This window comes from Salvelinus sp. IW2-2015, linkage group LG27, assembly GCF_002910315.2.
Source record: "Salvelinus sp. IW2-2015 linkage group LG27, ASM291031v2, whole genome shotgun sequence".
Lineage (NCBI taxonomy): Eukaryota > Metazoa > Chordata > Actinopteri > Salmoniformes > Salmonidae > Salvelinus > Salvelinus sp. IW2-2015.
Genome location: NC_036867.1, coordinates 32937166 through 33009002, shown reverse-complemented (window position 1 = coordinate 33009002; position 71837 = coordinate 32937166). Strand labels below are relative to the sequence as shown.

General features: G+C 42.7%; 4 protein-coding genes across 12 annotated transcripts; 1 reads left to right on the top strand and 3 right to left on the bottom strand.

Moving 5' to 3' along the window:
- Window positions 1-16049: 16049 nt before the first annotated feature.
- LOC111953155 (ankyrin repeat domain-containing protein SOWAHC-like) lies at window positions 16050-19788 on the bottom strand. The gene has a single exon (XM_023972237.2). It carries the CDS (start codon window positions 19380-19382, stop codon window positions 17667-17669), a length of 1716 nt encoding a protein of 571 aa, XP_023828005.1. The 5' UTR covers window positions 19383-19788; the 3' UTR covers window positions 16050-17666.
- A 1552-nt stretch (window positions 19789-21340) lies between these two features.
- Window positions 21341-27997, top strand: LOC111953335 (septin-10). 2 transcript variants are annotated; one of them, XM_070435485.1, is made up of 11 exons: window positions 21341-21493; window positions 21989-22039; window positions 22245-22359; window positions 22613-22808; window positions 23097-23283; window positions 23997-24158; window positions 25176-25272; window positions 25390-25558; window positions 25713-25845; window positions 26109-26293; window positions 26929-27997. In XM_070435485.1, exons 1-11 carry the CDS (start codon window positions 21467-21469, stop codon window positions 26942-26944), a joined length of 1338 nt encoding a protein of 445 aa, XP_070291586.1. In that variant the 5' UTR covers window positions 21341-21466; the 3' UTR covers window positions 26945-27997. The 2 variants fall into 2 exon arrangements, with proteins under 2 accessions (XP_070291586.1, XP_023828330.1); XM_023972562.2 differs by lacking the exon at window positions 21989-22039 and having other exon boundaries at window positions 21343-21493.
- A 44-nt stretch (window positions 27998-28041) lies between these two features.
- LOC111953334 (centrosomal protein of 70 kDa) lies at window positions 28042-34593 on the bottom strand. Of its 7 annotated transcripts, none has more exons than XM_023972560.2 (16): window positions 34349-34592; window positions 34111-34130; window positions 33568-33670; window positions 32951-33074; window positions 31560-31740; window positions 31115-31290; window positions 30919-30978; window positions 30690-30792; window positions 30378-30544; window positions 30149-30239; window positions 29870-30040; window positions 29475-29624; window positions 29097-29265; window positions 28479-28593; window positions 28304-28383; window positions 28042-28208 (listed from the first exon to the last, which is right to left on the bottom strand). In XM_023972560.2, the coding sequence occupies exons 2-16, from the start codon at window positions 34117-34119 to the stop codon at window positions 28147-28149; spliced, it is 1761 nt and encodes a 586-aa protein (XP_023828328.1). In that variant the 5' UTR covers window positions 34120-34130; window positions 34349-34592; the 3' UTR covers window positions 28042-28146. The 7 variants fall into 7 exon arrangements, with proteins under 7 accessions (XP_023828328.1, XP_023828329.1, XP_023828322.1 ...); XM_023972561.2 differs by having other exon boundaries at window positions 33568-33667; XM_023972554.2 differs by lacking the exon at window positions 34111-34130 and having other exon boundaries at window positions 33568-33667; window positions 34349-34593.
- A 4880-nt stretch (window positions 34594-39473) lies between these two features.
- On the bottom strand, window positions 39474-69571 carry LOC111953306 (double-stranded RNA-specific editase 1). Of its 2 annotated transcripts, XM_023972500.2 has the most exons (11): window positions 69220-69571; window positions 62151-62177; window positions 52257-52331; window positions 49268-50241; window positions 47489-47603; window positions 47030-47198; window positions 46713-46867; window positions 46466-46634; window positions 45383-45564; window positions 43856-44034; window positions 39474-43662 (listed from the first exon to the last, which is right to left on the bottom strand). In XM_023972500.2, the coding sequence occupies exons 1-11, from the start codon at window positions 69326-69328 to the stop codon at window positions 43486-43488; spliced, it is 2331 nt and encodes a 776-aa protein (XP_023828268.1). In that variant the 5' UTR covers window positions 69329-69571; the 3' UTR covers window positions 39474-43485. The 2 variants fall into 2 exon arrangements, with proteins under 2 accessions (XP_023828268.1, XP_070291583.1); XM_070435482.1 differs by lacking the exon at window positions 62151-62177 and having other exon boundaries at window positions 69220-69512.
- Between the last annotated feature and the right edge of the window lie 2266 nt (window positions 69572-71837).

Below are 71837 nucleotides of genomic sequence, written 5' to 3'. Positions count from 1 at the left end.
GGCCAAACAGTTCTATTTTTGTTTCATCAGACAGAGGACATTTCTCCAAAAAGTGCGATCTTTGTCCCCATGTGCAGTTGCAAACCGTAGTCTAGCTTTTTTATATTTATGGCGGTTTTGGAGCAGTGGCTTCTTCCTTGCTGAGCGACCTTTCAGGTTATGTCGATATAGGACTCGTTTTACTGTGGATATAGATACTTTTGTACCTGTTTCCTCCAGCATCTTCACAAGGTCCTTTGCTATTGTTCTGGGATTGATTTGCACTTTTCGCAGCAAAGTACGTTCATCTCTAGGAGACAGAACGCGTCTCCTTCCTGAGTGGTATGATGGCTGCATGGTCCCATGGTGTTTATACTTGTGTACTATTGTTTGTACAGATGAACGTGGTACCTTCAGGCGTTTGGAAATTGCTCCCAATGATGAACCAGACTTGTGGAGGTTTACAATTTGTTTTCTGAGGTCTTGGCTGATTTCTTTTGATTTTCCGATGATGTCAAGCGAAGAGGCACTGAGTTTGAAGGTAGGCCTTGAAATACATGCACAGGTACACCTCCAATTGACTCAAATGATGTCAATTAGCCTATCAGAAGCTTCTAAAGCCATMACATAATTTTCTGGAATTTTCCAAGCTGTTTAAAGGCACAGTCAACTTAGTGTATGTAAACTTCTGACTCACTGGAATTGTGATGCAGTGAATTATAAGTGAAATAATCTGTCTGTAAACAGTTGTTTAGAGAAAAATTACTTGTGTCATGCACAAAGTAGATGTCCTAACCGACTTTCCAAAACTATAGTTTGTTAACAAGAAATGTGTGGTGGTTGAAAAACGAGTTTTAATGACTCCAACCTAAGTATATGTAAACTTCCGACTTCAACTGTGTGTATATATATATGTGTGTTTATGTTCAAACAGAAAAATCTGTCATATTTGTACAAGCACACAAACAGCATTCTTGTCTCACTAATTACATCAACAATGCATTGTTTCCTATTGCAACTACTTACACTTATTACTACCTTAATTGAAACAATCCAGACACAGCCATTCACATGCTTCCTTTCCCATTTATGCAATGTTCTCTTGAACCACTGGAGAGTTACTTAACTATGTCAGCTCATGATTCAATTTAGCATACTTAGTCTGTGTAATATATAAATCTAAGATGATCCATTCTCCATCTGAGTAGAGGGCCTATTTAAACTTAATTAGATGTGTAATGCAACAAGGAATTAATCTGCTCATGTAAATAAATGGGTCTAGTCTATTCTGTGGCTGAAAGATTGTTCTTGGAAATCCCCTCCGCCACACACACCACTCTCCCCTGTGATGCCTTTCAGAGGAAATGGATTGTGTCTCGGCAGATATTTCAATACGGCATGGCCAGACGGCAAAATAGGATTTCTCGTTATCCAGGGAATAGATGTACACGTCATCTGTGACAGCCACAGCACTGTCTCTTAGTGAACATGCATTACAGGCACATTGTGGGCTTTCCGTGGTAAGTCAGCCTCAGAACCTTCTCAAGCCTAGAGGAAAGAAGCATCAGTCCTTCTCATAGCTCTGGTTTCTGCCAAAATCAGTGTAAGAGAACATTTCACAGATAATCCAATATGTTCGTTATGTTCACGACTAAGGTTAAGGGAAGGTCATAGTAGATGTACAGAAGTCTGTGCCAACGAATGATGCCTCTGATGATACAGAATAATTAATGAACATGGGCAGGCCTGAACACAGAATTGGTCTCATTGTGGTTTGAGCAGAATGGACATACACAGAGCCTAGGTTAGACATTTATGGCCCCCACTGATACTAAACTCAGCAAACAAAGAAACGTCCTCTCACTGTCAACTGCGTTTATTTTCAGCAAACTTAACATGTGTAAATATTTGTATGAACATAACAAGATTCAACAACTGAGACATAAACTGAACAAGTTCCACAGACATGTGACTAACAGATATTGAATAATGTGTCCCTGAACAAAGGGGGGGTCAAAATCAAAAGTAACAGTCAGTATCTGGTGTGGCCACCAGCTGCATTAAGTACTGCAGTGCATCTCCTCATGGACTGCACCAGATTTGCAAGTTCTTGCTGTGAGATGTTACCCCACTCTTCCACCAAAGCACCTGCAAGTTCCCGGACATTTCTGGGGGGAATGGCCCTAGCCCTCACCCTCCGATCCAACAGGTCCCAGACGTGCTCAATGTGATTGAGACACATAAAAGTTTGGACACATCAACTCATTCAAGGGTTTTCCTTTATTTGTACTATTTTCTACATTGTATAATAATAGTGAAGACATCAAAACTATGCAATAACACATATGGAATCATGTAGTAACCCAAAAACTATTTTTCATATTTTCCAAATATTTTTCATATTTTATATTCTTCAAAGTAGCCACCCTTTGCCTTGATGACAGCTTTGCACAATCTTGGCATTCTCTCAACCAGCTTCACCTGGAATGTTTTTCCAACAGTTGACGGAGTTCCAATATATGCTGAGCACTTGTTGGCTGCTTTTCCTTCACTCTGTGGTCCAACTCATCCCAAACCATCTTAATTGGGTTGAGGTCGGGGGATTGTGGAGGCCAGGTCATCTGATGCAGCACTTCATCACTCATCTTCTTGGTCAAATAGCCATTACACAGCCTGGAGGTGTGTTGGGTCATTGTCCTGTTGAAAAACAAATGATATTCCCACTAAGCGCAAACCAGATGGGATGGCGTGTCGCTGCAGAATGCTGTGGTAGCCATGCTGGTTAAGTGTGCCTTGAATTCTAAATAAATCACTGACAGTGTCACCAACAAAGCACCCCCACACCATCACACCTCCTCCTCCATGCTTCATGGTGGGAGCCACACATGCAGAGATCATCCGTTCACCTACTCTGCGTCTCACAAAGACACGGCGTTTGGAACCAAAAATCGCAAATTTGGACTCATCAGACCAAAGGACAGATTTCCACCTGTCTAATATCCATTGCTCATGTTTTTTGGCCCAAGCAAGTCTCTTCTTCTTATTGGTGTCCTTTAGGAGTGGTTTCTTTACAGCAATTCGACCAAGAAGGCCTGATTCACGCAGTCTTCTCTGAACAGTTGATGTTGAGATGTGTCAGTTACTTGAACTCTGAAGCAATTATTTGGGCTGCAATTTCTGAAGCTGGTAACTCTAATGAACTTATCCTCTGCAGCAGATGTGACTGTGGGTCTTCCTTTCCTGTAGCGGTCCTCATGAGAGCCAGTTTCATCATAGCGCTTGATGGTTTTTACGAATGCACTTGAAGAAACTTTCAAAGTTCTTGAAATTGTCTTGATTGACTGACCTTCATGTCTTAAAGTAATGATGGACTGTCGTTTCTCTTTGCTTATTTCAGGTGTTCTTGCCATACTATGGACTTGGTCTTTTACCAAATAGGGCTATCTTCTGTATACCACCCCTACCTTGTCACAACACAACTGATTGGCTCAAACGCATTAAGAAGAAAATAAATTCCACAAATGAACTTTTAACAAGGTACACCTGTTAATTGAAATGCATTCCAGGTGACTACCTCATGAAGCTGGTTGAGAGAATGCCAAGAATGTGCAAAACTGTCATCAAGGCGAAGGGTGGCTACTTTGAAGAATCTCAAATTTAAAATATATTTTGATTTGTTTAACACTTTTGGTTACTGTGTTATTTCATAGTTTTGATGTCTTCACTACTTTTCTACAATGTAGAAAATAGTAAAAATAAAGAAAAACCCTTGAATGAGTAGGTGTGTCCAAATGTTTGACTGGTATTCAGACCCCACATTTTGGTATGTTACAGCCTTATTCTAAAATGGATTAAATTGTTTTTTCCCTCAACAATCTACACACAATAACCCATAATGACAAAGCAAAAACAGGTAATTAGAAATGTTTGCAAATAAAAATCTGAAATATCACATTTACATAAGTATTCAGACCCTTTACTCAATACTTTGTTGAAGCACCTTTGGCAGCGATTACAGCCTCAAGTCTTCTCGGGTATGACGCTACAAGCTTGGCACACCTGTATTTGCAGAGTTTCTCCCATTCTTCTCTGCAGATCCTCTTAAGCTCTGTCAGGTTGGATGGGAGCGCCACTGCACAGCTATTTTCAGGTCTCTCTGTAACACTCTGATCGGTTTCACCTGTCTTTGTGCTTGTCTCCACCCACTCCAGGTGTCGCCCATTTTCCCCATTATTACAAACCTCTGCCTGCCCTGACTCCGAGCCTGCCTGCCGTCCTGTACCTGCCTGACTCTGACCTGATCGTGAACCTCTGCCTGTCCTCAACCTTCCCTTTGCCCCGTGCTATAATAAATGATTGAGAACTGTACTATCCGCCTCCTGTGTCTGCATCTGGGTCACATCCTGCGTCGGGATAGTACGAACTGGCCATGATTGACCCAGCAGACTCAGACCAGCTCCACAATGCTGTCTCCCAGCATGGAGCCACCATTGGAAGGCATMAGGAGTTACTGCCAATGCCTTATGGAGGGACTCCATACCCTGGCAGAACGCCATGACCATGCATTCGATACATTGCTGGAGCAATTCCGTGGATTCCATACAAGGCAGCAAGCCACACCAGTAATTTCCCAGACTCTCAGCAACTCCGCCACTAGCGACATTTATTCCCAGTCTACCCGTGTCCTGAGAACCCCGCTTACCTCCTCCGGAGCGCTACGCTGGAGATTTTGGATCCTGCCGGGCCTTTCTCTCCCAGTGCTCCCTCATCTTCGAGCTGCAGCCTTCATCGTTCCCCTTGGACCACTCGAGGATAGCGTACCTCATAACGCTGATGTCTGGGAGGGCACTCGCCTGGGCTACGGCGGTATGGGAGCAACAGTCCGCCGTCTGCCTCAGTCTGAAGGAGTTTGTGGCGGAAGTACGGACGGTGTTCGATTCTCCGTTGTCCGGGAGAGAGGCTGCTCGTAAACTGCTCCAGCTACGCCAAAACTCCCGTAGCGTGGCAGACTACGTGGTGGATTTTTGCATGTTGGTGGCTGAGAGTGCCTGGAACCCAGAAGCATTGTTCGACATATACCTTCACGGATTATCGGAGGTGACCAAAGATGAGCTCGCAGCCCGGGAGCTGRCCATGGACCTCAACTCCCTCATAGCCTTGACCATCCAGATCGATGGGCGGCTACGAGAACATAGGAGGGAGAGGGAAGCTGTTCACTGTCAGCCTCACTCGCCCTCGATTCCCAACTCGCCTCAGAGGAATCCCGAAAACCCCCAAAGTACTTTCAGAGAGAATCCAATGTCACCCGAGTGCTCACGGGTACCACCGAGGGCGGTCGACTCGCCTCCTCTAGAGCCCAAGCTACTGGAAAAGGCTTTATTGTCTCCGGATGAATGTTTACACAGACTGAACACCAGGAGCTGTCTGTATTGCAGGACTGCATGACATTGTATTTCCACTTGTCCATTAAAAAGACCAGGCTCATTAGTACGTATGACTACTCTGGTCAGCCGTACAGTGATTTTCCAATCTCCCATTACTCGCACCCCTCTTCATGCCACCCTGTTGTGGGGTGACCAGGCCAAATCACTCCGGGTGCTCATTGACTCTGGGGCCGATGAGAACTTTATCAATACTACCATGGTTTCAAAACAATTAACCAAAGCATCACCAAATTTATATGGGGCAATAAAAAACCTAGGATCAAGCTCTCCACTCTATCGAAACCTGAATCTAAGGGCGGTCTTGCCCTTCCCTCCCTTCAATTGTACTACTGGTCTGCCCAAATCCGCAACATGCTAACATGGATCACAAACAGACAAGAGTCAACYTGGATCCAGATAGAAGCCCAATCCTGTGGTTCATTGCCACTAAGCTCAACTATATTCATTAATAACTTTAGTGAAGTGGGCAACATAGCCAAAACATTTGTGATTTACAGCACCCTACTAGCATGGAGGGACTGTAAGAAATACCTGGGCATCTCCTCCCAAATATGCTCTCACTCGCCTATAGTAGGCAACCCAGACTTGCCAAAAGCCCTGAGGGATGCCAACTTTAATCTTTGGCATACTCTAGGAATCAGGACCTTTTCAGACCTATTTCATCAGAAGACCACTACACTGAAATCCTTTCAAGAGCTCTGCAGTGAATTCAATGTGCCAAGATCCCATTTTTTTTTAAATATCTTCAAATTAGACATGTCATCTCCTCATTTACTTCCAAGAGGAGGTTTAGAACTCAGTTGAACGAAGTTGAAACCCTTCTTGTCACAGCACAATCCATTAAAGGCAAAATATCCTATATCTATAGACTCCTTTCTGAGAAAGGAGGCTCCTCCTTTACTCCTTTGAAATAATCTGGGAAAAGGACCTTGGTCTGACTATCAGTGATGAGTTATGGGCGGAGGTTTGCGACAGGGTATACTGCTCCTCTATAATGTAAAAATGAAAGAATCGAATTACAAATTTTTGTACAAATTTTATTACACTCCCTTGAGACTCCATAAAATGAAAACAGACATTTCTCCTAACTGTAAAAGATGTACCTCTGAAAGTGGAACCTATATGCATGTATTTTGGAGCTGTAGAGAGATTGCCAGATTTTGGCAATCTATACATACTGCTGCACAGAAAATACTAGATGTACAGTTTGATATGACCCCGTGTCTCTATCTTCTTAATGCCCAGCAGGACTTTGTTCTTGATCCTGACAGAGAAAATTTGCTCATGACCATTACATACTTTGCTAAGAAATGTATCCTTCTATTGTGGGCCTCTAGTACCTCTCCTACATTTAAAATGTGGATTGACCAGATTGTTGACTTTCTCCCTCTTGAAAAGCTCACTTATGACCTCCACAAGAGACAGCCCAAGTTTGATAGACTCTGGGCTCCACTACTCCACTATATCTCAAATTGGACAGAGTGAATGGGGGGATCGGGGAGGTGAGCAGATGCGTGTTGMGTAAGGTGCTGTAAAATCTAAAAACTAATCATTGGCTCGTCATCTCAGCTAAGGCTGGAAATAGCAAATAAGAACCTTGATAGTGCTGCTGCAAGTTCTACATTTTAAATGTTGTTATAATTATTATTTGTGTGTATGTGTGTATGTATGTATATGTAGGTATGTATATAGGTATATATATATATATAAAAAAAAAAATATTATTATTATTATTATTATTTTTTTTTTTAAGTCTGTCACATCTGTGAATGTGGAATGTGTTTGGTTGGTTGTTTGAAAACTTAATAAAACTTTAAATTGAAAAAAAATACTACCATGGTGTTGGAGCTGGGCAACTCCTCTCAACCCCTCTCCATTCCTATGGACGTCAGAGCGCTGGATGGGCGCTCTATCGGCAGAGTCACCTGCACTAGGATTCCAATCGACCTACGAGTATCAGGAAATCACAGTGTGTGTATGCAGTTCCTGCTCATAGAATCTCCCCATGTCCCCGTGGTTTTGGGGAAATTCATGGCTACAGAAGCACAATCCCCTGATCAACTGGGCTACTGGTTCTTCTATCATGGATTGGAGCCCATTCTGCCCTGCCTGCCCCGGGACGTCTTCCTGCAGGCTTGAGAAAAGCCACGGATCTCTCCTCCATTCACGCAAAATACCTGGACCTCCGGGAAGTCTTCAACAAGGCCCGCGCTACATCTCTCCCTCCGCATCGACCCTACGACTGCGCCATTGACCTTCTCCCGGGCACCACACCCTTTCGGGGGCGGCTTTCCTCCCTGTCGGTTCCGGGTGACCAAGGCTATGGAGGAGTACATTGAGATCTCTCTCACTGCAGGGAGTATTCGTCCATCGGCCTTTCCTGCCGGTGCAGGGTTCTTCTTTGTGGAGAAGAAGAACAAAACTCTGCGCCCGTGTATCGACTACAAGGGCCTTAATGACATCACGGTTAAAAACAGTTTCCCACTACCACTCATCTCCTCGGCTTTCGAACCTCTTCTGGGAGCGACCATCTTCTCTAAATTGTACCTTTGGAACGCCAACCATCTGGCTCAGATACGTGAGGAAGTTGAGTGGAAAACAGACTTTAACACGGCTAGCGGGCACTATGAGTACTTAGATATGTAATTCGGACTGACCAATACTCCGGCGGTGTTCCAACCAGTTRGTGTTTGTCTACCTCTACGTCATCCTTGTCTTTTCTCTTTCAGCTCAAGAACACGTCCTTCAGCGTCTCCTGAAGAAACAGCTTTTCATTAAAGCGGAGAAGTGTAAATTCCATCGCTCCACCATCTCCTTCCTATGATACGTCATCGCTGCAGGACATATACAGATGGATCCAGACAAGGTGGGAACGGTGGTGGATTGGACTCAACCCTCATCCAGAGTGCAGCTGCAATGTTTCCTGGGGTTTGCTCATTTCTACCGCCGCATCATCCGGGGTTACAGCATCCTGGCTTCCTCCCTCTCAGCACTCATCTCTCCCAAGGTTCCCTTCACGTGATTTCCAGCAGCTGACCAGGCGTTCTCGGACCCCAAATGTCGATTTACTACAGCCCCAATCTTAATCCAGCCCAGGACCAAAAGCTCCTCACCGCCCCTGGTCCCATATATCCCTGGACTTTGTTACAGGGCTTCCCCCGTCAGACGGCAACACTACTATCCTGACGGTGGTGGATAGGTTTTCTAAAGCCACCCATTTTATGCCCCTTCCCATGTCTTCCGGATCCATGGACTTCCGGTCGACAAGGTCTCCAATCATGGTCCCAAGTTCTCGTCCCGGTTCTGGAAGGCGTTCTGCACCCTCATTGGGACGTCAGCCAGCCTGTCCTCTGGTTTCCACCCCCAATCTAACGGCCAGGTGGAGGAAGCCAACCAGGACCTGGAGACGGCGCTTCGTTGCCTCGTCTCTACCACCCCACCAACTGGAGCCYTTAACTTGTGTCGGTGGAATACGCCTGTAACACCCTTCCCTGCTTGGCCACTGGTCTCTCGCCCTTCGAGTGTTCCTTGTGATATCAGCCCCCGCTCTTCCCTGAGCAAAAGAAGTCAGCATACCCTCTGCCTCTGTTCATCCACCGCTGTCCCCATACCTGGAAGAGAGCCCAGGACACTCTTTTGAAGACCATATCCAGGTATCGGCGACAAGCGGATCGCCACCAGACCCCTGCTCCCCGCTATCGGCTCGGGCAGAGGGTATGGCTGTCCTCTCGGGACCAACCCCTCCGGGTGGAGTCCCATAAACTGACTAGTCTCCCAGTCCCTGCTGCTGAAAAATATCCCTACAGCATGATGCTGCTGCCACCATGCTTCACCGTAGGAATGGTATTGGCCAGGTGATGAACGGTGCCTGGTTTCCTCCAGATGTGAAGCTTGGCATTCAGGCCAGAGTTCAATGTTGGTTTCATCTGACCAGAGAATCTTGTTTCTCATGGTCTGAGAGTCCTTTAGGTGCCTTTTGGCAAACTCTGTGCCTCGACAGAATCCTGTCTCGGAGCTCTACGGACAATTCCTTCGAACTCATGGCTTGGTTTTTGCTCTGACATGCACTGTCAACTGTGGGACCTTAGACAGGTGTGTGCCTTTCCAAATCATGTCCTATCAATTGAATTTACCACAGGTAAATTTACCACAATCATGTTGTAGAAACATCCCAAGGATGATCAATGGAAACAGGATGGACCTGAGGTCAATTTCGAGTCTCATAGCAGGGTCTGAATACTTTNGGTCAATTTCGAGTCTCATAGCAGGGTCTGAATACTTTATTTCTTCTGTTTTCACTTTGGAGTTATGGGGTATTGTGTGTAGATTGATGAGGGGAACAAATAATTTAATCAATTTTAGAATAAGGCTGTAACATAACAAAATGTGGAAAAAGTCAAGAGTCCTGAATACTTTCGAAATGCACTGTGTAAATAAATATATATTTTAAATTATTTATTTATTTTTGTTCAGAAGACGTGTGTGGGGGGGGGGAAATAAAATCTAAAATAAAATTTGGTAGTTTGGGAACCCTGCCGTAAAGTCCAAGGGCCCTGAGGCTGGGTTTCAACTAAGCTAGCCTTTGAGTACCAGGCTTCCCTAATATGGGTAAGCCTGGGAAAATTCATGGCAGAAAAATAACTAAATAGGGGTGTAGACCCGGTGTAAATCAGTGACGCCTCGCAACATGTTAAACCAATCAAATTCCTTGCTTGTCCGGCGCTCTAATAGTGCTCACTAGATTAGTATCGTAGGGGCAACAGTGCGTGACGATTCATTTTACAGTCCATTTTTTTCCTTCACCTTTATTTAACCAGGTAGGCCAGATGAGAAAAAGTTGTCATTTACAACTGCAACCTGGCCAAGATAAATCAAAGCAGTGCGGCAAAAACAACACAGATTTACACATGGGATAAACAAACGTACAGTCAATAACACATAATAACACCATAAAAAAAACACTATAGAAAAATCTATAAACAGTGTGGAAATGTAGTAAGATTAGGGAGGTAAGGCAATAAATAGGCCATAGTGGCGAAATAATCACAATTTAGCATTAACACTGGAGTGATAGATGTGCAGATGATGATGTGCAAGTAGAGATACTGGGGTGCAAAAGAGCAAAAATAAATAACAATTTGGGGAATGAGGTAGTTGGGTGGGCTATTTACAGATGGGCTATGTACAGGTGCAGTGATCGGTAGACTGCTCTGACAGCTGGTGCTTAAAGTTAGTGAGCGAGATATAAGTCTCCAGCTTCAGTGATTTTTGCAATTCGTTCCAGTCATTAGCAGCAGAGAACTGGAAGGAAAGGCAGCCAAAGGAGGAGTTGGCTTTGGGGGTGACCAGTGAAATATACCTGCTGGAGCGCGTGCTACGGGTGGGTGTTGCTATGGTGACCAGTGAGCTGAGATAAGGCGGGGCTTTACCTAGCAAAGACTTATAGATGACCTGGAGCCAGTGGGTTTGTCGACGAATATGAAGCGAGGGCCAGCCAACGAGAGCATACAGGTCGCAGTGGTGGGTAGTATATGGGGCTTTGGTGACAAAACGGATGGCACTGTGATAGACTACATCTAATTTGCTGAGTAGAGTGTTGGAGGCTATTTTGTAAATGACATCGCCGAAGTCAAGGATCGGTAGAATAGTCCGTTTTACGAGAGTATGTTTAGCAGCATGGGTGAAGGAGGCTTTGTTGCGAAATAGGAAACCGATTCTAGATTTAATTTTGGATTGGAGATGCCTAATGTGAGTCTGGAAGGAGAGTTTACAGTCTAACCAGACACCTAGGTATATGTAGTTGTCCACATATTCTATGTCAGAACCGTCCAGAGTAGTGGTGCTAGTCAGGCGGGCGGGTGCGGGCAGCGATCGGTTGAAAAGCATGCATTTAGTTTTACTAGCATTTAAGAGCAGTTGGAGGCCACGGAAGGAGTGTTGTATGGCATTGAAGCTCGTCTGGAGGTTTGTTAACTCTATACACAGTGTCCAAAGAAGGACCAGAAGTATACAGAATGGAGTTGTCTGCGTAGAGGTGGATCAGAGAATCACCAGCAGCAAGAGCAACACATACAGTATGTGGAATGTGTGTATAGAGCACACGTCTGTCGAAACACAATTACGTTTTTCCTTCAGGTTTTCTTCAATTTTCTGCAATGTTGCAAACTAGCATATGGACCAACTCTCTGCAAACTGTGTCCTTCCCAGTCTGACAACAATGACGAACATATCGTAGCACCAACAGGCGTGTGTGGGGGAGGGTTCTTTAAATGTAACATCCAATCATAATCTTGCTGCTGGGAGCCTGTGTCCCATTCAAAGGCGTGAGAGCGACATGATTTTGGAGGTATGGCAACGTGAGACTACTAATAAGCTAACATATGGAATTGTTTTAAGATGGTCATACCAAGGATCATTTTGCTATTTGATTTAGAATTGTAGGACCCCTGTAGATATAAAAAATAAAAAAAATAAAAAAGTATTGGACGAAACATTGAATTTGGCCTTACTGCTATTAGCCCATAGAAATACACTTAATAWCAGATTCACACATGGAAAAACATATAATCAAACATATAATCAAAAGGAAGAATGTTTTGAAGTGTCTTTCCTATATTTAAGAAAGATAAGAACGCTCAGGAAAAAAAAGTACAATAATTTTTATCCTGGAATTATCTGTATACCTAAATGCCCTTTCACATCCATTCATTTTTCGGCCCAGGATTTTTTTTATTATTTGTTTATTATGCCTCGAATGGACCATGGGGGAGCCTCATGCGGAGAAATTATTTTATTTTATGCCCAGCTCAAGAGGCCCCTTGATGATGTGAAGCCTGAGGCAATTGCCTCGTCTGCCAAATGGTAAGTCTGCCAGTGTGGATGGGACACATTGGTAGAAGGCAACAAATTAAATTGCATTTTTACTTTAGATCAGAGAGACTTGAATCAGATTAAATCGAATAAGGGCATATGGTATAGCTCAGTTAGTCTCCATTGTCTAGTCAGGGTCATAGTGAACATCGCAGATGGCACACTATTCCCTATAGTGCACTACTTTTGACCAGAGCCCTCAAAAGTAGTGCAGTATATAGGGGATAGGGTGCCATTTGGGATGGCAGAGTCATCTAGTCAGAGCGGTTGATTCATGTACCCCACATCCCATTTCAATCCCCAGCAGTGTCAGATTAAGTGTCCTCATTAACACAGCTAGCGACTGTACGTGACAATGTGAAGGCTAAGCCACATAGGATTTATTACACCTCCCGCTGAATTTATGATACACTCTCATCTATGATATTAACCCGCGAGAAAGAGGGGAGAGAGACAGACAGAGGGAGAGAGAGCGAGAGAGGGGGGAGAGAGAGAGAGAGAGGAAAGAGGGGGTGGGGAGAAAGAGACAGAGGGGATAGAGAGAGCAAGAGATGCAGAGAGAGCGAGAGAGAGAATGGCTTAGCCATTCAGTGCCATCTAGTGGACTTGCTAGGGCAGTTCAGTGTCCTACTCGGAAAGCACCAACTCAAGGTCGGATTTATATCTCACTGTAAATGTCAACTATAACAGTTTCATTTGTAAAATAGGTAATAAACACCTCTGAGCATAGTAACCTTGGACTGTGCAAAATGAAGGCTATGAGGTCTTATGAACCACTTTATATGGTAAAGAGTGTTTCAGGGGTATAGAAAACTAGATGGAAGTCTGTATTTGGAGGTAACCAAAACACATGGTATGAGTCATGTAGGTGGAGTAGACTATTAAGGTAACACCCAAACATCGTATTGGACTGGTAATTCAAATGAGATGTGCAGGCTGAGGCTTGAACAGAGATCAAGCGTAAAATGACGTTCAACATATCAAGGACCTTCCACTGGATCCTGGCAGACCTTATCAGTCTGACAGGATCCAGTGGAAAATGTTAGACATGGCTTAAAACCTGAATCATAAACAGATATGTGGAGAGAGACTGTTGGTTGGCCTGTGAGATAAATCAGCCTTGAGCTAGGTAAACATACTTTGACAGACAGACATAGATAGTGAGAGAAAAAGACAGAAAGAGAGGAATACAGAGATAGCAAGAGAGTAGCAAGGGCGCAGTGCCTCTGGTGACTCATTCTGATCCACATTCCACACCAGCCGTTTCAACTTCAAACTCCCACTGTGTGCAAATCCACAAAGCCCTGTGTTCTCTGAAGACCTCCAACTCTCTCTCTCTCTACTGTCTGGGCTCTATCGCCTGGGATACGTCCCAAATGGAACCTTACTCCCTCCCACTCCTCTTTCTATTCTGGTTAGAGACAGTTTGCGCTGTTCTGTGAAGGGAGTAGTATACAGCGTTGTACGAGATCTTCTGTTTCTTGGAAATTTCTCGCATGAAATAGCCTTCATTCTCAGAACAAGAATCGACTGACGAGTTTGAGAAGAGTCTTTGTTTCTGGCCCTTTTGAGCCTGTAATCAAACCCGCAAATGCTGATGCTCCAGATACTCAACTAGTCTAAAGGCCAGTTTTATTGCTTCTTTAATCAGCACAACAGTTTCCAGCTGTGCTAACATCATTGAAAAAAGGGTTTTCGAATGATCAATTAGCCTTTTAAAAATGATCAACTTGGATTAGCTAACACAATGTGCCATTGAAACACAGGAGTGATGGTTGCTGATAATGGGCTTCTATACGCCTATGTAGATGTTCCATTTTWAAAAATCTGCCGTTTCCAGCTACAATAGCCGTTCACAACATTAACAATGTCTACACAGTATTTCTGATCAACAATGTTATTTTAATGGACAAAAAAATAAATAATTTTCTTTCAAAAACATGGACATTTCTAAGTAACCCCAAACTTTAGAACGGTAGTATATATATATATATATATATATATATATATATATATATATATATTTATATATATATTTATATATAAATAAATAAGTGCATTCAGACACCTTGACTTTTTCCAGATTTTGTTCATTATAGACTTATTCTAAAATGGATTAAATCGTTTTCCCTTCATCAATCTACACACAATTCCCCATAATGACAAAGCAAAAACAGGTTTTTAGAAATGTTTGCAAAAGTATTACAAATAAAAAACTGAAATAGCACATTTATAGAGGTATTCAGAGCCTTTACTCAGTATTTTGTTGAATCACCTTTGGCAGCAATTACAGCCTCGAGTCTTCTTGTGTATGACGCTACAAGCTTGCCACACCTGTATTTGGGGAGTTTCTCCCATTCTTCTCTGCAAATCCTCTCAAGCCCTGTCAGGTTGGATGTGGAGTGTTGCTACACAGCTATTTTCAGGTTTCCAAATGATAAAAATGCAAACCACACAATCTTTAGCTTTGCATACATTATTGAAGACAGAGTATTGAACATAGACCTAAAACGATTGTGAGGTGTCAGATTTTGTATGTTAACATTCTTTTGTTTGATAATCGAAACGAGGGCTATAAAATAATATAATGTACAGACAGACAAGAGAAATACGGTTCCAGCCCTTTGAATATCATAATTAGCAGCAGGTGGTTGATTTAAAAATATAAAGAAATTGCAGAATAAAAAAGGTAAGAGCTAATTTTGCAAGACTACAAAACTGTACAATAAAATCAAGTAGCAAAATCAGATGTAAACTATGTAGCATTACTGTAGGCTATTCAGTGATAAAAACCATTGACTGAGAAAACATTAAATTCCCCAAAAACAGTTCATGCCATAAGTACTATGCCTTAAATCTAATCTAGACAAACAATTAGACTAGTACATGTGAGACAATGATTTGCTAAATATGTAAAAATATACACTCCAGTTATATTAGCAAAAAACAAAAGTGCAGGGTAAAAAAAAGTGTTAGAATTCAGTGCAACATTGCATAAAAACAAATATTTTTGCCTGCACTGGCACTGCAGAAGGCTATATCAGTCTGCTAATATAGGTCAAGTGCACTTCTGTGAAGAATACATTTTTCTTCAAAAAATTATATTTTAAAATGATTATTTAAAATTTTTATTCCGATTTTTTCAGGGGGTGCTGCAGCACCTATACTTCCCACGGCTATGAGGGAACCTATTGGTAGATGCGTAAAAATAAAACAGCAGACATTGAATATCCCTTTGAGCATGGTAGAGTTATTAATTACACTTTGGATGGCGTATCAAGACACCCAGTCGCTACAAAGATACAGGCGTCCTTCCTAACTCAGTTGCCGGAGAGGAAGGAAACTCAGGGATTACGCCATGAGGCCYATGGTGAATTTAAAATGGTTAAAGAGTTGGTAGGAGAAAACTGAGCATGGATCAAAAACATTGTAGTTACTCCACAATACTAACCTAATTGACAGTCTAAAAKGGAAGCCTGTACAGAATAAAAATTATTCCAAAACATGCATCCTGTTTATAAACAAGGTACTAAAGTAATACTGCAAATAAAATGGCTAAGCAATTAACATTTTGTCCTGAATACAAAGTGTTATTGGATTTGCCTGAAACATAACACATTACTAAGTACCACTCACCATATTTTCAAGCATAGTTGTGGCTGCACCATGTTCGTCGTCCGGGTTAGGGTTTGGCCTTCATTGTAAATAAGAATTTGTTCTTAACCGACTTACCTAGTTAAATAAAGGTTTAAAAAAAAACTTGAACACAAGGCCAAATCTACACTGGAGTTTCTTACCAAGATGACAGTGAATGTTCCAGAGTGGCCGAGTTAGTTTTTCAAGTAGATTTAAGTCAAAACTATGGCAAGACCTTAAAATGGTTGTCTAGCAATGATCAACAACCAATTTGAACAGAGCTTGAATCATTTAGATAAGAATAAATGGGCAAATGTTGCACAATCCAGGTGTGGAAAGCTCTTTAGAGATTTATCCAGAAAGACTCAGAGCTGTAATCGCAGCCAAAGGTGCTTCTACAAAGTATTGACTCAGGGGTGTGAATACTTTTGTCAATGAGATATTTATGCATTTAATTTAATATATTTGCAAACATTTCTAAAAACAAGTTTTCACATTCTCATTATGGGGTATTGTGTGTAGAGGCTCTCCTGGGTCAGCAAGCTGGAGCTTGTTGATATAAAACCACTGGTGCGTAACAGATCAGAGGGTAGCCTACAACTTCATACCAGACAACTGCAACCTTAGACAACTCAAAATAAGGAGCTATGATCAGAAGGTCATAAAGTGAGTATAACTGCATAGCATAATTCAAGGTGGACTGTGAATAGTTATGAGACCTGATCTTTCATCATAGCACTACACACAGCAGGCCTACCATACACTCAACAACAGCGTACCTTGTGACACATAAAGCTCCCCTACTGATCCCGATTACAGACTTAAAGGACCAGAGGCCTTTTCATTGGCCTCCAATCCTCCACTTGAACACAAAGAGGAAGTAAATTCCCATCTCAAGTCTTTCAGGTGGACTGAATGGCATCCACCGCAGGAAAGCTGGATCAATAACGGTTTAAAATCAAAGTGCTTAAAGCAAATTAAATATAAAGGGAGAATAAATTCATAGCATCACTAACAGTCTGACCGTAATAAGATAGAATTGCTCCCAAGCATTGTGAAATCAATTACATTGTTTCTACCATGTGGTCAAATAACTTGAAGTTTAAACACTTCCCACTTGGCAAAAACAGGTTGAGTCAACCTTGTTTCCATGCCATTTCAACCCCCAAAAATGTAATATGAAGACGTCAAATCAACGTGGAAAACTGATTGGATATGAAAAAAAAGTAATCAATGGAAGATCATTTCATATTTTTAAAATCACCCAAATTTGAACCCAAATCCAATGACATGGTGTCATTTTTTGTGGATTTCACATTGAATTCAGATTAGTTAAAAACTCAACGAAATGTAAATCAAAACTAGACGTTGAACTGACATCTTTGCCCAGTGGGTTGCAGGCAGCTTTACATGCACGTTAAGGGTTAAAGCAGACAAACTGTAAAACCTCCTTGGCTACTTCGGCATGATAAGAGGATTAAGACAGAAATATTTAGCCTAACCAGGGGTAGCAATCTGGCCAGTTACTCAATAGATCATGTAATACCGTATTCTGTTAGTTCAGCATATTCATATAATGCCTGGGGTAAAAACCCTTAAGTATGTGTAACACCAGACTTGGCCTATGCCACAAAAAAACAAAACACTTGTAACATCAGACTATACCGCATTGTGTCAGTCATCCTGCACTGTAGTAGTTTATTTGCTCTTTGTCGAGTGTACTTAAGAGAACATTCTTCAGCCAAACAGATTTGACATGGGTCTGGATTTAAATGAGCTTTTCCTGGACCCGTTAAGCTCCTCTGTCTCACAGTGTGCTGGGAACGACGTGCTGTGAACTATCTGCGAAGATCTGAAGCGGATCTTCTGAAGTTTGGGCCTCATCTTGCTAAGGGATGATTTCCTTCGCAAGGGTTGCTGTCTGGCCTGCCCTGCTCCATCACCTGTGTCCTCCTCACTGTGATTGTGCAGTTTGAGGGGCATCAGATTAGACTGGAGAACTTTAGACAACCTCKAGTGCCCCCCAGAGTCTGTGTTCTCTGAGTCCGAGTCGGCGACACCACCCGCCCCGATGATGTCACGGATATCGACGGCCGCGCTGCTCGTAAGATACTGACACGCCCTTTTCCCATTGTAATCTCTGGCCTCGACGTCTGCGTCGTAGGCTCCTACCAGTAACTTCACCACTTCAACATGGTTGTGCATTGCTGCTAGGTGTAGTGGTGTGTAGCCGGCACTTGACCGGGCGTTGATGTTGATGGGCACCGTGTGTTGTTTGGCAAAGTTCACGATAAGTGCCAGCAGTTCTTGTTTGCCTTGCTTGGCAGCCCAGTGCAGGCAGGTGAACCCAGTCACAAAATCCTTCTTCATGGCAAGGTTCGGTTCACAGGAAAGGAGGCGGTGGAGACTCTCCCATTGGCCGTCGGATGCACACATCATCCATTCGTGTTCCAACGGGTCCAGAGTGACTGAAACCACAGAGGCAGAGTCACTGTCGCTCCGGGCACAGTCCCTGTACTTTGCAGACAGGTAGACGGAGTTCCTCAACACCATGCTGCGTCGCACCTGGGGGGAGCTGTTCATCATGAGCTCAATAACGTTATTATGGCTACCTTTAGGTGTGTTGCTGTCACTCCCTGATTTGCTCAGTAGCGAATCATAATTATGGCCTTCATCTGCCCCGTGCTCTGATGAAGGGTGACTGGACAGCAGGCTGTCCTGTGCATTAGTTGGGAATGGACGTCCGGGTAAGTGGAACATAGAGCCATCCGCGGCTGTAGGTAAAGGTGACGTCTCAATCACTYKAATTTGCGGTATGTCGTGCGGTTGCAATGTCTGAATGTCCTCCTTGGTCAATTTCTGCTCTCCATTGCGACCAAGGCCTAACGCATTTCCCATAATGTCTGATAAACTATTATTCTGAACTACAAACCTTGTTGACGCAGCTCTTTCTAAAATGTTACCTTCCAATATAATTCCTGAAATGTCAGGCGGTCTCACTCCTGCGGCATTGTCAGTTCCGTAACCTGAGCCAGGTAACATTTCTTGTTGTGCGTTGTTTGCTGTGGTTTCCCAAGAGCGCACACCCCCAGCAGAAGATGCTGACAGATGCAGTTGTGGTACACAATCTTCTATCAAGTTCTTATTTGATTTGGATAGGACAGGGGTGCTGCTATCTTGTTCCAAAAAGGTGCCTGTCCCGTTGCCATTGCACGCGCTGTCTTTCTCCACTCGATACTTATTTTTTAAACATACACATTTAACTCCATTCTCCAATTTTACAAATGCGACGTTGTCCACGTATCCCTTGAATTTCTCCCGAACAATTGCTTTCTGGTCAGGGTCTTCCGGGAAAACAGCTTTGAAATAGTCAATGAATTCCTGTTTTTTCACTCTCCCTCCTCGATCGGTCAGAAATTGTACGACCACTTCTTGGGTACARTCGGTCGCCATTACATTAGATTAGCTGATTAAAAAAAATACATACAAGTAGCCTTCGGTAAACCACTAATATACCAAAAAAATGATCTTCCTTTTATGTTGATAAATTAGCTAGAGTTAAATCAGCCCGTACAATTACGATTTTCACCTGCCCTGGTTGGTGTTGTCCCATCACATCATCCTCACAAACCTTGTTGTGCTTCTTTGATACAGAATATAAATTAATAGAACCGTCACCCCACCCAGAGTTGAGTCGGGAAGGACCCTCTTTTGCAAGCAGACCTGTCTATCCGTTTTATTTATATGGTCACAGCGATCCACCCCAGAGATATTAGAGAAAGGATGAGATAGGAATCATGTTGGACAATGAATGGAGGAACGTATAACTAACCCAAGAGCCTGTCGTTTCCAATGGGAGCAAATMAATCATGGTGGGCAGAACAAGCAAGGAGGTGGGCAGAGGCAATCKCGAGCTAGTGAGGTCCTATTGGCGCGTTCTAGCATATATTTGCATATTTTCGTTAGAAAACGCATACTTTGAAGTGCGCGTGTGCAATAACTCCTTCTAAACAACGCTTTTTTTTTTAAACTTTGACAAAGGGTAAAGTCTGCAAAACGCAGTCCACTCTGTTTGTTACAGATTATAGTTTGAGAAACATAAAACTGTATGGAGATCAAAAGTTTAATCAATTAGAAAACTTGCAGAATGTTGGCCAAAATCCATCTTCTCACACTGCCGGCCACTGGGCTTCCTCGCATCACCATATTTGGTAGTYCGTGGAAACACCAACCGGATGCTTCACATTTATACATCCGGTTTAATATCTGTCTCATTGTTCTGTGGTATAATGCAGCGTTCAAAACACCTGGGAACTCGGAAAAATACGCGGTCAAATTGTTTTTACATTTTTTATTTAACTAGGCAAGTCAGTTAAGAACAAATTCTTATTTACAATGACGGCATAGGAACAGTGGGTTAACTGCCTTGTTCAGGGGCAGAATGACAGATGTTTACATTGTCAGCTCGGGGATTCGATCTAGCAACATTTCGGTTACTGGCCCAAAGGCTCTAACCACAAGGCTACCTGCCACCTCAAATCATGAAGTCAGTGATTTTAAGTTCGGAAAGTCAAAGCTCTAGACAGAGTTGGAATTCCGAGTTGAATGGCTGTTCAAATAAATTTTCCCAGTCTGAGCTCATTTTTTCCCGAGTTCCCAGTTATCTTGAACGCGGCATAACGCCCCAACAGCAGACTGTCAAACGATCGCATTCACTTGTAATGCCGCATATCGTGCTTGCAAACTAATCTTCTCAAAATCAGGGTATGAGTCGAGATACCTGCCTATTTTCCTTGAAAGTACGTAATGTCACGATTCCAAAGCTGTACGATATTTCAGAGAACAAGTTAATTATCTCACATATCGGAAAATACTTATGTTGTACTTATTGTTCACTAAATTCATGCTAATGTTGTGTTTTTGAGCTAGCYCCCAGTCGACTCCCATTCACTGTTTGTCCCAGAATCCCAGGAATGTACCGCGCGGCCCATAGACGATACATGGGCAACGTACGTTATACGATTCCAATGGCGTTTTCCATCTCCTCAAAAGTATCTCTGTCCACGCCTCTTAGCAACCACTACATTGGGAAACTGTGACCCTTGAAACGCCATTTTGGAATCTAAATTAGCGGCCCTTCAGTCAAAGTCGCCCAAAGAACCAAAATGTCTATTTAGTTTCACACTATGTATGTCCAACGAATTTCCGGAAAATTGGTTTATACCATTCATTCTATGGGGGTCGCTATATGGTAGCAAACAATCTTGCAGTTCAAAATAACTACTATGTACTCAGAATTTGATAAATACATATCACAAAATCAGAACATGTAGTACCTCATATGTTTGTAAGATATGTCGTTTCTATTGTTAAACACAAACAAAGCTGTCACTCGTCTATCCCCAGCCATGGAAAAAGTTTGCAAGCCTACATTCCTTTCATGGCTACGTAGGGAGTCGATTTTTCAAAGTTTTTAGTTGAGGCTATTTTATTTACAACCTGCTAGTATTTGTAGCTATTAGCTCCTGTATTCCGAGATGACTACGTCGGATATTGCTCAGGGGGTAATTGTTGTGTTTGATTTAATCGCTAAATAATGTATGTTTACAGTTGTAAAACTTACGGCACGTTTAGCTTGCTAGTTAGCATGGTTATGTTCCAGGTCGTCTTTATTGCTGTTGCGCTGCGTGATTCTGAAAGGTAAACACGTATCTGGGCGTTGTGAGATCTGACCGCCTGCACAGCAGGATTGCAATAAGACGACCTGGAACTGATTCAGTAACTTTTTTACTATCCAGCTAGCTATGTGGCTAACAGCGTAACTCCAACCAGAGTTTCTAAAAAGCAGGATTTTACTGCCGGAGATGGTTTACGCCCTATGAGCAAGAATGAATATATGAAATACATATAGAACACAATTAGCTATGATCTGTCTAGCTAGTTTGCCAACGCATGGGTTAGTTTGCCGATGTGGCAGCCAGTGAAAGTTAACTTTGTGTGCTAGCTACAAAATCTAGCCAAATGTATGCTGCTTAAACTGATCTGCCATATATCTCCAGCCTTTCCAGGTCTATCCACAATCAGTATCAGTAAAGAAAGGGACAGGTCAGGTAGGGTGTCATTCATAGAAATAGGTAAATGTGTGTGTGTACTGTAGACAAATTTACATTTAGCCTTGTGTGGGTAAGTAGTGTACAGACAATGAAAACAGGAATATAAGATTATCTACCTAGGTTAACCAGTCCAAGCTGTAGGCAGTCAGATATAATCATATACTGAGTTGGCCTAATGTTAGGCTATGTCTCCCTATAACAGGACAAAAATGCCCGGCCCCTGTCCTTGTCTGGCCATGTTGGCTTTGACAGCCTACCTCACCAGCTGGTCAACAAATCAACATGTCAAGGTTTCTGCTTCAATATCCTCTGTATTGGTGAGTAACGTTGTGATGTTACATTAAAAGTTCAGCCAGCAGACCAGTATCCCTTTTTTAGATGGGAAAAAAATGTTGGCCCATTTCCTCTAAATTCATTTCTAAAATTTATTCTGGACCTCTGCCCAGATTCCTCAATGTCGTTCTTTGGAACTCTCTAAAATGTTTTTTTCATTTTCCTCAAGTTTGACCCTAATTTTACAAAGCAATGTTATCACTAAGATTAGCAAACAATATTTCCCTCACTATCCAGGCGAAACTGGTATTGGCAAATCCACCCTAATGGACACACTGTTCAACACTAACTTTGAGAACTTTGAGTCGTCTCACTTCGAGCCCAAGGTGAAGCTGCGAGCGCAGACCTATGACCTGCAGGAGAGCAACGTGCGACTCAAGCTGACCATCGTCAACACAGTGGGCTTTGGGGACCAGATGAACAAGCAGGAGAGGTGAGAGAAGTGCAGTCATGATATACCTGGGTCGTATTCATTAGGCACCAAACCTAACAGCCTACCTGAACTTGTCCAATAACTTAATTAAGAAACCCTTGTTTTAGTGTTCCGTTTCAAAACGTTTTGCTACGGTAGCCTATGCCCTAATGAATATGACYCTGATGCTGAATGACAAAACAAAGCACATTATTATGTCTTTCTATCCAACACAAATCACTTGTTTTACRGCATATGCTACACAACTTCTGATGGAATTATGTCCTCTCTGAATGTTTCCTTTGGCAGCTACCAGCATGTTGTGGACTACATTGACACCCAGTTCGAGTCGTATCTACAGGAGGAGTTGAAGATCAAGCGGTCCCTTCACAACTACCACGACTCCCGTATCCATGCCTGTCTCTACTTCATCGCCCCTTCAGGACACTCTCTCAAGTCCCTAGACCTGGTCACCATGAAGAAACTGGACAGCAAGGTGAGGGCCTAAAACTAAAACTGTCACTATTGCATTTTGTTCTCTGTTTTGATTTTGTTTCTAGCACAGTTATACAACATTAGTCTATAAATATAAACTTTCATAATTGTTGTTTAAATGTAGAATTAAGGGGGTGTTTTAAATTTTATTTWGTGTTATGGAGTATTTGGGCAGTTTAGGAAGTGTCATGGCGGTTGGTTAAAAACTGGGAGTTGCATGATGAGTAATTACTACTGTGTTACTGTGACAGGACTGAACAAGGCTGACAAAGCATAATGTTGACATTGGGCAATCACAGAAGTCTGTCCTGACTGTGCTTTAGTTGTATGTATTTTGTTATTTTTTTTTTACCTTTGTTTAACTAGGCAAGTCCAGTTAAGAACAAATTCTTATTTACAATGACAGCCTACCCCGGGCAAACCCTAACGACGCTGGGCCAATTGTGCGCCGCCCTATGGGACTCCCAATCACGMCCGGTTTGTGATACAGCCGAACCAGGGTCTGTAGGGATGCCTCTAGCACTGAGATGCAGTGCCTTAGACCGCTGCGCCACTCGGGAGCCCCAAAGTTGTGTTTTACAGTACTGTTCTTTCACAAAAGGTTTCRGTTTCTTCTTGAAAAATGAATTTCATGTCCTGTTTGATTCTTGAGGGAATAATGTCAATTTAGAAAGAAAATGTATTATTTATAAGACAAACTGTATTTTTTTGTAGGTCAACATCATTCCTGTCATCGCCAAAGCAGACACCATCTCCAAGAGCGAGCTCCACAAGTTTAAGATCAAGATCATGAGTGAGTTGGTCAGTAACGGTGTCCAGATCTACCAGTTCCCCACCGACGACGAGACCGTCTCCAAGATCAACACGGCCATGAATGTGAGTTGTAGAACACTCCCTTGGTATCTTTCAGGATCTCTGCCCAATTCCATTCCTCACAGTGGTGAATTTGACTGTGCTAGACAGTGCACCTCAGTAACACGATTATTGTGGGTAGTTTGATGAAAACATTTACATGCTTTGCAGGAAGAACGATTTCCCTAATTATCTTGTTCACATGGGACTACCTGATAGGACTTTGATCAATACAGAAAATATGCAATAAAAATAATGTTCTACGACAGCGACATGTTTTATTTTTATTTTTAGAAAGAGTTTGGACTTCTAAAGTTTGTATGAGAACTACTTCAAATATTCCTACTTTCCTTTTTTCCCCGAACTCACTTCACTCACGCTAAAGAGGGAGGCTCGCTCGGCTGGTGCTAGCACATGCGCAGATAACTTATTCATACCTCGCCTATTCCTCTCTGATTTAGAAGATACTGTTGCACAAACCACATGCTGATTTAGGCCTACCACAGCCCTGGTATCAGGGTGTATTAGCTAGCTATGTTTGCTCTGACTCAGTACATTTATTAGCTAGCCAGCGGCTAACAATAAAAACATTTGCTAAGTAAAGGCAAACTATGTTTGCAGACAGTAATATACACAAACTAATAGTGTCATTTATAGAATGCTTGTGGATGTGACAAATACAATTGTGTTTTATTTTGATTTATATTAAGAAGCAAAGCAGCATCGTTATCATCAACATATTGATGAGAGAGAGAGATGAGTCGCATATCACATTTAACAAACCAAACATTGAAATAACACTATAGAAGAAAAAACAGTCCATGCATCAATACCYGTATATAGTAAATAAGAATATACCGCACAACCCTAGAGTATGCTTTCTTCAATTTTGACCGTACTCCGATTAAGATATGCCGAGTAAGGTGTTTACATGACTAATGCCATACTTATCCTACTGCCAAAATCTGTTTAATATTATCTTAGTGTGCATGTAAATGTACTCAGTGTCTTCTATGCCTATGATCTATTTGCTAATGTCAGGGTATCCTGCCTTTTGCTGTTGTGGGGAGCTCAGAGGAGGTGAAGATTGGAAATAAGATGGTCAAAGCTCGGCAGTATCCCTGGGGTGTGGTGCAAGGTTGGTAAACCTGTTTTACCGTGTAGGCTTCAGGCTTGCTTTCTTTGAAGTGAAGTGTCTATGGCTCTGCAGTACAAATGCCAGGAGGTAAAGGTATGTCTGCCTGTCTTGTTTCAGTGGAGAATGAGAACCACTGTGACTTTGTGAAGCTGAGGGAGATGCTGATTTGTGTGAACATGGAGGACCTGAGGGAGCAGACRCACACGCGCCACTACGAGCTCTACCGCCGCTGCAAACTGGAGGAGATGGGATTCACAGACACGAACCCAGAGAGCAAGCCAGTCAGGTACGGAGAGAGCAGTGTGTGCGCGCACAGTTATCATCATTTGGGGCCTGTGATAACTAMATAAGCTGCATAGATTAAAAGGTCTGTGAAAAAACATTTAACGTTATACAGCGAGAGGAGGCTGTATATTTGTATTAAACTGTTGTGTCTGCAGCCTGCAGGAGACCTATGAAGCRAAGCGTCACGAGTTCCTGGGAGATTTGCAGCGGAGAGAGGAGGAGATGAGGCAGATGTTTGTCCAGAGAGTCAAGGAAAAGGAGACTGAGCTGAAGGAAGCCGAGAGAGAGGTACTGAACACACACACACAGGGTGACCTACTGTGACAGCATGCTATACAGGTCAGCAAGAGACATATAGGCCTAGACGTGGCTTTCAGACTCATGATTTGTAACAAAAAAATTGTAGGGGAAATCATCACAGAAAACCCATCTTCAATGATCTTTCATATTAAATMAATGTATTTTTGGTTGAAGAGAAGCYTCTTTGGGTTTTAGAAAAGCACTKYAAATTCGAGGTATTAAAAACACTGACGTTTGATGTTTTCCCTCAGTTGCAAGGGAAGTTTGAGCAGCTGAAGAGACTGCACTCTGAGGAGAAGAGCAAGCTGGATGAGAAGAGACGGTCTCTGGAGGACGAGATCAARACCTTCAGCAAGAAGAAAGCAGCTGCCGAGCTGCTCCAAGGCCAGTCCTTCAACACTAACGCCAACCTCAAGAAGGACAAAGACCGTAAAAAGTAAGATAAAAGTTTTTGATACTTAATCACAGGCCTAAAGGGTTGCAAACAGGACAAAGACCGCATGATGCATGTTCTTGTAAAATACCTTTCAGGACGGCTATTTAATTCCCTTCAAGATGTTTATTGCTGAAATGTTTTGGGACAGCMCAAAGCTCTATTACACATTGTTAATCACATTCAATCTATCCTAATTCAATCATAACTTATTTCCCCTATTCAAACTTTATTTCCCCTCTCAATTTCATGATGCATATGTGCAGAGACTAACAAAAATGTATGTACACCAGAATGATATATTTTGTGTGTGGACTGCAGGCGTTATACAGCCATTTTAGTTAATCAGTGTGATTGCATTTCTGATTGACAGGAGTCCAGAAATGGAAGCTAAGAATGTTAACTTGACTTGTGACGAGGCTACTAACCAAAACCACAACTGTTGCTTCAGAAACCTGTGAAGTCAGTGAGATGATAGGGAGGGAAGTAGGGTATAAAGAAAACGTCAGTTTGTGTTTTTAGATGAGGAAACTATTGATTTGACAGTTGATAGGAAAGCTTAGTTAAGGAGTGTAGKTGTGTTGACACATTTTGCAAATGAGTGATTTTATATTTTCTTTTTTTCGTTGGTTCTTTAGCTCTGGGTTCATGTGAAGAAATAAATGGACAAAGACCCCCTCCCACCATCAGTCAGAAGACATAAATACAAAATGGAATACATTCACCGATWGTCGTCATTGTTTGCCTTAGTCAAAGCACAAATGTTAGTCAAATACCAGCCAGAGTATTGATAAGGCTCTAAGACTGGTAACCCTTTGTATTACTTTTCACTTCTACAGCTAGAGGGCACCAAATGATCAAGGTCTGGTTAGGGTTATCCTTTGAAAATACTGTACTTTACACTAAACAGAAATACAATTTGTTTGACATTCAAGATGTATTTAATTGTCCAATCTCGGAATTCGTTTTCTTACCGGGTTGTCTTGAGTATTCATTTTAAATGGGATATCAGATGTTTGTAAACCTTCACTTAATTCTGCAGATAGCAGAATATATATTTGCATGTCTTTTAAATATGCTATTCACCAGTAGTGTGTATTATATATATATATATATATATATATATATATAGCTTGATATTTATTCCATGCATTATTATTGTAGACTCGTGGGTTTCTGGATGGATTCCATGTTTAGAAATACCTAGCTCTGATCCAGGACATTAGTGCACGTTCCTCATGTTACATTAGTGGAGGAACYTGGACCAGAGCTAAGTTCTACCCACCGCATGTTACATTCCAATCACAGGTATTATTGATATTACTTTTTAAAAACACTTATTTTATGTGCCTTACTGCCACATATGCCTTCCTGGTATTTGATTCAAATGCTAAAGAATGAAGCAGCTGCTGACATGGGAATTCATTTTTGAAGAGTGAAACCATGTTTTTTTTGTTGCTCAATGATCTTTCTAAATAGAGGTCTAGGTCAAGTGGTTTTGACGTTGTAAAGAGCCGTCATGCATCTAACGTCGTGTGTGGAATGATACTTGCCAAACTTCCCCCCTCTCAGAAGGGATAGCTTTGAAAATAACTTACCTGCAATATTTTTGTACACAGCATTTRTCTCAACTCATATGAACTYAGGTTTGTTCTTAGGTGTGGAGAAAGGGTTTATATCACAAAATAAAACATGTTTCTCATGTCATGTTATTTCACTGTACTAATGAATTGAGATCTTGTTGGAAGAGGTATTAATTCATGTTTATTTACATATCAAAAGTAGAACGCCATAAAATCACTCCAGCAAATACACAAAACATAAAGGCATTGTTACATAATTACAAAGCACCGGTGTTACTCTGCTCTTGACTTTAGTGACCTCAGAACGGGCATGATGTCATCCAGACAGTCAACATCTGTAAGATCAACCAAAATAGACGTACTAATAACCACATGATCAGTAAACCATTTCAAACAAATGCATTATTGGATGGTAATAACATTTCCCTACCTAGAGTCTGGAGTAGCTCCTGAACCAAAAAGTAGAACACAGGGAAGAAAACCTCATGTTCCTTTACCTTCAAAATAATACTGACAAGCACACATTTAACCCCAGGCAATAGGCACATTTTATGACATTAACAACATTACTCTGAATAAAACAAAATATATTCTGCTGCTTGTACCTGTCAATATCACTGGTTCCCAGGAGGACGTGGAGCTCGTGGCCAACCGTGGCCTCTGAGGAGTCGACCAGACTGGCTACCTGGTTTACCACCTCACTAAGGGGTGCTCTGTCATCTGAAATTAAATTGTTTAGAAGTGGGAAAGGAATTACATCCCTCAACCAGGTATACTGAACAAAAATATAAACAACATGTCAAGGGTTGGTTTCATGAGCTGAAATAAAATATCCCAGAAATGTTCCATACACACAATTCTTATTTCTCTKAAATGTTGTGCACAAATTTGTTTACATCCCTGTTAGTGAGCATTTCTCCTTTGCCAAGATAATCCATCCACCTGACAGGTGTGACATATCAAGAAGCTGATTAAACAGCATGATCATTACACAGGTGCACCTTAAAATGTGCACCTAAGGTATCTGTGACCACCAGATGCATATCTATATTCCCCGTCATGTGAAATCCAGAGATTAAGGCCTAATTCATTTATTTCAATTGAATGATTTCCTTAAATTGTTGCATTTTTATTTTTGTTCTGGAGAACATGAATTGACCAGTACAGTATGTGCTAATGGTGCTGTAGAATAGCTCAAATGAGTTGTAGACAGACAGTCCTACCCAGGGCCAGGATGTCCCTGAGGTTCCTCATAGCGTTGGTCATCTCCCCAAGCCTGGTGTAGACCTCGTTCATACGTGGATACACCCCGCTGAGGGAGGTTATATCAAACAGCTTCTGGAAGTGGGACACCATGGACTGGAGAGTGTTCCTAGTGGGGCTCCTCAGCACCTGGTTAGAGTTGGTTTCACAAAGAGTTCGGCTTTCACCTATACGCAACTTTTCATAAAACATTTTTTTGAAAGAAAAATAATTGGAGAATATCGCTGTATCACAAACATTGTACATGAGAAATGATCTGCGGTATAATGTTTTGCCTCATCTAAAAGTCTAAATTTCCATGGTTACTCCATCCACTGCTGTAAGCCAGGACTACCAACCTTATCCTCCCCAGAGTTGGTCTCCTCTAGCAGAGTGTCCACCAGTAGCATAAGGTCCTCCACTCGAACACTTTCCATAAGACTAGTAGTGCCTGCTGGCTGCCATGGTAACAGTCTCAGCATCAACTTACTCAGGGCACAGTGCAGGTCCTAAGCACACAGAGAGAGAGAGAGACAGACAAGTAAAGACTTGGGTCTCTAGACAAGAGACAATGATAAACAGACGTGGTTAAAGAAGCCTATTCTAGCCATACATATCACAGACAACTGAGATGTTGTAGATATGAAGAGTTCTTAAACTCTGGCTTTCAGTGACAGGGCAAGTTGACACTGGACTGTTGGACCTGGCTGCATACATGTTAGATGCGCTTTATAGACAGTCAGTCAGCTCTCACCTTCAGTGAAGCCAGTTGGTCAGCCCACATCTCCAGAGTGGAGAGGAGTTTGTCAAACTCGACCATCTCTGAGGCCCTGTTGGACAGCGGATGGCTGGTTGATGGCCTCGCTCTATGGAGCCTCAGTGGAGCCCCGGAAGTAGTCAAAACCGCTCTGATGTCATTCAGAACCTGAAGGTCAGGTAAGGCAAATAGTCCAGCAAAGTCTGAATCAAAAACATAAAGTAAAGTGAGTTGATACTCGCTCCCGCTTTAGACAAGGGGAGATAAACGGAGTACCTTCTCGTGTCTGGCAGCCAAGGCCCTTGCCTTCGCCACCTCCTGGTTACTCAGAGCAGCCCTCCCCTCTTCTTTAAACTCCTGAGCAGACCTGGGGTGGAGGTAAATGAGATATGACTACCAATAGGACAGGCAGCATTCTAGGTTAAGGTAAGGAAGGGGTTAACTATGGGGTTAAGCTGTGGTGCTCGTCATATCCAAGAATGACAGTTGCATAATCTTTTCCCACCTCATGTTACTCTGGTGAATAAGTCTGTCCATGCGTCTCAGTTGTTCTTTGTAGGACTTCAGCTCTTTCACTGTGGGTCTAGATTCCAAGTCTTGCTTCAACTGCTGAATTTCATTCCTAAGCTCCCCCCTCTGAGCTTTGGTGTCCTTTAACTGTTCCTGATAGGACTATTGGGGAGAAGTAAGATTCAGAACTAAGATCATGATCATGGAATGTGGGGAAGAGGAACAGCCGTTACACTGTTCAAGACAAGTCATCCAGAACCATGAAGAGTTCTGGTGTTCATCATGTTACAAAAGTACATGAAGTCACCTTCAGGAGAGCTTTGTGATTGGGGGAGACCCCGGTGGTGATTCTCATGCTGCTCTGCGATTGGTCAGATGTTTTTGATCCCCCAGAATCTGCTTTGAGGGACCTTAGGGAAGAAGTGAATGTTGGTTAGTGACATCCGTCTACGTTTCTTTAGTCTTACAGTGAGAAAGGGTGTTGTCATAAAAATGATGCAAAACATTGAAAATAAGATTGTCTATATAATATTTACTTGATATCATCGCGGAGCTGTTCCATTTGGGCCTCATAGATGTCAATTACATCCAACACCCTGATAGAAAATAAAAGGTATTTGAAATCCTATAACCTCCTAGCCATAAATCTGTAATAATTTAGTCAAGCAAGGGTAAAATGTTGTATTATGGATCCTAATCTATGGTCTTAACGACAGCAGCGGTTTATCTTACTGCTGGTCCACTGGCGAGTTGGGCCGAGCTGATCTCTTGTGGATCTGCTGAAACACCTGGTTCTGCCTAGCAACCCGCCTCTCTTCCTCTGTCACAGTGAAGTAGAGCTTCCTCTGCAGCTGGGAAACCACATCTTTCTCCTCAGACAGCTTCTGCTCCAGGCCCTGGCACCATTTCTACCAAGCGGCAGAGCAGACAAACAAAACAACAAGAAAAGACAAACAAGAAAGTTACAGTATAATCAGGGGATATCATGTGCTGTCGGAAAAAAAATATTAGTGCCCAACTCTTGTCGCCAGTTCCACAGACACAGATTAAGCCTCGACCTGGACTAAAAAGCATGGTGAATAGAGAATCTCAATTGAAAGTGCTTTTTAGTCCAGGACTAGACTTAATCTGTGTCTGCCGGTAAACCAGCCCTGGCTATTTCCAGGGCACCACCTACCTGTGCATCTCTCTTGTCCTGCTGAAGTTGGTGCACTTTGCTGTGCTGCTGCGCGGCCTTGCCAATGTAACTGTCTTCCAGGTCCTGCAGCTTGCTCTTCACCCCGTCCAGAACTCCCTCCAACTCGGTCACCCTCTGGGACTGACGGGCAGCGTGGCTAATGTGCTGCTGAGCCTCCTCTCTAGAACAAACACCGGTAACACTTTACTTAAAGCTGACAGGTATAATGGATTATGATACAATACAGATAATTGTAAAGCAACACAAAGACAGAAATGTCACACTTCGAAGAATTGCTACTACTCCTTTAGGACACACAATTAACCTACTCCTTTGGGACACACAATTAACCCTTACTAAATGCTAGATAGGATTTAATAATCCTATGTGATACTACATTTACATTTGAACATTTAGCAGACGCTCTTATCCAGAGCGACTTATAGGACCAATTAGGGTTGAGTGCCTTGCACAAGGGCACAGACAGATTCTTCACCTAGTCAGCTCCGGATTCGAACCAGTGACTTTTCTTACTGGCCCAACGCTCTTAACCGCTAAGCTACCTGCCGCCTTTCTATTTTATTGGATAATAAAAATTGAGGATGGGGCATATTGAACTAATTGGGATAAGTACATATCAAACAGAAGATCTTTCGCAGGAAATAATGGTTAAGAGAATATACATAATTATTCAAGTGATCAACTGGGCAATATGAAATATAAAATCCAACTTTCAATCATATATTGATTCGTCAGATACATCAATAACCTATCCTAGAAAAACAGTCAAAAACCATCAATTATCTTTCCAGGAGAGAAGCTAAAGTGAGGTAGCCTGGAATCCAAACTGATGTTTTGGMAAAAAATACCATATCAGATTGAATTCCAGGCTAAAGAGAGGGTCTCTGACAAACAGGCTTAACATGGTGATAGATTGATGTTCAGGCCAGGTGATCTCCCTCTGTCACGCCCCAATGGTTAACACTTGCTGGCTGAGCAGCTGGTGTAAGCCGGCCCCATGTCTACCTCTTACCCCTCTCTGCCTCACTATATTAGGCTTACTACTCATGTCCACTAAGACTATTGTGTGACAACAGCTGGCAGGTACATGATCATGGATCTATATTATTAGGTAGATGGATGAACAACAGACCTGCCAAAAACATATTTCTTTCTGACATGGAGATTATTCTAATAAATCATATAAGGTGATGGGTGTGATGGAGGAATGTTTTGAGAGGTTAGAAACAGGATCAAGTAACTGGGGGTTCAAAAATATTAGGCTTCAAGAAGTGAGGTTTCCTACATACTGGAAAAGCAATGTTCTGCATGTCCGTGAGTGTCTAAAATGATAAATATAACGATTTAATATGAATTTTATAACTACTTACTTAAGTTGGTTGTTGGACTGGATGAGCTCCTGAATCAAGGTCTGTCTCCTCTCCGAGTCTGTAAGCATCGTCCGCAGCATAGTCCTGATGTCACAGGCCGACTTCTTCTCCAGAAGAACCAAGTCTATGAGCAAGATGACAGACATTAAAAGTTGAATATCTTATTGTCCATTTTCCATCCAGTTCTTTTTACCTATAGGCCTATATTGTTTGGGTACCATGACCACTGCCTCACTAAATAACATTGAGAAAACTAGCCAGAAACATTGAGACCCTGGCTGGCAGCCTACCGGAAATAGAAGAGCCAGTAAGTAGAATAGGAGCAATGCATGCGCCGAATGGTTTCCCTTTGGGAAAAGGCTCTTCACACAGAGGGGCGAGTTTGAGTGCTAACTTAGAGGAGACAATGCACACCTAGAGCCAATAATTATTCCTTATTTGCACACATAGAAACACAAGACAGACAGTAGAATGTTCAGCGGTCTAAAGCATTTAACACTCCTCCTTATAGACTTGTTCAACATGATCCAAGAAGTGAGTTAAGACATTTAGCTAAGATATGACAGTTCAGAATGTTACAGCAAGAAGATAATACAAAAACCATACTAAACCGTTACCTGCAAGGTTCTTATTCGCGACGGGATCAGCAAAGTGAACCGGCTTGAACCCATGGTGCTGGAGGAGTCTGTTTACAGCAACCCACTCTGTCTGCTCCTGCTGCTAGGTCCAAACACACAGCAAAACCACCACATCACACAGTCCATTACAATACAACACACAAAGGATGTAGTATGATGCAGATTGTAGTATGATACAATGCTTAATATGAGCTCTGCTCTACCTGAAACTGGCTGTAGGTCCACAGAAACACGTATGTCTTGTCTCTTGAATGAAACACAGCGTTTGTGTTCTCCCTATCCATTTCCTCAGTATGTTATACACTTTAGGCTATACACACCACCATGTCTGTTCCTGACGAGATAAATAAATTCTAAGCGTTCCTCTTGCTCCATCTTCTATTTGACAGGAGGCTGTCGGTGTGTCAGCCTCCTACTGTACCCTCCCCCCAGTCAACGCCTAACGTTATATGGGGTTATCGAATTACTTGGTCCCCCTTTGAGACCACCATGACAACACACAAACACATATAGTTGTAATACCTGTTCCATCTCTTCTCCACCTGCAGGAGTGAAAATAGGTTAGTTTACTAGCTAGCTGAGATAGCAGTGATGTTGAACACATAGGCTACCTAGATAGCTATGTACTGTTAGCTAGCTAGCAGTCTACGTTGCTAACTAGTTAGCCAAGTATTGCATGTTTCACAAAACAAAAGATAGAATTCCTAAAACATTCTGAATACTAATTTCCTACAATAAAGTTTGGCCATAACATATTCACCATGTGTGTGCTTGTTGTGATGATTGGCTTCTCCCAAAATGTCAGTTCCCAAATTTCAAACCAAAAGCGCGGAAGTAAAGTAGAATTTATTGTGGACCGTTTCAACCAATAAAATAAAGCAAAATGTAGGGAATAGTTCATGTACGATTTTGATTGGTGAAGCCAGATTTTTCTCAGACATGGGCGAGTTTGGTTTCTGGGTATAAAAATACGTTCCATATKATTTTATTGCAGTCACGCTGCGCAGGTAATTCGACCGATGTCGAATATGACGAAGACTAGTTTGTGAATTTAACTATTATGATTACTGACCTTTTTACTATTGAAAGCAAGATGCAATGAGCATCTTGACCCACGATATGTCAAACTTGCTTCAGGAGAATAAAGCCATCTGCTATAAATCTCAAAATAACCTTATCTCAAAATGATAAACGTCTGTTCAGGAAGTTAGTGGCACCTTAATTGGGCAGGACAGGTTTGTGGTAATGACTGGAGCGGTATTATTGGAATGGTATCAACAATATAAATGCAACATGCAACAATTTAAAAGATTTTACTGAGTTACAGTTCATATAAGAAAACCAGTCAGTATCTGGTGTGACCACTGTTTTCCTCATGCAGAACGACACATTTCCTTCACATAGAGTTGATCAGGCTGTTGATTGTGGCCTGTGGAATGTTGTCCCACTCCTCTTCAATGGCTGTGCGAATTGGTGGAGATTGGCGGGAACTGGACAACCATGGGGCACTCTGTTCACAACGTTGACATCAGCAAACCACTCACTCACACAACGCCGTACACATGGTCTGCGGTTGTGAGGTAGGTTGGACGTACTGCCAAATTCTCAAAAATTACATTGGAGGAGGCTTATAGTAGAGAAATTAACATTCAATTACAGTGCATTAGGAAAGTATTCAGACCCCTTCCCTTTATCCACATTTTGTTACGTTACAGCCTTATTCTAAAATTTATTAAATACATTTCTTCCTCATCAAACTACACACAATACCCCATAAGGACAAAGCTAAAACAGGTTTTTAGAAATGTTAGCAAATTTACAAAAAATGTAAAACTGAAATAGCTTATTTACATAAGTATTCAGACCCTTTGCTATGAGACCCGAAATTGAGCTCAGGTGCATCCTGTTTCCATTGTCCACCTGTGGTAAATTCAATTGATTGGACATGATTTGGAAAGGCACACAACTGCCTATATGTAGTCCCACAGTTGACAGTGCATATCAGAGTAAAAACCAAACAATGAGGTCAAAAGAATTGTCCGTAGAGCTCCGAGGTAGGATTGTGTCAAGGCACAGATCTGGGGAAGGGTACCAAAAAATGTCTGCAGCATTGAAGGTCACCAAGAACACAGTGGCCTCCATCATTCTTAAATGGAAGAAGTTTGGAACCACCAAGACTCTTCCTTAGAAGCTGGCCGCCCGGCCAACTGATCAAAGAGGGAGAAGGGCCTTGGTCAGGGAGGTGACAAGAACCCAATGGTCACTCTGACAGAGCTCCAGAGTTCCTCTGTGGAGATGGGGGAACCTCCAGCAGGACAACCATCTCTGCAGCACTCCACCAATCAAGCCTTTATGGTAGCGTGGCCAGACGGAAGCCACTCCTCAGTAAAAGGCACATGACAGCCACTTGGAGGTTTGCCAAAAGGCACCTAAAGGACTCTCAGACCATGAGAAAGAAGATTCTCTGGTCTGATGAAACAGAGATCATTGATGAAAACCTGCTCCCAAGTGCTCAGGACCTCAGACTGGAGCGAAGTTTCACCTTCCAACAGGACAACGACCCTTAGCACACAGCCAAGACAATGCAGGAGTGGCTTCGCGGACAAGTCTCTGAATGTCCTTGAGTGGCCAGCTAGAGTCCGTACTGAACCCGATCTAACATCTCTGGAGAGACCTGAAATAGCTGTTCACCGACACTCCCCATCCAACCTGACAGTGTTTGAGAGGATCTTCAGAGAAGAATGGGAGAAACTCCCAAATACAGGTGTGCCAAGCTTGTAGCGCTCATACCCAAGAAGACTTGAGGCTGTAATCGCGCGCAAAGGCGCTCCAACAAAGTACTGAGTAAAGGTCAGAATACTTTGCTGAATTTGCTAAAGTTTTCTAAAAACCTGTTTTACATTTTGTCATATGTGCGTTACTGTGCTGTAGATTTTGATGAGGGGGGGGGGGACTATTTAATCCATTTTAGAATAAGGCTGTAACCTAACAAAATGTGGAAAAGGTAAAATACTTTGCAAATGTACTATATCTGGCAACAGCTCTGGTGGACATTCCTGCAATCAGCATGCCAATTGCACATTTCCTCAACACTTGAGACATTTGTGGCATGGTGTTGTGTGACAAAACTGCACATTTTAAAGTGGCATTTTATTGTCCCCAGCACAAGGTGCACCTGTGTATTGGTAATGCTGTTTAATCAGCTTCTTGATATGCCACACCTGTCAGTTGAATGGATTATCTTGGCAAATGAGAAGTGCTCACTTACAGGGATGCAAACAAAATTTGTGCACACAATTTGAGAGAAATAAGCTTTTTGTGTGTATGGAACATTTCTGGGATATTTTATTTCAGCTCATAAAACATGGGATCAACACCTTACATGTTGCATTTATATTTTTGTTCAAACACATGGTTTGATTCCATTCCATTTGCTCCTTTCCAGCCATTATTATGAGCCGTCCTCCCCTCAGCAGCCTCCACTGACTTCTAGGTATGAATTTGACCCATCATTTCATAGACTAAAACACAGTATGGACATTTGAAAATCACTCTGTCCTAGAAAGAGACTAAAAGGATATCTGTCAACCTCTTACACACGAGCTGGTGCAAGCTGGTGGCATTTGATGTCTTTCTCCCGTCACTGGACAGCCACACTGGAGAAAGGGCAAACCTGTAATTGTCTCAAGAAGGTCAAAATGCAAATCTTAGCCGCCACACTATCACCCATACAGTATACTCGTGAATAAATAGACGGTCTGTTTTTTAATTATTCTGTATGCTTCTTTTCAGACTTTTGGCCAGGCAAAAAAATATGAATATTGTACATTACCGGATGTCTCCCTTATTGGCCAATGTGGTGATGAAAAGATACAGTAAACAACCACTTGAGACTATTGGATATAGCTGAACCATCTAAGAAATCCAATATGTTATCCCTAGAGTATGTGTGAATGCTGTGAGGCTTTCAAATTCAGCTAGAGAATTTCTGTAGGCCTTATTCATTCTAGGCATCACCTGCCTCCCTGTGGAAGGTAGACTGGAGTTCATTCAGGCAATAAGGAAAGGTCATCCCTTCCCTATACCATATGGAAATACATACTGTTGGAATAGTACCGTCCGAAGAGCCTCCATGGCTACTCACTGTCCCCACATACTGTACATCAAGTCCACCAAGCAGAACATTTTAATAGAAATTTAAGCCTTGAACTAGTGTGAATCCTGTTGACATAAGGCTGTGTTTACACAGGTAGCCCAATCCTGTTGACATAAGGCTGTGTTTACACAGGCAGCCCAATTCTGATATTGTTGGAATAGAACCGAGCTGATCTGATTGACCAAAAGACAAATTAGTGAAAACAAATCTGAATTAGATCCGAATTGGGCTGCCTGTGTAAACGCAGCCTTAGATGAATGATTAATGGTAGATGGGTGGTCCCTATAGAATGATACCTGTGACCAAAGTGGATACTGGATATTGGATAACCACCAGCCATATAAGACATTGGGCCATATAAATAAATGTCTTCAAATTTKGAGGAAAACGATGTTGTCTCATTAAATATTTACTTTGACACTTCTAAAAGTGTAAGATATTTTGCAAAGAACTAGTTAATTAACCTCATGCTGTTATCTGAAATGCAGTTAAATGCCACGTAATGTCGCCAAACAATTGCCTCCTGATTGCAAATGCCAAGAGCTGACATTCACATCACCTCATGCCAAGGTCAGCTCTGCAACGTAGAATTTGGCATCCTTCTTTGTAAAAAAAATGTACTTGGGGATTGTATAATCTTTTTTTAAATGATGCAGGTTTTTTATTGTAGTTTATTGTTTCTACTGCAAGTCGCCTATCTTCAGTTTGTTAATTAATGTAAAGAGCTTTTAATGCTGTCCTTGTATTTTAAATGAAACAGTTTAGTGGCATCTGTTTCACGTGGCCTGATGGTATAAATGTGTTTCCTTCTGCAGCCTCAGCAGAAAGCCTGGCATTAGCTTCTGTTCTGCGGTTCTTCAAGTCTCAGGAGACTTATTCTATGAAATAAACAACTAAGCAACGTGTAATGTGCCATCTGATATTTATTCTAAGGCTATTTGCATGGCACACTGGTTCATTCTGTTGTAGCTTTCTCTTTTGCTGACCAATGACCAATGTACTGTATAGAAGTCAGCATTGTATCACCACTATTTGCAGTTGAGAATGAGATGCTCCCAAAACTAACATTAGGCCAACACAGCAGCATGGTTATAGTGCGGGTGGTATACTGCTGATGAGGATGTCATTCTGCTGTTAGGAATGCTGCTATAGGAACTGAATGTTGTTAGGAACTCAAGTTTAGTTTTTATTGTGCAGTGCATGGGGCTGGGGCTAGGAGGGGAGGATAAACACTGCTGATGTAGAGTTCTGTCTGTTTCCTTACCATCTGTTAAGGACTAGTGCTGGATGTACGTTGGGTCCACCGCTCCATTAGGTGGGTAATGGAGGTTGATCATCATCGTCAGGGCAAATGAGCTGTGATAAATGAAAAGATGTCCAAAAGGATGGACCACTACTGTATCCAAGTCAAGAGGTGGAAAATAAAGGGGGGGATGTTACAAAAGTATGCACAATGTATAACAAAAATAAATTGAAGCTATATGAACGTAAGTTTATGTCCATGTTGTATTATCAATGTCATGCAATTTAATAGACACAATATTATTGGAAAGCCAAGAAAGTCGTTTCCATTTTGACCYTGTTCTACAACCAAATAATACTGTATATTTACATTTGTTAACTTAAGAGCATTGTCTTTTACAATAATATAACTTGATGTATCATTTTGGATTTATGAACTGAAATAGACAGGAGAGGGCTACAACAAATCTCCCAGCAGTCACATCTGTCAAGGTCATGGAGGGAGAACCGTTTTATTTTTCACCTTTTAGAGACTTAACTTCCTGAAACATCATTTGCAGATAAAACATGAAAGTGGGGAAAGCATGAAGAGCTCTCTCCACTAATCCCACTTCCCCTTGACACACAGCCACTTCCCAGCGTCATTCTTTCATTTGTCAATTTTCATTCATTCATTAACTTCTTTCAACTGTAATGGGCAAAAAAAACATATTTGCCACATTTCCATCTAACAATTTTTTTTCCTGAATTGGCATGGAACCTGATTACTGAGGTCTCTCTCGCTCTATTTTCTGTTTGTTTTGCTCCCTGTTGAGGCAGAAAGTACAGGTAATCCACACGGAGATTATCTGGCTCTCATGTAGCACAGGTGCAAGAGGCTGATATGACACAAAGTAACATCCCTGCACCACCTCATGTGGAGATAGTGTTAGGGATTGACCAGAAAACATCTAAAGTCTCTGTCATGCGTTCCAGGTTTCTATGAAATATTTACCTAAAATTAAAGGTAGACTCAATGAAATGACGTTGCCACAAGCAGCACTGGAGATATTGAAATGAGCGAGATGCAACACTTCGCTCTCACACAGTATCTGCGCTTGTGCACGGGTTCGCTTCACACTGTGTATTGCGTGGTAGCCACAGGACCAAAACAGCGGAGAAATTGAGCCTCGCGCTTTAACGCTCTTAGTTGTTGCAGAAATTGACCCACTATGCGTTGACTTTCTGCATCTATGTCAAATCGCTGAGTCCACCTTTAATTAAAATATGAATTCAATTATAAATAAGGATGTTAAAAAGCAGATTTTCTATGTGCCCCTGCTTGGCCTGAGTGGAAACAACAGAGTGGTTTGGGGCGACAACAAAAAAAGCATACACTTGGATATAAAAAGTAGCTACCAAATCCACATGGTGCAGGGCTGCACACAGCCTAGCAGGGCTAACCCTTTCCCCCCAAATAGCTAGTATGAATGTTCAGGATTTGGAAACATGATGGAACTACTAGGTCACTTTACTATAACAGCAATAAATGCAGAGTGATTATTTTACAAGCGTGAGTCGTTTCCGTCCATTGCTTTCACTATTCCTGTATTTTTGTTTGTGGTTTCTAGGCGCTACTGTAAATTAGCTAGCTAACTGCTGCTKCATATATCAGTCAATCACAGCAAACTAGGATTCCTCTTGGCATCCAACTTTTAACTACAAACCACAGGATTTAAAATATAAGGGAATGGCGATATGGTTGTTGTGTGGAGGATATACTTTGGCTAACTTTCTTGTTGGCTAGTCAGCTAGCTAAATTAGTCTCGATAGCTAACGTTAGCATGCTAGCTTACTGTTTCTAAACAGCCAGCAGGCCAACTCTTACAAACCACAACATTTGAAATAGAAGTGACTGGCGAGATAGTTGTATAGGCTTTGTCCTGTTTGCTAACACTAGCCGCTTGTGCGCCCTCCCATAGACTCCTTCTCCCCACCAAAGAATTTGGGGGTAAAAAGGAAAAAGCTGCTGGACCCAATCACAGACAGGCCTGTCCCGGCCAAGGAGGATGATATCATTCTCCAAGCAAATTTCAAGCATTTTTTGAGATGGGGTTTAACTGAGTGGGTTTTCTCAAATGTATTATTTGTCCACAACTACAAGTAAAGGATGAGTCAACAACATTATTTGGGTATGAGCAAACAGAATATAAGCTTTTAAAGTTTGATTTTCACTGGACAGTTACTTTAATGCAAACAGAGCAGCTGCCTAGCATTGTGTTAACACCATTGCTATTACACTATTTTCTATAAAATCATCATAGTGCCACTTTTTACTTTTCATACATTTCTGTCACATTTTTTAAAAGTATTGTATTGTCAATATAATTTCTTTTTTTTGTATAAAATAAGAAATTACTTAATGCAGTGAACTTGGCAGCAAATAGTGTATGAAATAAAGACAACTATATACAACATCTACCTATGTTACCATTTATTATATTTCTCATTTATAGGTCTTTTCTCATTTTCTACATGTATGATTTTTGTTTATCTGGTTTGTTTTATTTTATTTTTTCCTCATGCTTTATAGCGAGAGCTCATGCATTAGGGCCCTTATTCTAGAGACTACAGTGGACTGGGCACATCAATCAAACGGTGCATGAACCATTACAGGACGGCAAAAGACCCGGTCAAAGTTCACAGTCAACGCTCACAACTTGGTCAGAGAAAGCAAACATACGTAGAGCAGACCCCTCAGAACACCCAAAGGTTGGGAGGGAGTGATCAAAAGTTATTCACAATGGTTAACCAGCCATTCACTACTGATGCAGTTCAATTTTTTTTTTTTTTTTTTAACATCACAAGTTGTGCTTGGTCCCCTTTCAAAAACTGCAATTGCCTTGATTCTTGTGGATTCTTACAACTCTATTCAAAATAAACAAATAAGAAAACATGCCAGGTGCGAATGAGAAGTATGACAACACAGAAGGGGGAAAATTACAAAATGGGCTTTTTCACGGGAGTTGTCTGATTCCAATGAGTATACTTAGATAAAGTACTGTACATTAACATTTCCGAGCCTGTTAGAAATACAGTTTGGGTATATTTTCTTTTTTTGGTAACATGTTCATTGTTAAAAACGACACAGAACAGGTCAAAATGATCTACAGTTTCATACTTTTAAATTGCTACATTAACACAGGGATCCATTTCAATTCATTTCAAATAAATAGTCCAAAGAGATGACATTGAGCAGTATAAAACACAGTAATCAAAATGAAGTGACCAGAAACTTTGTTCAAACAAACATTACAGATTAAAGAAACAAAAAGCAAATAAAAATCGTCTTTGGTGAGGTAAGGCTTATGATGACAGACAAAGAAAATTAGCTCAAGTTACCTCAACACTCATGGCTAAATATGAGCTAAAATAATTTCAGTCGTTTTTTGTCAAGRGCCCAACAAATGCTACATGATGATAGCAAAATGTTGTCTGTGTGTTCAAATAAAAAGCAGTACACAAAGTCCACTGCATCCGTCTGGCAACCACAAGAGTGTGAGCCATTCTGCAATTGCATAGCAAATAARCGCGCTGCAAGAATATCTTTCCATAGAAATGTACGTTTCAAAGGCCATATGCACTTTASTATAATTTACGTCATTCACTGTAAAGGGAAAAAGGAATCAAATATTTTTCAGAAGTTAATTAGGACCGACTTCAGATAGATTTAGATAAAACATGTCATTATCAGAAAGCATTCTCAATCAAATTCTTGGAATCAAAAAACACACGTATCTACCACTATTCAAAAACAAACAAACATATCGTCCTCAGACAGATGTAAAGGATTGCACTCACAGCAGAAACGAAGAAAAGACTGCACATGAAAAGTGCAAGAGAGGACATAAGCCTTCAAGACAAGAGGAACGGGCACAACACTAATACTTAGGAAAAAAACAGCAAAATAGTTATTGGTATGACCACTACTGGGAGGTGAGCTTGAACGCTTTCTATATATTTGGCATAATCATACAGTGAGTGTAGACAAGGTTTGTCTGTAGATAGCCAACTGATTTCAGTTGATTTTTGCATGTATTGATTTATAAAATGTAATCAACAAAATCCGTAAAAAAAATCCCAGGTTTCCAGTTGTACAGCTGTCGTATGTCACGTGTTAGGTTACTAGTGTAAGTGGAATAAACAACATTAAACTAACAAAACATCAATAACAATCGTTCTGTTGACGCGAACAATAATGAAAACAAGTCTTTACAGTGAGTCAATGAGGAAAAACAACAAGACAAAATTCAACCAAATTCAATGTCTCAACGGTGAAAAGTGGAGTGATCAGGAGAGGGAACAAGGGGTTGGGTGAGCGTCATCCACACACAGAACAAATAAAGTCGAAACAGCTGGTAGGAGTAGTATCTTCATCTGAGCCTCCTCTTCCTCCCGTGACAACAACCATACACATTTTAGAACAACATAGTCATTCTATTTCTATGAAAACAACCCACTCAGGACTGAAGTGAGAACTGGTCCTGTTCGATAGGCTTCTTGACCCAGGCTCCCAGTCCTGCCTTGTGGAATTCCTTGGTCAGAGTCTGCTTGGCAGCATGGTACTCCAACGCTGCCTGTTTGGCGTCATGGTACAAGCTGGGTTTGGCACCTTTGATTCTCAGAGTCTGTGAAAGCTAAAAAGCAGGAAGAGAGAGGTTTTAATTGGACAAGAATATAACACAGTAAGAAATMATTCAACAATCAAGTGAACAAACAGACCTTTTAAATGGAGTTCTTGGAACATAATAAGTCTCAACGACCCAGCCACGCACAGCAACAGCCACCTGAGAGTATATAAGCTGTTGTGCGGGTTAATAAGTAGCCTACCTTGCAGTATAGGCGCACCCAGCGGCTGTAGAGGGCGTGCTTGCAGAGCCTCGAGGGCCGTCCCAAGTCGTCCTTGCCTGTCATGGCGTTGATAACCTCCAACCCCTGGTCTCCCACAGCCCAGTTCACACTGAAGTTAGGAGCTTTACCCGGTTGCCGTGCTTCTGCGTTGCTTATTCCTGCAGAGAAGAGAAAGTGACGTAAAAAGATTCCTTTGTGAGATATACAGCACCAGTCAAAAGTTTGGACACACCTACTCATTCAAGGGTTATTCTTAATTTGTACTATTTTATGCATTGTAGAATAGTGAAGACATCAAAACTATGAAATAACACATGGAATCATGTAGTAATTTTATATTTGAGATCCTTCAAAGTAGCCACCCTGTGCCTTGATGACAGCTTTGCACATTCTTGGCAATCTCTCAACCAGCTTCTTGAGGTAGTCACCTGGAATGCATTTCAATTAAAAGGTGTGTCTTGTTAAAAGTTATTTTGTGGAATTTCTTTCCTTCTTAATGCGTTTGAACCAATCAGTAACAAGGTAGGGGTGGTCTACAGAAGATAGCCCTATTTGGTAAAAGACCAAGTCAATATTATGGCAAGAACAGCTCAAATAAGCAAAGAGAAATGACAGTCCATCAGTACTTTGACGGTCAGTCAATGTGGAAAATTTCAGTGCAGACACAAAAACCCTCAAGCGCTACGATGAAACTGGTTCTCATGAGGACCGCCACAGGAAAGGAAGAGTTACAGTACCTCTGCTGCAGAGGATAAATTCATTAGAGTTACCAGCCTCAGAAATGGCAGCGCAAATAAATGCTTCACAGAGTTTAAGTAACAGACACATCTCAACATCAACTGTTCAGAGGAGACTGCATGAATCAGGCCCTCGTGGTCGAATTGCTGCAAAGAAACCACTACTAAAGGACAAGAGACTTGCTTGGGCCAAAATTCACAAGCAATGGACATTAGACAGGTGGAAATCTGTCCTTTGGTATGATGAGTCCAAATTTGAGATTTTTGGTTCCAACCACCATTTCTTTGTGAGACACAGAGTAGGTGAACGGATGATCTCTGCATGTGTAGTTCCCACCGTGAAGCATGGAGGAGGAGGTGTGATGGTATGGGGGTGCTTTGCTGGTGACACTGTCAGCAATATATTTAGAATTCTAGGCAGACTTAACCAGCATGGCTACCACAGCATTCTGCAGCAATATGCCATCCCATCTGGTTTGCGCTTAGTGGGACTATCATTTGTTTTTCAACAGGACAATGACCCAACACACCTCCAGGCAGTGTAAGGGCTATATGATTCCATATGTGTTCTTTCATAGGTTTGATGTCTTCACTATTATTCTACAATGTAGAAAATAGAACAAATAAAGAAAAACCCTTGAACTAGTAGGTGCGTCCAATCTTTTGATTGGTACTGTGTGGTTTTCAGGACAATCCAGGGGCTGTTGTCTGACATAAACTAAGTGGGAGCAGGATGTGGGATGAGTAGGACGACAGCCAGACCCCTTACCGCTCAGAAGTGGCCGGTTGAGGTTGAACGTCTGAGGCAGGTCCTCAATGTCAGCGATCCTCTGGTACATGGCTCTGGAGAGGTGGTCTGCGTGGTACAAGCTGCCCAGGATGATGCTGGAGAAGTAGACGGGCTCTGTGAAGTAACACATCAGAGAGCCCTGGATCCCTACTACGTTCCACCTYAGAGAAGGYCGGCAGTGAGAAGTGGTGTTCATAGGGAGGCACTGCTTTATGAGTCACATGACCTTTTGAGCCTCACCACCACAAAGCACAGATGTTCCTGAGCGCAAGATATGAATAAGACCCAAGTCTAAGTTTTAAAAACTCTTGACATTTCGGGATTCTACCCTGGACATTTTGATCAATCTGAACGCAGAGGTTGAATTTGAAAATGTCTACTTGTACCCGGTTTTTCTCCACCTGATAATGCAACCTGGGTTGAAGAAAATAATATGTAATAGCCTCTCAGTTGGACAGTTCCCATTTTTCGAACATTAAGCTCCACTTTTAGTGATGAAGGGTGTTTATTTCCTGGAGTCAGATGCTATTCAAATGATTCTGATTAGTGCATTCCTCAGGCTAGCTACCCTCGCTCAAGTCCCAATCACTTGTGTATCACTCTGCCAACAGAGCAGTGCTACAGGTGTGATTATGCTAGAGCCGTGATTAGCCCTTTGATTAATCTCCACGGAAATGGCATCCCTGCTGGGAGTGCCCTAGGAACTGTAACAGCTCGTCAARCCGCAGGTGTGTAATCATGAACAATATTGTTGATTACACACTTTAGATCTCAGTAAAGTTTGTTAGATTGTTCCTTCAAGGCTTGTTCTCTGGGCTTTTTCTGTCCATGTGATTTGCTCAAGCAAAAGCCTTCGCGGCTATCTCTGACTTGTGAAAAGTCGGACAAAGTTCACAATAATGGCGTAAATGGTAGATTTACATTTTTGTTGTTTTTATGAATATCACATGTAAATTCTTCATTCCATGGAAATGACTGGACACCTGCTGTATGGTTACAGTTTGACTGGTTGCTAAACTGTAAACATAGTAACAAGGAGTGGTGTCAAAGAGAGAGACAGACCTGGCGATCTTGTCACTGCAGGACATGGTGAGCAGCCTCTCTCCCTGCAGTACCCCGTCCCAGGTCTGGATGGTGTTACTGACTTTCACAGGGATGGTCCCCTCCCCAGACTCTATCTTGGTCCTCAGCTGACCACGAGCCTTCCTGTTAGGGTGCCTGTCTCCCTGATCTGTGGATGAAATGGAAAGGAAATAAGAAGAAGCATTTTTAAAATGAAGAAGAAGAGCCACCTAGGGAGAAGTCTCACCCTCAAAGGCAGCCTCGTGGGGTGAGAAGATGCGTGCGTCTCCGCAGGGCGACGTGCTGATGTACAGGTGGAACTGCACGTTGTCCTTCAGACGGAAGCCCTGCTTGTTCTCACACCTCGTGAATATCGACTTCTGCTGCTCCTCTCTGATGTTACTATGGCAGACGGACGGACGGACAGACAGACAGACAGAGACGCYTGGTAAGAAAAGGGTAACCGTTTCTCTACATTGGCATTTGTTTCTTCCGGTAAAATGTCATTTTTTTGTTGACCAGTCAGTTTCTACTAACCCAGTCTCCGTGGTTACAGTGACTTACCTGAGGAAGTGCTCCAGCTGTGCGTACAGGTACCTAAGGAGGGAACGACGAGCAATGATCTCAGCATGGCAGTCGTTCAAAGCCAGGCCGCGGTCGCTCATGTACTCGCCGTTTATACACTTGGTCCCCGTGGAAACACAGATCACTTGTGCCTCCTTGACATCGGTGCCTGGGTGGGATGTGTGGATTGTGAGACAAAAATGGTATATAAAACGACATAGTCTACTGAATACAGTATATCATTTGTTCCTCTTGTTTCATGATGCAGTGATAAAATCAGCTAGGAAATGTGAATTGATACCTAATTTACAATGTAAATTACACAAACATCTTTTGTGATTAGTGTCTAATGAAACCCCCCGTTGTGATCCATTCAGAACCAGCGGGGCTCTCGATTTGACAGAGTCAGAGATGAACAATCAGGTTGAAGTAAAAAAAAGAAAGTTATTCTAACAGTACCTGTTGTCATGACAATGCCTGCTAGGACTTTCCGTCGCGCGTGAGGGGATGTGAAGTTATCCGTCAGCTCACTGAACTTGTCAACTACCAGACCGGACACAGCGTCAGCTAGAACCTGAAATAAACACKGAGCAGAGCATGAGATACCGAGGTTCTGCATCATAACATCAGACGAAAAACCCAGGCCTTAAAACCAGAGACTAAACCCAGACAGAATAGAACGTTCCTGGGGAAGTTCAAACGTTATGACGATTCCCTTCTGGGCTTATCATATAGCTCTGATGAAACATCTATGATCAATGGAAAATCTACATGAATGTGTACATTAGAAACCACAGAGGCAATGACAACCCAGGGTACCCCAAAGAGACACTGCTTTCTCAAACTGAAGCTCAGGTAGCAGAACAGAAGACAGGCTAGTGCAGTATAATAGATTAGCGGTGCCTACTTCTTCAGGGATCAGACATACCAACTGCAGATAAAAGGGTTTAGATAGGGATGAGTGACAGACAAGACACCAGGGAGCTTAAACGCCGCAACGCAAATCATCCATCCGCTTCATTGACTGATCTGCTCGAAAACAGGCCAACGGAGCAGGCAGCTTGTCTAATCAATAGGTATGTTTGAATAGCATTCAGGAGCTGATGTTAATTAAGATTACAGTTTAATTTACCTTGCCTCGTCAGTCGTTATCTCAGGCAGGAGGGATTAGGGGTACGGGATTAAGGGACGTGTAAATAGATTTGAGTGTACACAATGCAACGTGGAACGTTCAAGGCTGTAATGCACCACTGTCTCTCAAAGCCTCGTCTCCTTTTCAATTAAGCCCTGTCAGAGGCTTATAATGAGCTGGTTAAACCATTAAGTCAATTAAACTGAGAATAGTTCATAGGAAGTGAACACTGAATACTGCCTGCAATGCAGGATGAACCAAACGGACATATCTGACCATTGCGTCTCTAATATATGGCAGCGCAGCACGCGCTCCAGCAGGTGTATCTCACTGATCATCCCTAAAGCTAAAACCTCATTTGGTTCTCTGCTGCTGCGACTGGAACGAATTGCAAAAATCTCTGAAGTTGGAGACTTTTATCTCCCTCAACAACTTTAAAAATCTGCTATCCGAGCAGCTAACCGATCGCTGCAGCTGTACATAGTCCATCTGTAAACTACCCACCCAATTTACCTACCTCACCCCCATACTGCTTTTATTTATTTACTTTTCTGCTCTTTTGCACACCAGTATCTCTTCTTGCACATGATCATCTGATGATTTATCACTCCAGTGTTAATCTGCTAAATTGTAATTATTCGATTTATTGCCTACCTCATGCCTTTTGCACACATTGTATATAGATTCTCTTTTTCTACCATGTTTTATTGACTTGTTTATGCTTTAACTCCATAGGAAACCTCTGTGTTGTCTGTTCACACTGCTATGCTTTATCTTGGCCAGGTCGCAGTTGCAAATGAGAACTTGTTCTCAACTAGCCTACCTGGTTAAATAAAGGTGAAAAAAAATAAAATAAAAATTTTTTTTTTCATGGGGTTAAACCACCCAGATAGAGTTAAGAAGAGTCTCTGCATACTACTACAATTGTTCTACTGCTCCACATGATTTTTGATGGGGGGAGGGAGTTTGTCCTGCGTTATGAGTTTACTATGTGCTATTATTCTGTGCCATACATTCAAAGTAAAACTTTTCAAATAACCAAATGAAACAAGCATGTCATCCAACAGTCTCCTATTGAACGTGGTGTCGGCAGTAGTAGTTCTTACCTGTGGCAGGTGCAGTTGCAGGCCCTCTCTGGGTATGGGCTGTCTGGACGGTGTCTGGTCCAGTTGCATGTTAAAGAGGGCAGAGAGAGCAGCCTGCGCCGCCCGGGCCTTGGCCAACTTCTTATTGCGCCCTGAGCCTTGGAACGTCTGTGTGTCCACCACCACGGACATGGCAAAGTTCTTGGCGTGGCTCTCTCCACTCTCTGACACAAAGTCGTACTTTAGCCCMGGTCGTAGTTCGTTGAGGATCATGACAGGGTTCTTGGCAATAGCGGGGGAGACYAAGGCTGGGARGGAGGYGGTGGGTGGTAGGCCTAACGAGGACTGACTCAGGCCGGTAGTACCTGAGTTCGCTAGCAGGGGGTACTCTACTAGTCCCAGGGWGCTGAAGGAGCCATTGGTACCGTTAGAGCCCAGGTAGAAYGACTCCTCCGMAGGGGCKGGGGTRTCAAACCCATTAAACAACATGTCCGGGAAGTCYGCCTGGTCGGAGGTAAAGTCTGTGTTGACRGTTAGCGTCCGACCCATTGCCATGTGCGCCTCGGAGGCGTTGGGGAACTGAACGAACGACCGCAGAGCCTTCTCAGCCGAGTTGAGCTTAGCCTTCTTCTTGGTGGGGCCGGAGCCCTCGAACAGCTGCCCATTGACCTCGACAGTCATGACYAACACGGGCGCGTGGACCGGACCGGTCTGWGACAYCAGCTTGTACTGCAGRCCAGGCTTGATCTCATTCAGCTGCATCAGGGCATTTTTGGGCAGAATGGGCCCGGGCATTTTCTTACGCTTCTTGGGCCTGTACTTGTTATTGTGATGCCCGTTATTACCCTCTTCTAAGGGACGCTTCCTGCCCCCTCCACAACCTGCACTGCCCCCATTAGGGAGGTGAGCTGCCCCCTCACCCCCCAACCCCTCCTTGGAGGAGGAGACCACGTTGTCCAGATTGCGGTTTTCCTTAACGTCGGTGCTGCTGGAACCTGCGGTGCCCAGAAAGAGTAACTTACAACGCCTTCGTTGCAGGATCTTGTAAATGTAAAATTTATAGATTCCTTTATCTCTCTTTGTAACTGGACAAGTGATCTGTGTTCCTTTGTATGTTAGATTTTCAAAGAGTCATAAGTAGTCATTACAGAAAACAGTGTATGTTAAATACACAGTAATATTAGTATCAACATGAACCTTCAATACAATCAAAGGGGGGCCTGAAAGAAACTTGATGAAAGGACAGATTTCTGAGGAAAATCTTCATAGTTTATTTCTGTATTTTTCAGAATAAGCACTACCAAAGACACAGTGTAAATACAAAAGTAACCCCACCAAAATGTCTAAACATTTCAGGGTGAATCTATCCATCTGTGTTATTGAAGAACGGGCTCAAAACTTCTAGAAATGTCCTGTGAAGGACTGCATGACCAATTTAACTGTAAGGCTTGTATTAATCATGGTATCAATAAATTAGGTGTAGCTGTGGTTGAGGGAACACATATCGCCACGTCCTGATTATAAAGCTGATGGAACTTGGTGTAAATTTTCATTTATAACATCCTCCAGCAAAAGCTCGATAGGTTACTCCTTTCGGTGCTCAGGGATTAAATACATCCTTGTACAAAATGCAGGAGGAGAGAAGAAGGTAGCGACAAGGGGCTTGGAAAGAAGAGGGACAAAATAAGGATATCGCCACCTCCCAAAATGGAGGTGCTAGAGACAAACAAACAAGTGTTTTCTGGGATTTTCATGCACCACTGCAGTCAAAAATGTATTCAAATAATAACTTTATTTTCATTTTACTTAGCTCTGGACCAAGCTGTATATCATAATTTTCTGAAACAAAGTTTACAGAGTATATATATATCAGATTTTATTTTCTGACTAGGCTGGTGGTTGTGGTAAAGTAAAAAACAAGCATGCAAGAGAAAATATAAACGATGTAAAAAACACAATGCAGCTGTGCAACAGGAGGGGAGTAGTGATTACAACCCTGTTGGGAAAGAGAGATTATTGAACAACAGAGCGTTGTGATTGACCACGCCATGACAACACTGTCCGTCGCCAACCATGCTCAGTTCTGACCCAGACACACATACACACAAACACATCCACCAGAAAGCCCTTGAGTAACCTTGGCAACGTCTGCCCGCCAACAACCCCTCCCTGCAGTGAGGACGTCCCTGACCAACACAGTAATCCAAGTGAGCTCCCGTCTGGGTTGGGCTTGGTGTAACAGGGAAGCGGGAGGATTAGGGTTGTCCTAACACATAACATGTCCTAACATCATAACTGTCAAGTGTGTAATGGGATCTGCATGATGTTCCTGGGGAAAAAGCACTGCCAGCCAAAGCACTGAATTCAACATCTGCTCCATACTGTGGGCATAGATACATACAGCCCCTCTCTCTCTCTCTCTCTGTACTTTACAACATGCGAAAGCCTCATTGGGATTGGGGGGGGAAAATGTTGTTGCCAAACCCTGTATTTTGACTATAGAAAGAGCATCCTTTCCTCAATAACCCTCCCAGGCTTGTTGCAGGCAGTTTAAGGCTGAACTATAACTGCTCCCAGAACCTAGAGGAGGTACTCCGTGGGGTTTTAGGAGCTTTGAGAAGAGGAGCAGGGGGTCAAGCTTCAAATCCGTCTCTTAAAATGGTCTGAAATAACGCAGGAGATATCCCCTCATCCCCCCCTGAATGTGAGATTTAAACTCTGATCCTACCCTCCTGAGCCAGGAAACCCAGTCTGATGGCACGTTCTCAAGGTCAATCCTACACAAACAAGTCAGGAAGAGGAGATTTAATAGGCCTACAATTCTCCTCCCTGGATTCCTTCCAATAATGTGGTGTTATTGGTAACAGTATCCAACTTGAAAACATATAACCGAGTAAATAGTTTTGCACAACTAGGGATATTCGACTATTAGTGTGTGTAAGCACTTCACAAGCATAACAGCAAGTGGAGGGACCGGAGTGGTGAAATGGTGGTGGGGGGGGCGACTCACTCATGCTCTCTTCTTCATCTCCCTCCATGGTGAAGAACCTCGGCTGGTTACGGGGCTGCTTCACACCAGCTCGACCTGTAGGACAGACAGACAGACAGACAGACAGACAGACAGACAGACAGACAGACAGACAGACAGACAGACAGACAGACATCAGAAAGGAATCTTGAGGTATCCTGCTTTACAGCGCATTCGGAAAGTATTCAGACCAATTTACTTTTTGTTCCACATTTTGTTACGTTKCAGACTTATTCTAAAATGGATTGAATTCGTTTTTTTTCTCTCATCAACCTACACACAATACCCCATAATGACATAGCAAAAACAGGTTTTTCGAATTTTTTGCAAATGTATTGAAAATTAAAACTGAAATATCACATTAACATAAGTATTCAGACCCTTTACTCAGTACTTTGTTGAAGCAGCTTTGGCAGCGATTACAGCCTCGAGTCTTCTTGGGTATGATGCTACAAGCTTNACACACACACACACACACATATACACCCATCAGAAAAGAATCAAGACATATCCTGCTATACAGCGCATTCGGAAAGTATTCAGACCAATTGACTTTTTGTTCCACATTTTGTTACGTTCCGGACTTATTCTAAAATGGATAGATTTTTTTCTCTCTCTCTCATCAATCTACACACAATACCCCACAATGACATAGCAAAAACAGGTTTAGATTTTTTTTGCAAATGTATTACAAATAAAAACTGAAGTATCACATTAACATAAGTATTCAGACCCTTTACTCAGTACTTTATTGAAGCAGCTTTGGCAGCGATTAGAGCCTTGAGTCTTCTTGGGTATGACGCTTCTTGGGTATGACGCTAGGATAATCTTAGAGTATATATTATACATATAGTACCAGTTAAAAGGGTTTTTATTTATTTTTACTATTTTCTACATTGTAGAATAATGTCAAAACTATGAAATAACACATATGGAATCATGTAGTAACCAKAAAAAGTGTTAAACATATTTTAGATTTTAGATTCTTCAAAGTAGCCACCCTGTGCCTTGATGACAGCTTTCCACTCTCTTGGCATTCTCTCAACCAGCTTCATGAGGAATGCTTTTCCAGCAGTCTTGAAGTTGTTCCCACATATGCTGAGCACTTGTTGGCTGCTTTTCCTTCACTCTGCGGTCCAACTCATCCCAAACCATCTCAATTGGGTTGAAGTCGGGTGATAGTGGAGGCCAGGTCATTTGATGCAGCACTCCATAACTCTCCTTGGTTAAATAGCCCTTACACAGCCTGCAGGTGTGTTTTGGGTCATTGTCCTGTTGAAAAACAAATGATAGTCCCACTAAGCGCAAACCAGACGGGATAGCGTATCGCTGCAGAATGCTGTGGTAGCCATGCTGGTTAAGTGTGCCTTGAATTCTAAATAAATCCCTAACAGTGTCACCAGCAAAGCACCCTCACACCATCACACCTCCTCCTCCATGCTTCACGGTGGGAACCACACATGTAGAGATCATCCATTCACCTACTCTGCGTCTCACAAAGACACGGCGGTTGGAACCAAAAATCTCAAAGTTGGACTCATCAGACCAATGGACAGATTTTCACCTGTCTAATGTTCATTGCTCATGTTTCTTGGCCCAAGCAAGTCTCTTCTTCTTATTGGTGTCCTTTAGTAGTGGTTTCTTTGCAGCAATTCGATCATGAAGGCCTGAATCACGCAGTCTCCTCTGAACAGTTGATGTTGAAATGTGTCTGTTACTTGAACTCTGTGAAGCATTTATTTGGGCTGCAATTTCCAAGGCTGGTAACTCTAATGAACTTATCCTCTGCAGCAGAGATAACTCTGGGTCTTCCATTCCTGTGGTGGTCCTCATGAGAGCCAGTTTCATCGTAGCGCTTGATGTTTTTTTGCGACTGCACTTGAAGAAACGTTCAAAGTTCTTGAAATTTTTCGCATTGACTGACCTTCATGTCTTAAAGTAATGATGGACCGTCGTTTCTATTTGCTTCTTTGAGCTGTTCTTGGTCTTTTACCAAATAGGGCTATCTTCTGTATACCACCCCTGCCTTGTCACACAACCGATTGGCTCAAACACATTAAGAAGGAAAGAAACTCCACAAATGAATGAGTAGGTGTGTCCAAACTTTTGACTGGTACTGTACATATTCAGCATCTGGACTAATCCTGTCCATGCCGACTGACCATATAGGTCTGGGCAGTCTTTAGTGACTTTAATATCTGTCCCATTATCCCTTGGTTTCAACTAGCTCAGCGTTTCCCATACTGAAATAAAATCAATTCAATTCAATTGCGCTTGGTTCATAGAGCCGCTAGATGCAGTCGTAATCAACAGAGAAGTTCCTGTTTCCTTCCGACAAATGTGGCTCTATCTTTTAAACCGTTTAAGCTAGAAAATACTATGACGCCATCGCTGAAAGATAAGACTCTCAGGAACACTTAGTTGTCTTCTGTTTCCCTCTACAAGCCGTACAGGACTCAGAATGGACAGGACCAGACACTAAATCAGACAGCGGGGAAAAGAAAGATGTGTTCTTTTCTACACAGAAGATCATACAAAAGTATGGCCTGATGATCTTTCTGATGCATTTCAGTCACTTCCTTCAGATTTAAATATTGTCAAAAGTACTATCAGACTGATTTGTAATGAACTGTCATAGCCAGCCCCCCCCCCCCCCCCCCCCCCCCCCCCCCCCCCCCCCCCCCCCCCCCCAAAAAAAGTTAACTTTAGCTGTTGATTACATAACTTGGTGGGGTCGCAAACACTTTTTGATATGAAAATGGGGTCGTGGGACAAAAAAGTTTGGCAACCCCTGAACTAGCTCTTCTGGAAAATTCTGCAAGTTCACACACTATACAGTACCTATGTTGTTAATTTGAGAATACACAGGAAGTCCTCCGGAAATATAATACCTCAATTACATTTCCCCAGATAGCCATGAAAAAATGTCCATGTTAAAAATACAGTATCAACGCGACAGCGTATAAGATTGAAACCCACTGATGGAATGGAGTAGCGGATATCTGAAAATAGTGTAACCAGAACAAATGTGCATGACAGTGATAGCAACTGTAGGAAGCAACAGGCCGAGCGATATACCCTTGCCATCGGGAGGAAACCACCGCTCATGGTGTTAATCTCAGATACTATATCAACCCACAAACAGACGGAGCGAAAAGTCAGGGAGAGAGGGAGGAGAAGAGGAGAAAGGAGAGAGAGAGTAAATCAATATAATAATTGTAAAACAGAGAAACAGCCTTAAGCTAATCTAACTCTACTGTTACATTTTACACAGGGCATTTCTCCAGCCAATCAACCCTACGGTCACAGAGCATTAAGGAAGCTGTTGCATATATTCGTTTGCTGAGGAAATCATATAATTAAATAGTGATTGAATCTACAGTTTATACATCAGTCAATACAAGCTGTATTGTATCGGGCATACTGTCGTTTTCCCAATACTCATCTCCACAATCTATCTTGACCAAAGACAAGAAATGTGGAAAAATAGTCGTCTGTTCTCTCCATTCCTCCCTGTGGGATTAAATAGGGTGTTAGATTTGTATTCTGTCCCCCCGTGGTCTGTGGTGTGGCGATAACAACATAGCACTTCTGTAGGAGGGAAGAGTAGCCAACAGAATGAGATGCAGTAACTTCATAGGAACACTGAGGGGGAAAACCAATTGCATTGGCGGGTTACAGAAACTCTCAGTGTTGTCCACACAGCTCTTCTTCAGAAGAGAGGGGAGAGACCCTTAAAGGACAATTGCAAATAGGCCCGAAAAGAAGCAGATTTTTTCAAATGCACATTTTCAGAGTTTCAGAGAGTGGATATATCCAACTAGGACCACAGCAGCACCTATTGCTCAAACATACCATTTCAAAACACTACTGGAGTAATCTCGACACGCCTGATTTTTTTTTTGGGGGGGGGGAATAAATGACTGAGGGTTTCAAATAGAAACAATAATATTTTGATGTAAATACTTCACATAGACCGGGACAGTATAATTGGTGTCGCCTCTCTCGAAAGCAACCAAAATGCAAAGTCCTCCTGCCAGCTGAGAGAAAATGGAGGGAATTGAACGGAGGTGATCTGTGATTGCCGCAGAATAATTTCTTTGGTGCCGTTGCCTTGAAGCGGTTGCATTTGATAAGCATTCCCACAGAAAAGCAGCCTGCTGAATCTATCCAATCAGGCCAGCCACTACAGACGGAGTGATTGAGGAATACAGACTCCGTATCACTTCCGTAATGACACTTTCAAGAAGACACAACTAGATATAGAACACATAAAAAAAATGTCCAACTGAAAAGTTTTTGCTTTTTTACAACTTTTCTCATTCAATGACAATGAGAAAAGAAAATACTATTTGGGAGCAAACGGCACGGTTGTTGTTGTCGTCTGAAAGCAGAGTAGATAATAGTAGATAATATAAACCATTCATTTAAGACAGCGCTTCTGCAACTGCCACCTTATTGAGTCAAATCAAATCAAAGTTGATTTGTCACGTGCGCCAAATACAACAGGTGTAGTAGACCTTACAGTGAAATGCTTACTAACCAACAGTGCAATTTTTAAGTTAAAAATAGGTGTTAGGTGAACAATAAATAAGTAAAGAAATAAAAAACAACAGTAAAAAGACAGTGAAAAATAACAGTAGCGAGGCTATATACAGTAGTGAGGCTACAACAGTAGCGAGGCTATATAAAGGCACCGGTTAGTCAGGCTAATTGAGGTAGTATGTACATGTAGGTATGGTTAAAGTGACTATGCATATATGATAAACAGAGAGTACCAGCAGTGTAAAAGAGGGGTTGGGGGGGGGGACACACAATGCAAATAGTCCGGGTAGCCATTTGATTACCTGTCCGGGAGTCTTATGGCTTGGGGGTAAAAACTGTTGAGAAGCCTTTTGGTCCTAGACTTGGCGCTCCGGTACCGCTTGCCATGCGGTAGTAGAGAGAACAGTCTATGACTGGGTTAGCTGGGGTCTTTGACAATTTTTAGAGCCTTCCTCTGACACAGCCTGGTGTAGAGGTCCTGGATGGCAGGAAGCTTAGCCCCAGTGATGTACTGGGCCGCACGCACTACCCTCTGTAGTGCCTCGCGGTCGGAGGCCGAGCAGTTTCCGTACCAGGCAGTGATGCAACCAGTCAGGATGCTCTCGATGTTGCAGCTGTAGAACCTTTTGAGGATCTGAGGATCCATGCCAAAACGTTTTAGTTTCCTGAGGGAGAATCGGCTTTGTCGTGCCCTCTTCACGACTGTCTTGGTGTGCTTGGACCATTCTAGTTTGTTGGTGATGTGGACACCAAGGAACTTGAAGCTCTCAACCTGCTCCACTACAGCCGCGTCGATGAGAAATGGGGGCGTGCTCGGTCCTCCTTTTCCTGTAGTCCACAATCATCATACGCTGAGGGATAGGTTGTTATTCTGGCACCACCCGGCCAAGTCTCTGACCTCCTCCCTATAGGCTGTCTCGTCGTTGATCAGGCCTACCACTGTTGTGTCGTCTGCAAACTTAATGATGGTGTTGGAGTCGTGCCTGGCCACGCAGTCGTGGGTGAACAGGGAGTACAGGAGGGGACTGAGCACGCACCCCTGAGGGGATCCAGTGTTGAGGATCAGCGTGGCAGATGTGTTGCTACCTACCCTCACTACCTGGGGGCGGCCCGTCAGGAAGTCCAGGATCCAGTTGCAGAGGGAGGTGTTTAGTGCCAGGATCCTTAGCTTAGTGATGATCTTTGAGGGTACTATGGTGTTGAACGCTGAGCTGTAGTCAATGAAGGGAAGTGAGTCTAAGCTATTAAATGACATCGCTCACATTTCTTCCTATACCCCTTTCGCCTACCCCTTCCTGCCTGCCTGTCAGAGGGCCATCACTCCCCCCCCCCCGCCGCCTTAAGCTGCCAGCGCTTGCCTTCCAGTACGATAAGGGACGCGACGGTGCTGTTATTCACGTTAGGTTAATCACCAAACTGCCACTCTACATGTCATCCACCAAGAAGGAAATGTATGAATGAATGAATTACCAGATAATTATCATCGCTGCTTTCTGGGCTGAAACAAACGTTGACAGGATGGTTTTTACTGTGACACTCTTAGCTAAGGATTAGGGACCTTGCTTTCCTGGCTGTGGGGGGTGGTGACTGGACGGCCACTTACTGGAGAGTGGCCTTGTGGGTAATCGCTGGCATTTCCATGACAGGGGTCAGAGGTCAAGGGAGAGGAAGTGTCATATTTGCATCACTGAAGATTAATGGAGGTCTGGGTTAAGTTACAGTCTTACTCATTACTTTGTATAAATGCCATCTTTGTTTGGTTTGCTCTCACTTTCAAGTGGACAAATGCTGAATGAAGCACCAGGTCTATGATGGTTCATATTGCCATGGCCCTGCATGAACAGATCAGTTTTTCTGAGTGATGAAGCATGTGTCAGTGCCAAAATGAGCTCTCACTGAACCAAGGTGTCTGTAGCTAGTGATATCCAACCTTGCTATAATGGTATCATCCATCCAGACCCCATACAGCCACCCAGCTGCACCACGTCCTATTCCACTAACATGGTGCTGGAGGCAACTGCGTGGCTGTTGGCTCAACATGTGTCAGAGTCATATTGGCCAGGCGCAGGGAGCCAGATGGGTATTAAAGAAAGGGCAGCGGCCATGGCGGCCATAGCCTCCAGAATAGGTTTCATTAGGAATATAGTAGCTCTTTGTCAGCAGTCAGCACCATGGACAGCGCTAGTGCTACACAGCTCTCAGCACAGCAGGCCACTGAATTGGCCAGAACCATAGCAATAAGCATATGGGGTGGTAATGTGCCCATTGCTATATTTCTCCAAGGCCACATACATAGCTGTAGACTGCTAGGGGCCATAGCTGAGCTAATATTCCATGTAGGGGAACAACAACAACCAGAATCAGCAGGGTGGTCAATGCACATTCCAGGAAGGGAAATCAGGAGGATATGTATGCTGCTCTAAGTGCTAGGAGCTGGTGGACAGGGATGAGAAGAGGGTCTTTACCTTCCTTTCTTTGACACATATGGTATTGCACAGTGCTACATACAGAGTGCTTTTGTTAACCATATGACTCCTTTATTCTTTATGGCAGTCAGCTTTCCCAGGGGGTTTTCTATGAGCCTGGTTTTAGACAGTCTTAGTAGGACGACACACAAGAATTATGCACACAACAGTGAATGGTGCACATCATAGTAAGTAAATCACATAAGTGAACCAAGTAGAAACAAGAAAGCCTTGTTGTTAAGCTGCTTTGGTTGTACGAAGACCAGAGCTGGCTTTTGTGTTAACCAAACCAGCCTCTCTCTCTCAGCCTGAACAGTGTAATCTCGTCTCTCCGCGTGACAAGAAGTGGCCTTGTACCCCCGCCGCCACTCAACTCCGTCCTCCCGAACATTAGCACTGACAATGTTATCAGACCACCGAGCCCTGGCGCCTCGCTGGAAATGCTGGCTGCTTGCTTTGTGTGTGCTGGATTGACGGAGACCAAGGCTTAGGTTGTCATTCGCTCACCAAGATAATGGGCGACAGAAATTAGCTGGGGCGGAATGAGAAAATGTCAACAAATGTAGCTATCTGTGAGGGAGTTTGTGTACACACATTTGAAGAAAAGGGAAGTAGGGAGACAGACTTCAAGGATTTGGAGTGGCATTCTGTTCACTGTCAAAGCTCACAGATATCAACACTGGATTGTATCCACAGCCTGTATAGCCTCTGTTAGCCATTCATGTTAAAAGGTTTCACATGAAAAACATGATTGAAGTTTTCTTGTAAGAACTTTAGCTAGCATACAGTTGAAGTCGGAAGTTTACATACACCTTAGCCAAATACATTTAAACTCAGTTTATCACAATTCCTGACATTTAATCCAAGTAAAAAATCCCTGTCTTAGGTCAGTTAGGATCACCACTTTATTTTAAGAATGTGAAATGTCAGAATAATAGTAGACAGAATGATTTATTTCAGCTTTTATTTCTTTCATCACATTCCCAGTGGGTCAGAAGTTTACATAAACTCAATTTGTATTTGGTAGCATTGCCTTTAAATAGTTTAATTTGGGTAAAAGATTTTGGGTAGCCTTCCACAAGCTTCCCACAATAAATTGGGTGAATTTTGTCCCATTCCTCCTGACAGAGCTGGTGTAACTGAGTCAGGTTTGTAGACCTCCTTGCTTGCACACGCTTTTTCAGTTCCGCCCACAAATTTTCAGGGCTTTGTGATGGCCACTCCAATATCTTGACTTTGCTGTCCTTAAGCCATTTTGCCACAACTTTGGAAGTATGCTTGGGGTCATTGTCCATTTGGAAGACCCATTTGCGACCAAGCTTTAACTTCCTGACTGATGTCTTGAGATGTTGCTTCAATTTATCCACATAATTTTCCTCCCTCATGATGCCATCTATTTTGTGAAGTGCACCAGTCCCTCCTGCAGCAAAGCACCCCCACAACATGATGCTTTTTTATGGCGGTTTTGGAGCAGTGGCTTCTTCCTTGCTGAGCGGCCTTTCAGGTTATGTCGATATTGGACTCATTTTCCTGTGGATATAGATACTTTTATACCTGTTTCCTCCAGCATCTTCACAAGGTCCTTTGCTGTTGTTCTGGGATTGATTTGCACTTTTCGCATCAAAGTACGTTCATCTCTAGGAGACAGAGCGCGTCTCCTTCCTGAGCGGTATGACGGCTGCGTGGGCCCATGGTGTTTATACTTGAATACTATTGTTTGTACAGATGAACGTGGTACCTTCAGGTGTTTGGAAAATGCTCCCAAGGATGAACCAGACTTGTGGAGGTCTAAAAAAAAATGTCTGAGGTCTTGGCTGATTTATTCTGATTTTCAAATGATGTCAAGCAAAGAGGCACTGAGTTTGAAGGTAGGCCTTGAAATACATCAACATGTACACCTCCAATTGACTCAAATGATGTCAATTAGCCTATCAGAAGCTTCTAAAGCCATGACATCATTTTCTGGAATTTTCCAAGCTGCTTAAAGGCACAGTCAACTTAGTGCATGTAAACTTCTGACCCACTGGAATTGTGAAACAGTGAATTGTAAGTGAAATAATTTGTCTGTAAACAATTGTTGGAAAAATTACTTGTGTCATGTACAAAGCAGATGTCCTAACCGACTTGCCAAAACTACACTTTGTTAACAATACATTTGTGGAGTGGTTGAAAAACGAGTTTTAATGACTCCAACCTAAGTGTATGTAAACTTCCGACCTCAACTGTATGTTTACAAGGATATGTAGCATCAACATATTTGAGCTTATTGCTATTCACAGTCACTATCCCCAAGTTATCAATGTTGGGAATCTTAGGGCTATGAACATCAAACCGCGATATTAGCAAATCAATGCGAGCACACTATTTCATCCTAAAGACCAACATGTCAAAGCCATAAAGGATTGCTACAGCCATATTTACATTGCTGATCCACCATCAAATATGTGGTTCTACAGTACCGTATCTATAGCAGCATATGCTGTCTGTGTGGTGTAAACATGCGTTTAATAGGAAACCCAGGAGAGTCTGGAGCTGTGTGTCTGATACATGAGAAGCCACATCCGATGGAGAAACAGACAGTATCTCACACAGCCTGGACCACGGAGACCAACACCTAGTTACCATGTCTGCCGATGTTGTTCACCTTCAAATAATACACTCCTGTCTCAGACATACATAGACATTCATGCACCACAGCACACAGATACACAGGCGGAACATATCTTACAAATCGTGTTATGTACTCATAGTGTACTGTACACACAAGCAGGCTGGCACGTGAGCGCACACACGCATGCTGTGAAATGGCAGGACCATATTAAAGTGTGTTGAAGTAGCATAGAACTAGACAATATGAGCAACATACCTTCTGTCATTGCTTTGCTGATAACACCTATGAAAATAAGAGAAAATAAGAATATTATTATTATGGAAATATAAAATGATATTCCATCAAATCGGAGGTATTGTCCCCTGATAAGATAAACCCATTCCATGCTTTCTGGTGATGAAAAAGAATCATTAGCATTTTTTGGGGGAGCGAAAATGTGGAAATATGAAATGTAATGTTATGATATACTAACATGAAGTTCACCACAATATGTATTTAACCACCTGTTACCCTGGTCTCAATCAGCAGTCAACCATCATCAGCCCTTGTCAAAAGCTGGTAATACCCTCAATAAACCACCGACTCAAATCCCATCAGAGAGGAAAACAATGCGAAACTCATGATGATGATGACGGGAGACGCTGTGAGGAAGACACCAGCCAGAGGTGTCAGAGCTAACCAGACAACGCATGAGGAGACACTGATGAATGGAAAGTTGGGGAAAGTTTTTGTTCTAAAAGTGGAATAGTAACACAGCTGGAGGGGAATTCTGAAACCAACTGTCAGAGCCACCCCTCGGTGGTCTAATGCAGATGGATCGATCCACTGGGTTTGGGCGGACTGGGGAGAAATAAGGTGTCGGTGCCGGCACAAAAAGCTTCCTTGAACATTGCCGGCAGCGGGAGCATATATTTCTCTCTCACACCCTCCATTTTCTCCCCGTGAAATATCATTTTAGACACGCTGGATAGGACCCTCGACCAGGCACCGTCAAGCCACAGGCGTGACTTATCGATGTGCCATGGTGAGGTGATGAGATGAGATGGTGGAAGGGAGACGGAGGCAAGTGAGAGCTGAAAGGAACAGACAGACTCTGTTTAAAAAAAAAAAATGTAACCTTTATTTAACTAGGCAAGTCCGTTAAGAACAAATTCTTATTTACAATGACGGCTTACACCGGCCAAACCCTAACCAGGACAATGCTGGGCCAATTCTGCGCCGGCCTATTGGACTCCCAATCACGGCCGGTTGTGATACAGCCTGGAATCGAACCAGGGTCTGTAGTGACACCTCTAGCACCAGAGATGCAGTGCCTTAGACCGCTGCGCCACTCGGGAGCTGTCTGTACCTCACCACTTTTTATTTGTCTTCCTATAACAGGTTGAGAGAGACAATCCAAACATAAGATGTTTTAAATTAGAAGACCAAACCTCCAACCAAATCATCAGAGTTCCTACTGTATGTAGTACCTCATTGGCTATAAAATGAATCACAATCAACTACCAGATCGAGAAGGAACTGAGCTGTAGGCTAGTTCATAGCTTTTCCTTTTCTTTTCTTCATCAGCAATAGTGTACAAACTGAGGGAGCTAATTGAAGATGTAACAATGACATGTTATTAAAATCACACAATTGTTGACCTTATAATGCAATCGGGTAAATCAACCTTATTGGTTGACCTTTTTCAGTTTGTCAGTTACACATGTTGTGGCTATTAAACTGAAAGTTCCAAGGGGAAAACATCATTTTGCAGTAGTCGATGGAAATGTGACATTTAGGGCGAAATCACATGAAAATCTAAAATTAAGAAAGCATACCTATTTAAACCCTGAAATGGGCTGAAACTGAACTGCAATAAATCAAAAAGCATTACAGTATATATCAATCTGTCTGATATACAGTACCAGTCAAAATTTTGGACACACCTACTCATTCAAGGGTTTTTCTTTATTTTTGACTAAGACATCAAAACTATGAAATAACACATATGGAATCATGTAGTAACAAAAAAAGTGCTAAACAAAACAAAATATATGTTATATTTTAGATTCTTCAAAGTAGCCACCCTATGCCTTGATGACAGCTTTGTACACTCTTGGCATTCTCTCAACCAGCTTCATGAGGTAGTCACCTGGAATACATTTTAGATTTCCCCCCCCAACCTTCTTAGTAAGGGTGAGTCCTGTCCATTTTATTGTAAATGGTAGCCTTAGCTAATATAGATCAGTGCTCCCATTGCTGCACAGCAGCGGGCTAGGGTCGGTGGGGTCAGCCCCCCCCTGTGGGTCTTCTCCAATGGGAGAGAAGCCTCCAGATCTATGCTGATGACAGCCTGGCATTCATACGCAGTATTCAGTCACCTCTCTCTCTTAACTCACACACGCAGGCACAAACACACACAAACACACACTATGCCATCACCTCTCACCTTCACTCTAAGGGCTCAGCAGAGCAGAGGGGTCTGTCACTGTCATGCTCAAGGGTAAACAAGGGTTAACCTTAGGCTTATATCTCTCAGCCTCTGGTCTGCAGGTCTGATGACGACAAAGGCAGAACACACAATCATAATCACAAGTTGATATTATTTGATCTTTCTGGGAATACCAGGTCAGACTGGAAGCCAATATTCCTGTTCAATTCTTCTAGCTGCCCCGAGTCCTGAAACCTTGATGCAACCCACCGAAGCAGCCCCTCGTCCTTCCTATCCAGCTGGCTGACTGGCAGTTGGATCAAATCCATTTAACGCCATCACAGGTTGCCCTGTGGTCCCTGGCCTTCAGTGCTGAAAATTGCTACTGTGTAAATGCCCTGTATGTGACGGTCCAACTGTGTCACATGTAGCCAGCTACCTTCCTAGACTCAGGCAGGTGATTGTGTACTCTCTCCCACACTGTACATTGAGGAGGCACACCATTTTGTCATGTGCTCAGCAGGTAGGTATACGACAGATGAGAGATTCCAGGTTCCTAGCTCTGCCTAGCTCTGCCGCTCTCTTCCCATCCCCAGCCATTCTCTCCGCACCACTACCCCCATAGCTCACAACAGATGACTATCGCTGTCTTCCCCTGCTGCCGCTGCCATCAAGGCCGGGCTAGGTGCTCCTCTATCTCTGGGAGAGAAGGGAGGGAATGGAGAGAAGGGAAGGGTAAGATGTTGAATTTCACACCTCACGGCTCCTGGATTAACCAGGTCTGGAGGTAATGTTGACAGACAGGCCGACTACCCAGGAGAGGGGTGAGGTGGAGGATGGGGAGGTGGCCCCTATTTGAGAGGGTCAGCTGCATGTAACATTATAGTTAGTGGTGTAGTGGAGGTTATACGCAGGTATACGGTGTATACCCATTTCTTTTTCAGTGGGCATTGCGTATACTCACTTCTTAAGCCCCATGATGCGTATCATGGTAGTGTAGTGGAGGTATGTGCCATATCAATTAAAAAGGCTGATAGATCAGATCAGAATGTTTAGCTTAAAATGTTGGTAAACTATTATTTCTTCACATTTTCAGCGCAGCAATGTGCACACGGCAGTAGGCTAAGCACAAATGTTCTAAAATACAATTAGCAGAAAACACATGCTCTAAAATGCAAGTGGTTCCATAGACAGAAATATCCATTCAAAATGTAGAAAGAGGGGAGATCTAAAGATGCAACAACTAATATGACGAGGATAATGCCTTCTAGACACTGGAAGAAAGTTGAAAGAATAGAACCAATAGAACAGGAGAATGCAAATGAGGAAGTCTTTATAAAATAATTGCTTCCWCATTTCTATGGTGGGATTTACGCTATAGGCAACTTTGACGCAAGGTAAGATGTCTTTATAAAATAATATGAAGTAAAACGTCCAGGTTACAAACAATTAAAGAACAGGCAAAAATAGRGACGCTAATGATAGGCCTAACCGTCTTCTGGTAGARGAAAATGCTTTCCCAAAATCCTTCTCAATTAAATGTTAACTACAAAGTAGCCTACGTCTACCTTGCAGAATGATATCATGATTATTTGCATTAATCCAGTGGCCATTTGTTTTGCAAACTCCATCTCATGTGCAACAGTGTTTCTGCTAACCAAACAGTGCAAGGTACCTGCACACTTCAATTAAAGGGTAACTACACAAAAAAAATCGAAACGTCATAGATTTTTCCCAGACCTCAAAGGTGGTCTCCTGATGTGGTTTAAGCATCGTTGTGGACTTTGAACATCCGATGATGTTGTTTTTCTATTGACAAAGTGTGAAACCTGTGTATTTCGGACTCAGTTGACAGCCTCATTTATCTATTTCAATAGCAGACCTACTATTAGCCTACTTGCACAGTACAGCTTGGGTTGGCCTGACTGTTAGAGACCAATATGGGATTGAACAATTTAGGTCATTTAGTGCATGCCACTGTTTCCTTCGCTGGGTGGGACAATTTATTTTTTTGTGTGCAAAATTGGATTATACCCACTTCTCCAGCTACCACTGATTATAGTGGCGGTGGTACCAAAGCCAAAGCTACACCACAACCTAGGTTCATTAAATCATATGCCTAGAACAACCTAGAACGGAACGCAGCTATRTTAGGGTTCACTGGAGACCAGGATTATCTGGATACAGCAGAGCCACTTAATCAAGTATCACTATCAACRCCCACCTATCAGAGAAGAGGATACTGCTATGTCTGACAGACAGACTGACGGAGATTCGTGACGTACGGCTCAGGCAGACTAGACAGACGCATTCCTTTAGCGTCACGGGGCAGCCAGGTACGTCTCACAGAGGAGCCGTGTGCGCTGTCCATCCGCTGACCTTGTCTGGAATTCACTCTCCTCCCCAGTAGATTAAACTCACACYTCACCTCACCTCGCAGCACACCAGTTAGCATGAAGGTACAGCGGAAATTACGGTACGCAAGGCGTGCACACCCAGTGTGCAGGGTGTAAACAGTGGGGAAATTCTTTGTAATATTGTTTTAACTATTTACCTTGTTTTTACAATGGGTTAGAGCWACATTTATGTATTTTATACATGGGGCAGAATGAGACAAAAGTAATTGCTGCGTTGCCTTGTGAGTGTTTCAAGATGACAGGGAATCTGCATTCAAATATTATGTGAGGGTTGTGCTGAGTAAGCTTCAGAGTTATTAAGCCACTGAAATATTAGCAGCCATTGACAATCATGTCTAAACCCAACGAAGTGAGAATATTACAAAAATGACTTCAGCAGGCAGCACAGCACATTACAGATAATGCTCTGAGAGACAACAATATCTTCAGTCCCAAATATACTCACTAAATGTTCCACTACAATAGATTTGATTTACTCATTCAGTCACGGGAGGCTGCTTTATGCCAGAATATTAAACYTGTCTAATAATTAAAAGGTTCTGCTGAACTTCCCTTTAATTAATTCATATGATTAATCTGCCAAGGTGGCAACTCATTGTTTACCTCTTGACAGACTATTATAGCAACAATGCAATAATCCCTACTGGCGGCCTTCCTCATAATGCATCAACAGATAGATTATTATGTCGCTCTGAGGAATCAGACCAAGCACTTCAAGAAATCATTGGAAGACTGGGGGAAAACTAGATTCCTCTAGTTTCTTATAAAGTTAGACATTGTCTATAGCGCTCMRCAGCTTGTAGCCCTGAGCAAGGCAGTTAACCCACTGTTCCACCGGGCTCCGAAGACGTGGATGTCGATTATGGCAGCCCCCCGCACCTCTCTGATTCAGAGGGGTTGGGTTTAAATGCGGAAGACACATTTCAGTCGAAGGCATTCAGTTGTACAACTGACTAGGTATCCCCCTTTCCCTTTCCTAAAAAACGGAAACGAGTTACCTCTGGTTCGTTCAGCCATTCCTATGGGGAAAATGAATGGAGAAAGAATGGGGTTTTGGCATAAACGCCAAAAATAAGGTCTGAGGTCAACACGGCCTTAGATCTAATACGCTTTTTAAAAATGACATAAATGCTTTAAAAAATCACTAAAAGTGACATTAGCTGGTGAAGATTATCTGAAAGAACAAAACATATAAGATATCCTCAGCCTGTGTTTACCATAGACCTWATTTTTAGCATTTATCCCCAAAACCCCCCTCCCCAAAAACATTCATTTCCCCATAGGCTTTGACCAACGAGGCATGGCGGAGAGACGCTATTACTATTTCTCTCTATACCTTCCAGACTCTATATAAGGTGAACAACCGAAGAAACAAGTGCACAAGAGTTCATCCACTTCAGGAATATTATTTGATTTGTGTGTTTTTTATAAATCTACACATCAGATCATTTTTTTTAAATTAAACCATCACATTCCTAATCTCCTTTRAGATTCCCCTTTCTATTAGTAGAGCTTTGGATCTCAAAGACTGTGTATGACGGGGACACGTTAGAGTACGCAAAGAGACAAAACTGCCTATCGCCATGCTGTACCCACGCTCCAGAGATTAAAGCCCAGGAGTGGAAGGAGGGTTTATACTTCCCGCATGGACACCTCTCTGAATTGAAACTCCTATCTGCTCGTCTTGCAATAGACTACCGGCTCCCCCATCGTTGCAGAAAGTTAATTTGAAAGTGAATATATCTGCCTATTGCCATCACCCAAACCAACGGGCGTGGAACTGAACCTGTATCCTGTCATAGAAAATGACAGAATACATAACGCGTACTGTCTATAGTGTGTGAAGTCTGAGTGGCACTGACAGTACGSTTCAGAGTTAAATGTACGACAACTATAGCGCTGTTTAAAGGGYAAAAACTAGATCCATAGAGAAAATGACAACAGATGTGTGGCCTGAGGCAGGMCCGGTCCTGGCCGTTCTGCCACCCTAGCATGACTGCAGCTCCTACTAGAATAGTCCAAGTAAGCAAGATTATATGTGATATAAACACAGTTCTAGATCCTTCTAACACAAATACGACAATACAAATAGATGTTTCTGTGGAAAATAAAGTAATACTATTCTACTACAAATACAGGTTTGCCTCAAAAACTTTGAACATGCATTTAAGGCACTCAACCACAACATTGTACATTTCTATGCCTGAATTCCCCACCATATAATCATCACAAACTCAATGACATATTTCCAGTATCTGAAAACTGCCTGCATCATTCTCAGACACAACATACGCAGTAATAACGCTCACAACTCTGTAAATACCAAATACACAAGCACACAAGAGCAATCCTTGCATTAGTCAATCAACCAATACATCAACGTTACGTACAGTCACATAAAAAGAAACAGACCTACAGATACACACACAAGCCCACACGAGCACTCCCCTCCACACACACAATGCCTATCCCTCCGAGCTATCCTGGAGAGGAGTACCTTTGCGCTCGGAGCGTTTCTTGCGCCTCCTCTTGAACCTCCTCCGGATCAAGCAGTAATAGGCCCCCGCGGTTCCCACGGCCTGGGAGCCATCCAGAAACAGAGCCATGCCAAACAGGGCTCCTCTGTTMCCCCTAAGCAGTCCTTTTGCCCCTTAGGCTGCCCTGTTGCCCTTAGGCTCTCTTTAGCCTGGAGAGTCTAGGAGGCACTGCACTTCCCCTCCCTCTCTCACTCTGCTAAGTACTGTACAGGCGCCAGGCGCAGACCCTCCCTCCTTCCCCTCACACTCAACTTTGGGAGGAGGAGGAAGGGCGAGGAATAAGTGGAGGAGGGGCAGTCAGGCTATGACAGAGGAGGAGGAGGAGGGTGATGTCTGGCTTGTTGATCCAGCATGGTAAACAGCTGTCAAATGAATATAGCAAAATACGCCTCTCTTTCTTGCGCTCTCTCTCTCTCTCTCTCTCTCTCTCTCTCTCTCTCTCTCTCTCTCTCTCTCTCTCTTCTCTCTCTCTCTCTCTCTCTCTCTCTCTCTCTCTCTCTCTCTCTCTCTCTCTCTCTCTTCTCTCTCTCTCTCTCTCTCTCTCTCTCTCTCTCTCTCTCTCTCTCTCTCTCTCTCTCTCTCTCTCTCTCTCTCTCTCCTCTCTCTCTCTCTCTTCTCTCTCTCTCTCTCTCTTCTCTCTCTCTCTCTCTCTCTCTCTCTCTCTCTCTCTCTCTCTCTCTCTCTCTCTCTCTCTCTCTTCTCTCTCCTCTTCTGTTCCTGTCCCCGGTTCACACCCTCAGATGTCATGAGCTTTGCCAGCCGGTACTTTTACATGAATGCTGTAAAACGAACCAACGTCACTCCAGTGGTAGCCAATACTCGCCCTCTCCTTACGGACCCTCGTGATCTGAGGAGACACATGTCACAAGTCACATATGTCACATTCAAAGGATCTATATTGTCCCATTGCTGTCATGGTGTCACAGGTACCCCAGTGTCACATTCAGGTATTGCCTAACACCTGTCCCCCATCCAGACCTCTCTAATCCTGGGGGTAATTATTGTCCTGACATGCACCAGTGGCTCCCTGGCTGGGTGTCTGTAGAAGCGCCACACCACTTAGTGTCCATGTCTACTATCATTCAGGCATCAGCTAAATCTGGCCTGGGATTATTATGAAACTCCTCACCCTCATAAAGAGAGGGAGATTAGCTGTAATTGTATTGTATAATTGTATATTAATTACACATACAGTAAGAAAATACATACAAGTAGTGCATTGTGGGTTTCGTGAAAACACCCAAAAGATGGTATAACTTACTAGTGTACCTCTGTCTCCCTCCAGTGAACAGTGAACGCGATCCAGATATTTTGGAACCAAAACCTGACATGGTATCACAGAGTTTCTTAACCCAGAGGCACAACATCGCGAGACTTCCGGGAACGCTTGCGAAACAGACCAAACAGACCAGGCCGGAGTTTTGGGTTTGAAGAAGTCAATGAGAGAAGTGAAGAATTCTACCTTAGTTGTTACTTTTGTTACATTTACATTTAAGTCATTTAGCAGACGCTCTTATCCAGAGCGACTTACAAATTGGAAAGTTCATACATATTCATCCTGGTCCCCCCGTGGGGAATGAACCCACAACCCTGGCGTTGCAAGCGCCATGCTCTACCAACTGAGCCACACGGGACCACTTGGTTACCTCGATTATAACCAATGTCTTACATAGTTGAACATGTTACAACTCCAACCTTCGTGAAAGTGACAAACTAACACGTTTTCATTTTCGACAAAGACAACTTCATATCGAAGGAGCGCCTTTTATTTGACGGCCTGCACATGCACAGTTAGACGCGATGACGGCCATCTACTGATAGTAATGCTGTACCAACGCCAGATGAGAAACAGGTTCTCAGGCCTACACTGCCACCCTGTGGGGTGTCTTGGAGTGGTGTACCACCACAAAGGAACCAAGCCCATTTGAACAACATCATAATCGACCCATTTCCCGGCCGCGTCATGAAAAGTTGCACGCCGTTTCGAATCAGAAAGGGGCTTGTTTACATTGATGGGAATGTGAACACGTACAACTTCAGATGCAGCTCATGTAAGTTCATATACTTGTACCTGTATACGGGTTGAAAATGGCAGATTTGGGCATTAATAAGTGTCTGAATTGGAACACATTGGTTGTACAGTAACGTACTATCAATGACGTCAGATCTCAGCGATTTCACAGCATTGTATGGGTTTTGACTGACAGACATTCTGAACTTGTGCACCCCATGAAGAATTTGCCCCCATCTTTTCCGCTAATTGGGCAACTTTTGCTAATGTTTTGCTGTCTGAGTGATGGAAATGCTGTATCTCGTCATTTCAAAGACGAGACGTCGAAGATTATAATAAATACCGCTTTGACGTCATACGAGCAAGCCAAACACCCGTCCAATGGTGCACTTCACATTTCAAATCATAAAACTCATGTCAAATACAGTGTCAACGTTCATGATCCGGATGTTTGATGTACAGTTACAAGATGACATGGCTTTATACCCTGGGTTGTTCTGAACAGAATGAGCCTGTGTTTGTCTACTGTGAAGAACACGCACCTAAATGCACTCATGACTCCTTGCT

Bases quoted from the DNA above. Each gene is read 5' to 3' on its own strand.
- LOC111953334 (XM_023972554.2), bottom strand. From the start codon at position 34,567: ATGGAACGTATTTTTATACCCAGAAACCAAACTCGCCCATGTCTGAGA. The intron at 30,793-30,918 runs GTAAATATTATA...TTCTTCCCTAAG, and splicing joins CAGCTCCGCGATGATATCAA to GTCCCTCAAAGCAGATTCTG. The intron at 30,240-30,377 runs GTGGGAAAAGAT...CCTCCACCCCAG, and splicing joins ATTCACCAGAGTAACATGAG to GTCTGCTCAGGAGTTTAAAG.